Below are 72,089 nucleotides of genomic sequence, written 5' to 3'. Positions count from 1 at the left end.
TTGGGAGGCTAACGCTTTAACTTCTGAAACATCACGGCTCTCACAACCATGTTTTTTTTTATAACCATCGTTGAATGGTCGACAAAATTTCCTGGTTTACGACTATTAATGCTGAACTCCATAGTCTTGTAATTCTTAACCCAATCCACAAGACAAGCCTGGATCAAGTATTGGGAGAAGTTTACCTTTGTGGAGGTCTTTTTAATGGAAGTAACCGGTATTTGCGTTAGATGGAGAGGAAAAACCACGAAAACCTGCCATGAAAAACTTGACGACAATGGAACTCTAACACATGATCCGTCTACCACTGAGAATATTTTACATCAGGACTGTGGTCGGTGCGAACCGGGCGCCAAATTCTAATCGACCAGCCTGTCAGACTTCAAAGAACAAGGTTCGAGTAAGAAGAACGAAGAGTCAGAAATCACATGTTCGAAAAACTATGAAAGAGGGAGAAAGGCAAAATTGATTCAGAAGAGTGTTTTCTCTCTCTTGATTTTTTATTTCTCATAAAGTTTTATTTCGAACTTTTAAAAATAATTAAGACAAAAATTTAAATATTATTTTTAGGTGTGTTAAGTTTTCTTTCATCCTCATTATGCAAATGTTGTGTTTTGAATGAATGTTAAATATGCTTGTATATATATATAAGAAAAATTAAGATTGGGAGAGAGTTTTAGATGACTGTATGGAGTCACTTTGGTTACCTTACGTTATGGTGAGTAAATAACTTTTAAGGAGTTTTTTCACTTATTAAGTTATGTGATGTCTAAGTTAAGTTATAATTTTTCTTGCTTAATAAAAATTCTTGTAAGTTCAAAGATTATTTTTTTATTATGCTTGCTTAGCATTTTCCACTCTGTACTCAACTATTCCAACACAGCCATCACTGGGATTCGAACTCGGCACACTAGTGCGAAGGCGAATGCTCTACACCCTGAGTTACCACTGCTCTTTACAATACAATAATGCTTGAAAAATAATTTATTTGATTCAAATGTTTTAGATATACATCGAAAAACAAAATAATTTGATCATTTTTTTAACAGAACTATAGTCGCCATATTTGTCAAATAGAAACACTTTAGAGTTTACTGATGTATATGTTGTTTTTGAACGAAAATTGTTTGTATCGGCTATGGCGTGAGACATTTCTAAACAATTATGTTTATCCCGCTGTGGACTGATCTTTAAGACATGGCTCCCAGCAGATCACCGAGGTAAAACATCACTGTTTTCGGCTATTGTGCGGTAGGAAGACCACTTGGATCAGTCTGCGTAGGGACCGAGGGTGTGCGGTATTAGTCTTCGTTAAACTGCTTCCCTGTAAAGTGCCCGACTTCACTTGCAGGCCGTCGGCTTACCAGTGAGGGGGCCATCCCTTCTGCACAGGATCTAAATTGTTATTTCATGTCTTCGAATCATCCTCAGGGATGTTTCCCAGACCGTCGCCAATAGCCCATTGTACAGCTCTAGTGAGACGTAAATGCACAACTACTAATACGTAACATTACGTTTTAGTTTCTCGCGATATTTATGAACATTTAACTAAGAAACACCAATATATTGAAAATTTGATCATAAAGTACTATATATCATGTATTTTAAATATTCTTTAATAATTATTGTACCACGAAATAAATAATCATACCTCTTCCGGTACCATAATGATGCATGAATCCAATTTATCATTCATGTCTTGATCTGAAATAAAAATGTCTTCAGATAAAAATAATAAAAAATAAAAATAACAAGCATATTTTTCAAAAATTAAAAATTTTTTGTGATTTTATATGAAACAGAAAATATAAAAAGGTTAAAAGTATTTTGTTCACTGAATTGAAAACGTATTGGTTATATTAAGCTTATTAAAAAAATATACGGACAGTGTGGCTGAATGCGACACGATTTTATCTATTGTCATTTAGTTCCAACTTGGTTTTTTATGGGATGTATTCACTGAAAATAACTGAAGGAAGACGATTTCTGTTCCAAAAGAATTTTTCTTGATGAAATTAAATTACACACTACAGGCCAATAAGATTGTTGCACCAGAAAGGAATGCGAATAACAGAATGATATTTAATGGACACATACATTGCAGTTGGAAGAACAAGGGATTAAATTTACAGGATATTTGGATGTATAGAACCTGAGGAATCAGTACTCATAGCAGCCTCCCCTCGCAGCAATAACAACAGTTATTCTCTTGGGCTTCGAGTCGAACCGAGAGTGCATATTGTGGACGGGTACAGTATTTCATACAGCTTCAACATGATGCCATAATTAATCGATTGTAGTGACTGACGAGTAATGGCGTGTCAGTCGTTCTGAAACCATTGACCAGACGTTTTAAATTGGTAAGAGCTCAAGAGAAAGTGATGGCTGGGGCAACAGGCGCACATGATCTGTGTCAAGATAGATCAGGACAGTGCGAGCAACATGCGGTAGTACCTTGTCCTGCTGAAACGTAGCGTTATGGAGGCCTCAAAGAAAAGGCAGAGCAACTGGCCCTAACACATCTGAAATGTAACGGCTGCTGTTCAAGGTGCCGGCAATGTTGATCGAGACGTGTATCTAATGGCACATCATGCCATTACTCCAGGTGATGGGCCAGTATGACGATGTCGAATGCAAGCCGCCAATGGGCGTTCTAAACAATGTCCCAACACACGGATGCGGGCATCATGATGCTGTATAGTGAAGCTAGATTCGTCTGAAAAGACGACGCCAAGCCATTCTTGTGTCCTGGTTTGTCGTTGATCAATACCACTGGAGGCGTTCCTGCCTTTGATGCTGCGTCAAGGGTGGTCGAAGCCATGGTCGCCGTGCTGACTGTCCATGCTGCTACAAACGTTGTCAAACTGTTCGTGCAGACACTTGTTGTCTTGCAAATGACTCAATTTGATGACTCAGGCTTCGTGACGTAGCTGTGTCTTCCCTTAGGGCCAAGTGGCTGACATGTGTATCTTCTCAGCTGTTAGTAATAGGGGGCAGCTGAGATCCTGCACGGTATTCCATATGACCGCCATGAACCCATCGATTCCATATTCTACTACCAGTCATGGGATCTCGACCAACGACTCCCAGGGGAGTCTTCAGTTGGTGGGGATCGAATCCACGACCTCTTGCACATGAACTCAGGGCCCTACCAACCAGACTATGCCGGCCGCTTTATTTTCGCCAAATTACAGTCCCTGGCCATATTATTAGACGCACTGTAGGATTTTATGTCAAATTATAATGATCGGTCGATGTTATACGGCTGTATAATCTTTACTCGAATGAAACCGTTTTAAACAAGGAGGACTTAGTGACTCGACAGACATAACGTGATTCGGTCACCATTTACTCCCAGGGGAGTCTTCAGTTGGTGGGGATCGAATCCACGACCTCTTGCACATGAACTCAGGGCCCTACCAACCAGACTATGCCGGCCGCTTTATTTTCGCCAAATTACAGTCCCTGGCCATATTATTAGACGCACTGTAGGATTTTATGTCAAATTATAGTGATCGGTCGATGTTATACGGCTGTATAATCTTTACTCGAATGAAACCGTTTTAAACAAGGAGGACTTAGTGACTCGACAGACATAACGTGATTCGGTCACCATTTACTCCCAGGGGAGTCTTCAGTTGGTGGGGATCGAATCCACGACCTCTTGCACATGAACTCAGGGCCCTACCAACCAGACTATGCCGGCCGCTTTATTTTCGCCAAATTACAGTCCCTGGCCATATTATTAGACGCACTGTAGGATTTTATGTCAAATTATAGTGATCGGTCGATGTTATACGGCTGTATAATCTTTACTCGAATGAAACCGTTTTAAACAAGGAGGACTTAGCGACTCGACAGACATAACGTGATTCGGTCACCATTTACTCCCAGGGGAGTCTTCAGTTGGTGGGGATCGAATCCACGACCTCTTGCACATGAACTCAGGGCCCTACCAACCAGACTATGCCGGCCGCTTTATTTTCGCCAAATTACAGTCCCTGGCCATATTATTAGACGCACTGTAGGATTTTATGTCAAATTATAGTGATCGGTCGATGTTATACGGCTGTATAATCTTTACTCGAATGAAACCGTTTTAAACAAGGAGGACTTAGCGACTCGACAGACATAACGTGATTCGGTCACCATTTACTCCCAGGGGAGTCTTTAGTTGGTGGGGATCGAATCCACGACCTCTTGCACATGAACTCAGGGCCCTACCAACCAGACTATGCCGGCCGCTTTATTTTCGCCAAATTACAGTCCCTGGCCATATTATTAGACGCACTGTAGGATTTTATGTCAAATTATAATGATCGGTCGATGTTATACGGCTGTATAATCTTTACTCGAATGAAACCGTTTTAAACAAGGAGGACTTAGCGACTCGACAGACATAACGTGATTCGGTCACCATTTACTCCCAGGGGAGTCTTCAGTTGGTGGGGATCGAATCCACGACCTCTTGCACATGAACTCAGGGCCCTACCAACCAGACTATGCCGGCCGCTTTATTTTCGCCAAATTACAGTCCCTGGCCATATTATTAGACGCACTGTAGGATTTTATGTCAAATTATAATGATCGGTCGATGTTATACGGCTGTATAATCTTTACTCGAATGAAACCGTTTTAAACAAGGAGGACTTAGCGACTCGACAGACATAACGTGATTCGGTCACCATTTACTCCCAGGGGAGTCTTCAGTTGGTGGGGATCGAATCCACGACCTCTTGCACATGAACTCAGGGCCCTACCAACCAGACTATGCCGGCCGCTTTATTTTCGCCAAATTACAGTCCCTGGCCATATTATTAGACGCACTGTAGGATTTTATGTCAAATTATAATGATCGGTCGATGTTATACGGCTGTATAATCTTTACTCGAATGAAACCGTTTTAAACAAGGAGGACTTAGCGACTCGACAGACATAACGTGATTCGGTCACCATTTACTCCCAGGGGAGTCTTCAGTTGGTGGGGATCGAATCCACGACCTCTTGCACATGAACTCAGGGCCCTACCAACCAGACTATGCCGGCCGCTTTATTTTCGCCAAATTACAGTCCCTGGCCATATTATTAGACGCACTGTAGGATTTTATGTCAAATTATAATGATCGGTCGATGTTATACGGCTGTATAATCTTTACTCGAATGAAACCGTTTTAAACAAGGAGGACTTAGCGACTCGACAGACATAACGTGATTCGGTCACCATTTACTCCCAGGGGAGTCTTCAGTTGGTGGGGATCGAATCCACGACCTCTTGCACATGAACTCAGGGCCCTACCAACCAGACTATGCCGGCCGCTTTATTTTCGCCAAATTACAGTCCCTGGCCATATTATTAGACGCACTGTAGGATTTTATGTCAAATTATAGTGATCGGTCGATGTTATACGGCTGTATAATCTTTACTCGAATGAAACCGTTTTAAACAAGGAGGACTTAGTGACTCGACAGACATAACGTGATTCGGTCACCATTTACTCCCAGGGGAGTCTTCAGTTGGTGGGGATCGAATCCACGACCTCTTGCACATGAACTCAGGGCCCTACCAACCAGACTATGCCGGCCGCTTTATTTTCGCCAAATTACAGTCCCTGGCCATATTATTAGACGCACTGTAGGATTTTATGTCAAATTATAATGATCGGTCGATGTTATACGGCTGTATAATCTTTACTCGAATGAAACCGTTTTAAACAAGGAGGACTTAGCGACTCGACAGACATAACGTGATTCGGTCACCATTTACTCCCAGGGGAGTCTTCAGTTGGTGGGGATCGAATCCACGACCTCTTGCACATGAACTCAGGGCCCTACCAACCAGACTATGTCGGCCGCTTTATTTTCGCCAAATTACAGTCCCTGGCCATATTATTAGACGCACTGTAGGATTTTATGTCAAATTATAGTGATCGGTCGATGTTATACGGCTGTATAATCTTTACTCGAATGAAACCGTTTTAAACAAGGAGGACTTAGCGACTCGACAGACATAACGTGATTCGTTCACCATTTACTCCCAGGGGAGTCTTCAGTTGGTGGGGATCGAATCCACGACCTCTTGCACATGAACTCAGGGCCCTACCAACCAGACTATGCCGGCCGCTTTATTTTCGCCAAATTACAGTCCCTGGCCATATTATTAGACGCACTGTAGGATTTTATGTCAAATTATAATGATCGGTCGATGTTATACGGCTGTATAATCTTTACTCGAATGAAACCGTTTTAAACAAGGAGGACTTAGTGACTCGACAGACATAACGTGATTCGGTCACCATTTACTCCCAGGGGAGTCTTCAGTTGGTGGGGATCGAATCCACGACCTCTTGCACATGAACTCAGGGCCCTACCAACCAGACTATGCCGGCCGCTTTATTTTCGCCAAATTACAGTCCCTGGCCATATTATTAGACGCACTGTAGGATTTTATGTCAAATTATAGTGATCGGTCGATGTTATACGGCTGTATAATCTTTACTCGAATGAAACCGTTTTAAACAAGGAGGACTTAGTGACTCGACAGACATAACGTGATTCGGTCACCATTTACTCCCAGGGGAGTCTTCAGTTGGTGGGGATCGAATCCACGACCTCTTGCACATGAACTCAGGGCCCTACCAACCAGACTATGCCGGCCGCTTTATTTTCGCCAAATTACAGTCCCTGGCCATATTATTAGACGCACTGTAGGATTTTATGTCAAATTATAATGATCGGTCGATGTTATACGGCTGTATAATCTTTACTCGAATGAAACCGTTTTAAACAAGGAGGACTTAGTGACTCGACAGACATAACGTGATTCGGTCACCATTTACTCCCAGGGGAGTCTTCAGTTGGTGGGGATCGAATCCACGACCTCTTGCACATGAACTCAGGGCCCTACCAACCAGACTATGCCGGCCGCTTTATTTTCGCCAAATTACAGTCCCTGGCCATATTATTAGACGCACTGTAGGATTTTATGTCAAATTATAGTGATCGGTCGATGTTATACGGCTGTATAATCTTTACTCGAATGAAACCGTTTTAAACAAGGAGGACTTAGCGACTCGACAGACATAACGTGATTCGGTCACCATTTACTCCCAGGGGAGTCTTCAGTTGGTGGGGATCGAATCCACGACCTCTTGCACATGAACTCAGGGCCCTACCAACCAGACTATGCCGGCCGCTTTATTTTCGCCAAATTACAGTCCCTGGCCATATTATTAGACGCACTGTAGGATTTTATGTCAAATTATAGTGATCGGTCGATGTTATACGGCTGTATAATCTTTACTCGAATGAAACCGTTTTAAACAAGGAGGACTTAGCGACTCGACAGACATAACGTGATTCGGTCACCATTTACTCCCAGGGGAGTCTTCAGTTGGTGGGGATCGAATCCACGACCTCTTGCACATGAACTCAGGGCCCTACCAACCAGACTATGCCGGCCGCTTTATTTTCGCCAAATTACAGTCCCTGGCCATATTATTAGACGCACTGTAGGATTTTATGTCAAATTATAATGATCGGTCGATGTTATACGGCTGTATAATCTTTACTCGAATGAAACCGTTTTAAACAAGGAGGACTTAGTGACTCGACAGACATAACGTGATTCGGTCACCATTTACTCCCAGGGGAGTCTTCAGTTGGTGGGGATCGAATCCACGACCTCTTGCACATGAACTCAGGGCCCTACCAACCAGACTATGCCGGCCGCTTTATTTTCGCCAAATTACAGTCCCTGGCCATATTATTAGACGCACTGTAGGATTTTATGTCAAATTATAGTGATCGGTCGATGTTATACGGCTGTATAATCTTTACTCGAATGAAACCGTTTTAAACAAGGAGGACTTAGCGACTCGACAGACATAACGTGATTCGGTCACCATTTACTCCCAGGGGAGTCTTCAGTTGGTGGGGATCGAATCCACGACCTCTTGCACATGAACTCAGGGCCCTACCAACCAGACTATGCCGGCCGCTTTATTTTCGCCAAATTACAGTCCCTGGCCATATTATTAGACGCACTGTAGGATTTTATGTCAAATTATAGTGATCGGTCGATGTTATACGGCTGTATAATCTTTACTCGAATGAAACCGTTTTAAACAAGGAGGACTTAGCGACTCGACAGACATAACGTGATTCGGTCACCATTTACTCCCAGGGGAGTCTTCAGTTGGTGGGGATCGAATCCACGACCTCTTGCACATGAACTCAGGGCCCTACCAACCAGACTATGCCGGCCGCTTTATTTTCGCCAAATTACAGTCCCTGGCCATATTATTAGACGCACTGTAGGATTTTATGTCAAATTATAATGATCGGTCGATGTTATACGGCTGTATAATCTTTACTCGAATGAAACCGTTTTAAACAAGGAGGACTTAGTGACTCGACAGACATAACGTGATTCGGTCACCATTTACTCCCAGGGGAGTCTTCAGTTGGTGGGGATCGAATCCACGACCTCTTGCACATGAACTCAGGGCCCTACCAACCAGACTATGCCGGCCGCTTTATTTTCGCCAAATTACAGTCCCTGGCCATATTATTAGACGCACTGTAGGATTTTATGTCAAATTATAGTGATCGGTCGATGTTATACGGCTGTATAATCTTTACTCGAATGAAACCGTTTTAAACAAGGAGGACTTAGTGACTCGACAGACATAACGTGATTCGGTCACCATTTACTCCCAGGGGAGTCTTCAGTTGGTGGGGATCGAATCCACGACCTCTTGCACATGAACTCAGGGCCCTACCAACCAGACTATGCCGGCCGCTTTATTTTCGCCAAATTACAGTCCCTGGCCATATTATTAGACGCACTGTAGGATTTTATGTCAAATTATAGTGATCGGTCGATGTTATACGGCTGTATAATCTTTACTCGAATGAAACCGTTTTAAACAAGGAGGACTTAGTGACTCGACAGACATAACGTGATTCGGTCACCATTTACTCCCAGGGGAGTCTTCAGTTGGTGGGGATCGAATCCACGACCTCTTGCACATGAACTCAGGGCCCTACCAACCAGACTATGCCGGCCGCTTTATTTTCGCCAAATTACAGTCCCTGGCCATATTATTAGACGCACTGTAGGATTTTATGTCAAATTATAGTGATCGGTCGATGTTATACGGCTGTATAATCTTTACTCGAATGAAACCGTTTTAAACAAGGAGGACTTAGTGACTCGACAGACATAACGTGATTCGGTCACCATTTACTCCCAGGGGAGTCTTCAGTTGGTGGGGATCGAATCCACGACCTCTTGCACATGAACTCAGGGCCCTACCAACCAGACTATGCCGGCCGCTTTATTTTCGCCAAATTACAGTCCCTGGCCATATTATTAGACGCACTGTAGGATTTTATGTCAAATTATAATGATCGGTCGATGTTATACGGCTGTATAATCTTTACTCGAATGAAACCGTTTTAAACAAGGAGGACTTAGCGACTCGACAGACATAACGTGATTCGGTCACCATTTACTCCCAGGGGAGTCTTCAGTTGGTGGGGATCGAATCCACGACCTCTTGCACATGAACTCAGGGCCCTACCAACCAGACTATGCCGGCCGCTTTATTTTCGCCAAATTACAGTCCCTGGCCATATTATTAGACGCACTGTAGGATTTTATGTCAAATTATAATGATCGGTCGATGTTATACGGCTGTATAATCTTTACTCGAATGAAACCGTTTTAAACAAGGAGGACTTAGTGACTCGACAGACATAACGTGATTCGGTCACCATTTACTCCCAGGGGAGTCTTCAGTTGGTGGGGATCGAATCCACGACCTCTTGCACATGAACTCAGGGCCCTACCAACCAGACTATGCCGGCCGCTTTATTTTCGCCAAATTACAGTCCCTGGCCATATTATTAGACGCACTGTAGGATTTTATGTCAAATTATAATGATCGGTCGATGTTATACGGCTGTATAATCTTTACTCGAATGAAACCGTTTTAAACAAGGAGGACTTAGCGACTCGACAGACATAACGTGATTCGGTCACCATTTACTCCCAGGGGAGTCTTCAGTTGGTGGGGATCGAATCCACGACCTCTTGCACATGAACTCAGGGCCCTACCTACCAGACTATGCCGGCCGCTTTATTTTCGCCAAATTACAGTCCCTGGCCATATTATTAGACGCACTGTAGGATTTTATGTCAAATTATAATGATCGGTCGATGTTATACGGCTGTATAATCTTTACTCGAATGAAACCGTTTTAAACAAGGAGGACTTAGCGACTCGACAGACATAACGTGATTCGGTCACCATTTACTCCCAGGGGAGTCTTCAGTTGGTGGGGATCGAATCCACGACCTCTTGCACATGAACTCAGGGCCCTACCAACCAGACTATGCCGGCCGCTTTATTTTCGCCAAATTACAGTCCCTGGCCATATTATTAGACGCACTGTAGGATTTTATGTCAAATTATAATGATCGGTCGATGTTATACGGCTGTATAATCTTTACTCGAATGAAACCGTTTTAAACAAGGAGGACTTAGCGACTCGACAGACATAACGTGATTCGGTCACCATTTACTCCCAGGGGAGTCTTCAGTTGGTGGGGATCGAATCCACGACCTCTTGCACATGAACTCAGGGCCCTACCTACCAGACTATGCCGGCCGCTTTATTTTCGCCAAATTACAGTCCCTGGCCATATTATTAGACGCACTGTAGGATTTTATGTCAAATTATAATGATCGGTCGATGTTACACGGCTGTATAATCTTTACTCGAATGAAACCGTTTTAAACAAGGAGGACTTAGCGACTCGACAGACATAACGTGATTCGGTCACCATTTACTCCCAGGGGAGTCTTCAGTTGGTGGGGATCGAATCCACGACCTCTTGCACATGAACTCAGGGCCCTACCAACCAGACTATGCCGGCCGCTTTATTTTCGCCAAATTACAGTCCCTGGCCATATTATTAGACGCACTGTAGGATTTTATGTCAAATTATAATGATCGGTCGATGTTATACGGCTGTATAATCTTTACTCGAATGAAACCGTTTTAAAAAGGAGGACTTAGCGACTCGACAGACATAACGTGATTCGGTCACCATTTACTCCCAGGGGAGTCTTCAGTTGGTGGGGATCGAATCCACGACCTCTTGCACATGAACTCAGGGCCCTACCAACCAGACTATCCCTGCCGATACAATGAACAATACAATATGCTAAAATATATGCACTCATTGTGAACGCACGTACATGTCTCCACTGCATGCACATGTATTAGCTCTCGTAAATTTATTTCAGTTACATTCAAACGTGCATACATTGCATGTAAATGCGTATTAAATGTATGATTATAGGATACATTATACTATCTGTACTGAATAAAATAATCATGTATGCGGTATACAATCGTCTTTACTTGTAATCGTAAATTTAGATTACTTGTAATCATAATTGCATGCAATCTAGATCAGATGTCATATATTTCGATTACTTGTAATTACGATTGCAAGTAATTGATTATTTTAATCCCGATTACAGTGGTAATCAAAATCATGAATGTAAGTAACCATGATTACAAGTAATTGATTACTGTAATTGATTATTGGAATCACAATTACAGTTGTAATAAAAATTTGTAATCATGCTTACTAGTAATCGAAATATATAATCGATAAAATTTTTCCTGACTCTGAGGTAATCAGAGATTCTGATTACTCGTAATCGCAATTATTTGTAATCGTGATTACAAGTAATTGATTATATAGTGGTAAGTATCTATAGTCAATTAAAGTTATTGTAATTGATTACTTTATGTGAAGCCCGACTCCGTTATGTAATTCCAGCTCAAAAGTTTCTTCGAACAATTTTTTTAATTTTAAGGCGATAAAACAATGTGAATTTTGTAAGAATGTAATCCTTATAGATAGAAAGTTTTTTTTAGATAAAATTATTTAAAATTATGAATACATTTTTTTTCGACATTAAAATATTGCTATCTATTTAAACAATACTAGTTCAAAATTTGCTTTGAACAGTTTATTTATTTTATCTTTATTATTAGAATGATATAAAGCGATATAAATATTATGTTGTATTTTCTTATTAAATGAAATTTTTTCTTGACTTTTTTTAAACGATATATTTATACATTGGCGGGCAAAAGATTTTTGTCACCCTGTGAAAAGCCTTTTGGTTTTTGTGTTTTTCTTTCAGTGTTTTTTTTCCATTGTTTTTAATTCAGTTAATGCATGTGTTATACTTGGTTACAGAATTTTTTATCTTATTTCTATTTAGTCGTAAATGTTCTGACAAAATTTCAGTCTTTGCACGCAGCTCAGCTGAGTATTCCTTTTTTATATTAAGAACAAATTCTACGAAAACAAACGTTAATATTTAATTAATAGCATATACATATAAAATTACGATTTAGGCTCAGTAAATAATTATGCAAAACTTGTTTATTAAACTCAAAATAGTATTATAATAAACAATAAAATGTATCGAATACTTAGTTTGATGTACGAAATATGCTAATATTGTTCATTCAATACCTGTCAGTCATAAAAATTGTATTCGGTCTAAAGTAGCTTTCAAAGCACTAACTTTGATACATTCTATTTTTAATAAGCATTCTAGGTAAGTATAAAAATATAATTAAACTATTTTATCACGTTTCGAAATGGTCTTCGGTAGCTTTTGCAATTTCTTCTCTTGATTCTTTTTCACATGGGTCTAATATTCCTAACGTATCTAGTTTCCAGAAATCCGAAATTTTAGCCTGAGCCACATGAAGGGACAAAACTGTGTTGGTACTATTACTGTTTTCAGGATCACGAGTTTTACCCATAAGTGTCCAACTTAATCGCGTTTCGAATGCAATTAAATTTTCTGAAACCGATTTAATAATACCTGTGAAAAGTTTACCGCAAACGTCGGCTCCGATAAGTAAATCAATTTCTTTAGTTTCTGAATTCGACCCTTTCATGTTTTTATAATCTCAAAATTTAATTCCTATCTTATTCGCTTCTTTTTTCCACGAGCCATCTCTTATTTTAGGAATTTCTGTACAAATTTTTTCCTGATCATAAACTTCAATGTTAGAAAAATAATCCCGATTTAAATTGCTCAAAAAAATTCTGTGTTTATTATGCTGATTAGTTCTTTGCAATCCACCAAAAAGACTATGATTTAGGCTTTTTTCCCTTACTGGTTTGTGACCTATTTTATTTATTGTTTCTTTTAAAAGATACGACTTTTGAGACCCCGTGTCTATCAATCCGCGTATAATTATTTCTTTTTTTCCGTTTTTTAAGCGAATTGTTAACGTTTGCATTAATACTTCCGGATTACAAGTTTCATTCGATATAACCATACTTTCCACTCTACCATCTATTTTCTTTTCCGGAGACATAAATGTATAATGACAAATATCACATTTTACAAAACTCCTGTATTTTTTAGCCGTATGGCCAAACGAAAACAAATAAAGCAACAGCCGCTCCTCTTTAAAATATCCCATTTCTCATTTATTTATTTCAGTTTAAATTCATTACAACTCCATAAATTATGTCTATCGTTACCGCAAGAAATACATTTATTTTTCTTATTACACGATTCATTCAATAAACCTGACGCCGTTGATATGCGATTCTTATTTTGTTTATTCAAATTCTCGCCTCCACTGTTACGCTTTGAGGAGAGGAAGGGGGAACATTCTGAAACTCGTGTTATAGACGAACTCAAGGCCGTGGCTTTTTCTCGGCTAATTACTTCTGTTTTTAAAATATCTAGGATCTCTGATACTTTCCACTCATCATCATTGCTATATTTTTTAGTTATTTCTAACACTATATCTGAGGGAAGTAATTTAATAAGTATAGAACAGAGTAAAGCCCCGTAATTTTCCTGATTAATTCCCAAAGAATCTAAATTTCTTATTTCAGTTTGACAAGAATCAAAAAGTTTTCTTAATGAAAAAATATCTGTTGATTTTTCTACTGGGGTTAAACTCAACAATTTATTCAAATGAGAGTTAATTATCAACGTTTTCTTGCCAAAGCGTTCTTTTAAAGTTTCAATTGCTGATACATAATTATTATTTGTTAAACTGAATCCTTTAATCGCATCTGAAGCTGATCCCACTAAATATGTTTTCAAGTAATTAAACTTTTCAACATTCGACAAATCAGTGTTTTTATCTTTGGCAGATTCGAAGTGATCGTAAAATCTTTGCCAGTCTGAAGGATCGCCAGAAAATTTCTCCATAGTTAAAAGAGGCAGTTTCACAAATGAAGTTTCATTTATTCTTATATTAGTGTTTATCTTCGGTTCGGAAATGTTCGAATTTAACTCAGGAGACACTACCGAAGTCGAAAGTTTTTCTATTTTTCTTTTTAATCTGCTTCTACTTCGTATAATATTTGTCAAATATTCATCACACTTTATAATTTCTGTATCGATTTCATTTACATCCGTAATACCCATCTGAATTTCGAGATCAATTTCTTTCAATTGTTCTTGTTTTAACATTAATTCAGACACTAACTCATGCAATTCATCTATTGTCACCTTATCATCTTGATATATGTTTTCGATTTTGGTCCATAACTTAGTTGTTAATGACCTTATCGTAGTACGGTTTTGTTTGGATTTCTCCATCTTTATATATAAACGAACTACTTATACACTTAAAGTCACTATTCTATGAAATTAAATTTCTAATCGAAAATAAGCAAGAAATCTCTTAATGGCGGTCCCTGTTCGGGCGCCAGAAAGTGTTCAATCTAAAATGAATTTTTGCTTTCTATATGAATAGTGGAAAATGTTCCACTTTCCTTTAGACCGCCAATTTGATTATTCATAAACCGTTATTGGTTTTAATTACAAATAGATGAAAATGAATTTACATTGAATGGTAAATGATGATTATAAAGTGATGAAAATATTGAGTTAGGTAATAGCGCTCCATAGCGCGTCTCTTATTACATTACTTCTACTTCTACGGTTTTCAAGTTTTTGAAAAATAAAAAGTTATTACTTCTGTTCCGTTGTCTGTCTGCTTATTTATATGCATCTGTGGGTTTCTTTGTAATTACGAAGCTACTGTTGCACAATTATGGTTACGCTTTGATTCGAACCCGTTCCCTCTATTTTAAATAGAATTAGACTGAAAAACAAGACGAGACAGCGGTAAAAAATTATAAAATACTACTGGGCTGCGCCCCCTGCTCGCTAACGCTCGCCAACTCGGGGAGTTGTAATGAGGCTTTTTTTTGTCGCCGTATAAGAGAAATATATATATATATATATATAGATAGATAGATAACGTGCCGAATATGTCTTCCCACAAGTAAACAGTTAATAAAAAATTTTCTTTGTTTGAAATACGAAAGTTTTTTTTTAATCATTTAACACATTGAAGTATAGCTTTGTTTTGCATGGAAAAAACAAGTTCTGGTAAAATCATCGTACTTGGCGGTAGTGATATTTCCAGTAAAAAAAAAATCCATAATGTTGGTAATAGGATCAAAATATACGGTATTTAAGCATTAAATTCATTCAGTAATTTTTCCATTCGGATCGTAACAAAAAATTCTGGTTTTAAAAAATAAAGCTCTTATTGCTACACATTTAGTAAAAATACAAAACTGAAAATTAAGTTTAACCAAATAAATATTCTTTATGCTGCGACCTAATGAATCATGATAAAATCAAACAGCAAATCATAAACCGTATTTTTTAGTTAATTTTCCCAAAAGTTATTACACGAGAGCTTCGGTAAAAATTACCGTGCTTTTTGACGATCCCATAGAGCTAAAAATATGGTAAATATTACCAAATTCTGATAGTTTTGACCATACTTTTTTTTTTCAGTGTAATATCCAAAAATAAGATATTTTTAAAACCAGAAGATTAACCTTTTAAAGGGCCATTTATTTCTAGTAAAGGTAAATTAAAAAATTTTTGGAATTGGAAAAGTTATAAGAATAGTAATTGATATAAGAAAGAAGAACTAATTTAGTTTATAAAAATGCCATTTTTTTGGTTGTAAGTATATTTAACACGACCTATTAGGAACTTATTGCCTTTTATTTTTCTTTATTTATAAAATAAATTTTAAAAATGCTACAATCTTCAAAAGTAATAATGCATTTTATAACTTTTATACATTTTCTTAAACTAACAAATGGTTGTCAATGTTATTCAAACGCACTTCAAGAAAGCTGAAGTTATTGACAAATGGAAACGTAAATTTAAAGTGGTAAAAAAGTTTCCCATAGACTTTAAAAATTGGTGGTAAGTATACTTACCACGGCTTTAGAAAGGGTTAAATATTATCAAAATATTCAGTTTCGTGTTTTTCTTTTATAAATTCTCTGATATCTGTAAAAGGACTTACTCCATGCAATAAAACACTATGAAATTAGACTCCATACATGAAAAAAAAAATTAAAACTGGAATTCGAGTTATTTATCAGGAATGGAGGAACAAAAGACAATAATAATGTAAACATTACATGTTTAGAAGACAATTTCGAAACAAAAGCAATTTATCATCATCTGATGTCTCTAACTTGATTTATGTTTGTATAAGACAACTGCATTTCGGTTAATTAACCAATAAAAGGTAAGTTGAATGTCTTTTGCGATTCTGTTTTCTTTAATAAAACGAAATAGGACATTACAATAAAGCTGAGCCGATACGTCTCAAAATATCTATATTCTTTAATGATCGTGATAATCGTGACTGTATTTAAAATATATATTTTCGATGTATCGTAAACACTATAAATCCGTGGTAATTCTGTTTATCAGGATGAGAGTTCGTATTACCACGCATTTAATATAGAAAACAAAACTGAAAATTAAATTTAACGGAATAAATGTTTCTATGTTTCAAGGCATTGTGATGGGAGCTTTGTCACATTCAATAATAAAATAGATGAGTTCTGATTTGTTCAAAAATTAATAAATATTACTTTGAGAGAATTCTTATTCAAATTCTGAACATTAAATATAACACATTTTTTGTCAAAAAATTTTACTATAATGTATGAAATATTTAAAATAATAAAAATGAAACTAAAAATTCAAATGGGAATAACATCATCTTATTAAAACGTAGAAATTCTGATTCTTTCATTCTTTTGAAAAGCATTTAATATGTTACACTAGTTTACTTTTATTTCTATCAACAAAACATTCAAATATTTAAATGCTATTCCTCATTCGCTGAGAATGATGATTTCGCGCGCAAAAAGGAAGGACCTAACAAATGTAAACTTATTTCTCATGGGCTAAGAAGGATGATTTCGCGCGCAAAGGGGAAAAGCTATCGCTATGACGTAAAATGGGTGGGGCGAGAGGACTTTTTATCATATTTTTTAACGACGACGACCTACTAATATCTTTCTCAGACAAAGTTAGATGTAGGTTGTGACGTAATCAAAGGCGAAAATTTTTTTTAGCGTTGCTGTGGAGGCTTTTCGAGTTAGATTCTGAAATGCAATTATAAAAATAATCCTCTAACGGTTTTTTTTTCACCCTCAGATTTTTATATAAATAGAGGGAAATTTAAATATCATTTTATTTCTATGTGCTCTTGGCAGTTGCTCATGAAATTATTCTTTTTCTAATAAGTATTTCTTAAAAAAACATTAAATAAAATATCTAATTTAATTTATTCTTCATTTTGGTTAATTTTTAAGTAACAGATTTTGCTAATTTAATTTTATTTTATTTTATTTATTATTTTCGTTATGGAACACCCAAGTTCTCCTCAACCCTCAACATCGGCTGCTACTGACGTGGATTCTGGTATTGAGGTAAATTCTCGAACTAATTCCTCACATTCACCTAGACGTTTAGAAATTGAACTGCCGCTTTTTGTCCAGCCCTTCCTTCGTTCAGGTATGAACCAGAGGGCTTGTCGCTGGTTTTTTTTGTCATTTTTATTACCAAAGCTCGAAATTCTTATCGAATTCTTTACTCCTCGGAGTAAAAGAATTGCTTCTGGCTCATATAATCGTAATGATATTGATATCGGCTTCATTGTTGTAGAATTAACTGTACCGATGAAGAATCTCGAACTGAAAAAAAAACTTGAGGATGATTTAATTATTGTGAGCTCACCATGCATATGTGAGTATATTAAGAATTTCAATGCTTTGTATGCTTATGTATCTAATGCTAGTAGAGGAGTACCACTTAATCACTTTACTCCATATATGGTTGCTGAGAAACTAACCTTTAGCTTTAAAATGTTCACTGACTTTGCTCTTGCTCGTAATATTACTAACCCGATGACTTTAACTTATGAATATTCAGAAATATGTAATGAAACCACCACATTTCATGATGAGTTCACACAACATTTTGAAAATTCAAAATTATTTGTCGCGATGGCCGATCGTTTGAAGCATGCGGGGGCTGCGACGAAAGTTGTTCTTTCGTATGCTACAGAAATGATTTCACGGATCTCAAATGTTAATTATTTAATGAAAGAGATGAATGAAATAATTTCAAATTATTCTCAATTGGACATAGAGATTAGAGTTCAACATTATGCCTATGCAACATTATTAATTAAATTATATGGTCGTGTGAATTTGATGAAATTAGTCATAAACGCGTTAAATTGTTTTCAAAATGCTAAACCTAAAAATAGATGGCTTGCTTTGGTTGGGGATTTCGACGCGGGTAAATCAACATTAGCGGGAGGATTTAAAGATTTGTTTGGGGGTGTCACTATCAATATTAATTTAAAAGATGATACCCGCAGGATGTTCCAATTGGGAATGGCGATTGGCCACCGATTTGTAATTTTTGATGATGTCCGTGATATTGGCATTAAAAATTTAGATGATAATATGAGGGACTATTTGGACGGACATCACGAAATTATTTTGGAGCGAAAAAACCGGGATCCCGTCACACAATATTTTCCTCCGGGAATGATAACATCTAATTACTTATCTTTTCCGGAGGCACTGATGAGAAGAATTAGAATTATAAAATTAATCGCCCAACCGTCATTCTACAAAGCACATAAAGATTATTTTGAGGCCATCCGGTTCAATAAAACTACTCTTGTTGTCCGTAAGTATATATTAATTCCCTTGAATCAGTTACTTAAATATTTATTTGGTTAATAATTATTTTTTTTTTTAAAGTGATACATGAGCTGAACTTATTAACATTGGAAGGTGTGGATAAAGAGAAACTTGACACAGCTCTTTGGTATAACACTCGAGAATGGTTTAATGCTGAACATGAGAGTTGTACATATTGTAATGAAAACGATGTTGAAAATTTTGAAGGTAACAAAATATTTATATACTTAATATATATATATAGTTTTATTTCAGTTCCGAATTTAATATATAATTGCCGGTTTTCGTCATACTCTTGTTCTTGATTGTGTCTCATTTAATATTTTCTATTTAATATTATAAATTTATTTTAGTGCCGAACACCTCCACACAGTCCGGGCAGGTGTCCATCTGCCCCGGGGAGACTCAAAATAACATCTTAGAGACCGAGACGAGTCCTGTGGCATCAAATGTTTCTAGTTAACCACCCTTAAAGATGTCTGCCATTAGAGTAGTGGCACATTTCTGCAAAAGCAGTTGCGTAATTAGTTCAATCAAATTAACTGTGAAAGAAGCTAATAAACAAATCAACTCCATTATACCAAAGGTCAGCACAACAATCAGTGTTTACGGCTAGTAAAATCTACATATATATTCCCACTTTGGTTTTTGGATATTGTTTTAATATTACTGAGACTCAGATTTTAATATTTCAGAATGCTCTCAGCAGAAGAAAATGTAATGTTTTTTTTTTTTTATTAAAGTCTTTAACATAGTTAATATTTTATTCTTTAGCATGCTTTTGTTTCACGAGTATCTTTATATGAGTATTTTCTTTTTAAAATTCTGCTGGCATTCCTAAATTAAATTCTTGAATTAATTTAGTATTAAAATAATTTATCGTTTTATTTCATATTTTTATTTTAATTTATTTAATATTTATTTTTCAATCATTTTTTTTTTAAATATTTTTATCTGAATGTTTCCTCTCCCGTAAGAGATGAGAAATACCAGTCGTTTTTGTGTTAAGCAGCTTTAGGGTGTTGGCGTCTATGTGTGAATGGAGTATTATATTACAATAGTCCAGGGCTACAAATTGGAAAGTGCAGGGCACTCTTCAAGTGTTGAAGAGAATGGAAAAATATATAGTGGAGTCAACGCTGGGACAGGAACCCGGTTGTAATATGTACCCAGCTGCAAAAGAACTAATCGGCTTCATTAGGTGGACTGAGCTGTTGCGAAGGTTATTTAACTGTATTGGGTGAAAGGCTGATATTGGTTTTAAAGTAACTGTAAAATATAAGGAAAATCGGATAGTTCTAAATAGGAAATATAGGCCAATATGCCTATAGCAATTATTGGTCTATTTCGCATATATAGAAAAATATCGGAAAATAGCGGCAATTTGAAACACTAGTGAACTAAGATTCGTGAATATTGGTCCGATGGGGGCACTAATTATTTTGCTGCTAGGGCGGATTGAGCTTGTCATTCCGCCTTTTGTTGTGGTTAGAAGAAAAGTACGATTTTTTTTAATATTTTTGATAAATATTCTGATTTTTTTTTGTCTAATAAACGCTAATAAATGGAAAAATGTTTTTTTTTGTGTTTACGATACTTACTGCGCAATTTACATCAAATACCTAAATAATCTTTTCAAAACCGTGAGACAGAAATATACAGAGACAGAAATTTATGAGACAGAAATTTACATTACCATGTTTTACTTCGGATGTATGACGGAAATGTTTTTTTACTATATATTTATTTTTATACTATTTTTGTGAAGAGATTCAGATTTAAAATCAAAGACTACTTGGACCATTTAAAAAGTGGTTGTCTAACAGAAAATAGGCTTGATGACGAAAATTCTGAAGAGAAGTGCCGCGATGTAGCTGAAATTATATGAGTGTTGCAAGAGAATAATAATAATATATTTTTTTTAATTATCATCAGAAGAAAAAGATGTACAAAGATATATTATTTTTTATATACTTTGTATAGTTATTGATATTTTCACCATGCTGTTTTTGATTTATTTTATATTATATTTTTATGCTATGATTTTTTAAAAACATTTTTCCTTTAATCTATTAGAGCAGTGATTCTCAACCAATGTGCCGCGGAACTTTTGTGTGACGCCAAATTCTTAAAATGTGCCGCCAAATATTAGAAATGATACAATATTATATATATATATATATCTTTTGTAATTTTTCCACGCTTTAACCGCGTGAACATCTTTGTCGGTGATTATGTTGTCTCTGACAATCTTAAAATAAGATGGAAGTGTTTAAATAGTATATGACACACAATTTTAAAAAATGTTGTAAGAGTTAATCATTAAAGTAAGCTATGCAACTAATAAACAAATTAACAAAGGATAACTAAAACCAAACAAATATGTAAAAAAAAAATTAACAAAGGATAACTAACAAAAATTAAGCTAACAATTAATAACTAGCAAAAAAATAAATAACTGTTACTAACTAATTAAAAATTGACCGAAAGAAATTATTAATCCCTTAATAAATGCGCTTTTGTAGTACATATTATTTTATTTCACATTCGAAATTAATATCACAAACTATTTAACACAGTGTAAAATAGGTAATTAAACAACTTCTAATCTAATTTTTTTCGCTGTGTGCCGTCAAATCGTTAAAAGTTAATCTTAAAAATCGTTAAAAGTGTGCCGCAACAAAAAAAAGGTTGAGAATCACTGTATTAGAGCATGAATTAGATCAATTTGTTTTATTTCACAAAAAAAAAAAAAAAAAAAAATACAATGAAGGGTTAATAATTAACCTCCGCATATAAGTTCAGATATTTTTTTTTATTATTTTTTATAATTTTTCCAATTCTTTCGTGTAGTTTTTTTGCAAGATGAAGGGATAACTTAGATAATTTTTTTGTTTAAATTGCTTCAATAATAATTATTGTCATTCCTTATAATGAATTGACATTACTAAGTCGATTATGTTTTTCGTCATCCATGGCACACAAATCTTGAAAAAATACTTCCCTCTCTTCCCAGTTCCAGTCCATTGATGAAAAATCTGCGAAATGCTTCACTGCGTTCACACCATACTTTTAAAAAAAATAAGAAAAATAAAGCTATTGCGAATTTTTGCATTTTCAGTAATGGTACATTGAAAGAGAAAAGACATGATCTTAAATATTTACTATTTATCTGACCAATGCGACTAAATTTTCATGTGCAGCGCGCAAAGAAAAAAAAAACGAACGAACCTGAATAACTTTTTATTTTTTGATGGGAACTTTCACGTTCTTGGACTCAATCTTAAGAGGTCAAAGCATTGACCTCAAACATGCTGATTAATTAGTGTAGACGATATTTTATGTGACGGAATGAGAAACACAAACTTACATCCTCTGTGAGATAAATAAACATTTCATTTCACGATCTCAGATTTCTTACCTCCGAAGTGCAGAGGGGTTACTGCAATCTAGAAAATATGGTCCTCACAGTTTGGTCCGGAGAGCAGACAGAACGTTTTACTCCTTAATCATAATATTTCTTTTAGTGTTTTTAGCTGTAGCTCGAGAACAATTATAAAGATCGTTTATCCAGAGATAATTCAATGCAAATGAATTCTACACCAGCATTTTGGTCTGTGTGAGCCAGCTGCTGAATTCGTATCGACCAGCCATTTCAGGGATTTGAACGTGGTTTATCTATATACCTTATTGGGAGGCTAACGCTTTAACTTCTGAAACACCACGGCTCTCACAACCATGTTTTTTTTTATAACCATCGTTGAATAGTCGACAAAATTTCCTGGTTTACGACTATTAATGCTGAACTCCATAGTCTTGTAATTCTTAACCCAATCCACAAGACAAGCCTGGATCAAGTATTGGGAGAAGTTTACCTTTGTGGAGGTCTTTTTAATGGAAGTAACCGGTATTTGCGTTAGATGGAGTGGAAAAACCACGAAAACCTGCCATGAAAAACTTGACGACAATGGAACTCTAACACATGATCCGTCTACCACTGAGAATATTTTACATCAGGACTGTGGTCAGTGCGAACCGGGCGCCTAATTCTAATCGACCAGCCTGTCAGACTTCAAAGAACAAGGTTCGAGTAAGAAGAACGAAGAGCCAGAAATCACATGTTCGAAAAACCAATGAAAGAGGGAGAAAGGCTAAATTGATTCAGAAGAGTGTTTTTTCTCTCTTGATTTTTTATTTCTCATAAAGTTTTATTTCGAACATTTAAAAATAATTAAGACAAAAATTTAAATATTATTTTTAGGTGTGTTAAGTTTTCTTTCATCCTCATTATGCAAATGTTGTGTTTTGAATGAATGTTAAATATGCTTGTATATATATATAAGAAAAATTAAGATTGGGAGAGAGTTTTAGATGACTGTATGGAGTCACTTTGGTTACCTTACGTTATGGTGAGTGAATAACTTTCAAGGAGTTTTTTCTCTTATTAAGTTATGTGATGTCTAAGTTAAGTTATAATTTTTCTTGCTTAATAAAAATTCTTGTAAGTTCAAAGATTATTTTTTTATTATGCTTGCTTAGCATTTTCCACTCTGTACTCAACTATTCCAGCACAGCCATCACTGGGATTCGAACCCGGCACACTAGTTCGAAGGCGATTGCTCTACACCCTGAGTCACCCCTGCTCCTTACAATACAATAATGCTTAAAAAATAATTTATTTGATTCAAATATTTTAGATATACATCGAAAAACAAAATAATTTGATCATTTTTTAACAGAACTATAGTCGCCATATTTGTCAAATAGAAACACTTTAGAGTTTACTGATGATATGTTGTTTTTGAACGAAAATTGTTTGTATCGGCTATGGCGTGAGACATTTCTAAATAATTATGTTTATCCCGCTGTGGACTGACTTTTAAGACATGGCTCCCAGCAGATCATCGAGGTAAAACATCACTGTTTTCGGCTATTGTGCGGTAGGAAGACCACTTGGATCAGTCTGCGTAGGGACCGAGGGTGTGCGGTATTAGTCTTCGTTAAACTGTTTCCCTGTAAAGTGCCCGACTTCACTTGCAGGCCGTCGGCTTACCAGCGAGGGGGCCATCCCTTCTGCACAGGATCTAAATTGTTATTTCATGTCTTCGGATCATCCTCAGGGATGTTTCCCAGACCGTTGCCAATTGCCCATTGTACAGCTCTAGTGAGACGTAAATGAACAACTACTAATACGTTACATTACGTTTTAGTTTCTCGCGATTTTTATGAACATTTAACAAAGAAACACCAATATATTGAAAATTTGATCATAAAGTACTATATATCATATATTTTAAATTTGCTTTAATAATTATTGTACCACGAAATAAATAATCATACCTCTTCCGGTACCATAATGATGCATGAATCCAATTTATCATTCATGTCTTGATCTGAAATAAAAATGTCTTCTGATAAAAATAATAAAAAATTAAAATAGCAAGTATATTTTTCAAAAATTAACAATTTTTTGTGATTTAATATGAAATAGAAAATATAAATAGGTTAAAAGTATTTTGTTCACTGAATTGAAAACGTATTGGTTATATTAAGCTTATCAAAAAAATATAAGGACAGTGTGGCTGAATGCGACACGATTTTATCTATTGTCATTTAGTTCCAACTTGGTTTTTTATGGGATGTATTCACTGAAAATAACTGACGGAAGACGATTTCTGTTCGAAAAGAATTTTTCTTGATAAAATTAAATTACACACCACTGGCCAATAAAATTGTTGCACCAGAAAGAAATGCGAATCACAGAATGATATTTAATGGACGCATACATTGTAGTTGGAAGAACAAGGGATTAAATTTTCAGGATATTTGGATGTGTAGAACCTGAGGAATCAGTACTCATAGCAGCCTCCTCTCGCAGCAATAACAACAGTTATTCTCTTGGGCTTCGAGTCGAACAGAGAGTGCATATTGTGGACGGGTACAGTATTTTATACAGCTTCAACATGATGCCATAATTAATCAATCGTAGTGACTGACGAGTAATGACGTGTCAGTTGTTCGTGTCATCCCTTAGGGCCAAGTGGCTGACATGTGTATCTTCTCAGCTGTTAGTAATAGGTTAGTTAGTAATAGGAGCTGTTAGTAGCTGAGATCCTGCACGGTATTCCATATGACCGCCATGAACCCATCGATTCCATATTCTACTAACAGTCATGGGATCTCGACCAACGCGAGCAGCAATACTGCGGTATGATAAACCGCAATCCCGGTAGGCCACAATTTAACCTCGATGAAACTCAGGCATGTGCTGGTAGGCATTTCCCCTTCTTACACGAGTCATAAGAAAAACTTTTTTATCCAAGAGTAAACACTCAAATTCAATTTCTGTATGAAAAACTTACTGCCAAATCTCTTTTTTTAGACACATTGTAGGTGTTGCACCACCGCCTGCTATGCATGAAAGCGATGATAAATTAATCACTTGCATACCACAACATACTTTTTCCGTCAGGCAAATTTCACTGTCGTGGTGTGCCACTTTCCTGGTGTAGCAACTTTAATGGTCAATAGTTTATTGTCTGCAATTTAACCCTTTCGCTCCGGACGGGACATGTGCTGTCCCAGTCTGGTAAATTTTTGATATTACGGCTGGGACAACATATGTTCAAGTTACTGAAAAATATCTAGGACAGAAAATAACGCCCACTTTTGTCTTCAAACCGATTTTAAGGCCGTCTCATCGTTCTGAGTCCATAAATTTATCACGTCAATCGTTCCCGATCTAATCAAGCACAGCGAATAAATATTTTCGAGTGGTAGTTTATTAATTGTAATTTTTGTTTTAATAAATTCAATTTATTAGGTTTTTAGCCACCACTATTTCTAAATAATTCGAAGGCTTATTCGAAGGCTCCTTCCTCCGATGAAGGGCTGAAATGAGTCTAAAGAGAATTCACCCTGATAACAAGTTGAGACAGCTCGCTTATACTAGTGAGTCTTCTGAAACTGAAAACACTGAATAGGAGACCGACAATGAAGTCGTTTCACCCAATCACAATGATTTGTTTGATGATGAAGTTGAGCTCTAGAACCAGAATCTTCCATCATTTTCATGGTCCCATCCAACTAACTTTGCACCACGAATGCCACTAGTTACTTACATCAAGGGTCAAACAAATTTCTCTATAGGCAACGAAGTCACCGAAGTGGATTCTTTCTTCAAGATCTTTCCCAAAAGCTTATTCATTTGCATTGCCCAATGTACGAACGAAAGTATAGAAATGGAAAGAAAGAACATTTGGAAATGCGAGCAAGGAAGTCTATAAGCAAATGCCTTCTTTCTCCAAAACTATATTATCATCATCATCAACAGCGAGACTTTTCAATGTTGAAAACCATTTCCTAATTGAGGAAAAAACGGGCAGAAGATGTACAAGGTGAGCAAAAATGAATAAAGAGTCACGCTCGAAAATAGTGTGAATCTCTTGCAACGTAGCACTGTGCAAGAACTGTTTCCAGTCCTGCCACACCCTCAAGTAACTCAAGCTTTAGATACTGTTATCCCTCCACTACTTTCAATTTTTTACCTTCCTTATTTCATAACTGTTAATTTCGAAAAGTGTTTATAAATATTAACGCAAATGTACGTGAAAACGTTAATAAAAAAACGTTGCCTACAATAATCATCAAAATTTCAAGTAAAATGTCAATAAAAATGAGTTATTGACTCTAGAATTCCGGCCGGGACATACCCTGTCCCGGGGTTTATATGCTTTGGGCTTACGGTGGGACATATGCTGTCCCATCAATGAAGCTTATGAAATAATTGTTACTGATGGTGTGCTGTTATGGGGACGTTTATGCGTCTCCAAGGCCTTCAGCCTATTAGGCATAAAAGTTATTTTATCTAATAATCGCTTGGAAGAGAAATAACTGATCCCGTGAATGGGACGCACTTGGACTGATTTTTCGCAGTATTGAAAGGGTTAAGCCAAGAACTACTCGACCTCAGCAACTATATGACTGATTTTGCTCACATTTTGTTCCTTTTTAAATAAAAGTACATTCTTTAAAATGATGTGAAAATTGTATACCTAAAAATGCAAAATGCTTCAACTGTTTTAAAATAAAATAATAAAAAATACTTATTAAAAGTTGTATTTTATTTTATTCGTGGTTGAACAGCCGACCCAATTTTTGTTTTACGACTACTAATGTTCAACTCCCTAGCCTAGTAATTTTGAACCAATGCAGACAACAAGGAAACGCCTGGATCAGTGCCCCCAGCGGTATTGATTTGTTATGAGAACATGGAGGACTTTGAAAAAAATCAGTCTGCTGTCAGCTCTCAACTCAGTTATAAATATGAAATAATTAAGTGTTATTACGTATCAGTTTAAAAATATTCTTACCCTTTGATATGCACTTTATCCATTTCGCGCAAGGTCTAAAGTGCTCACCGTTACCCACGTCAACTGGATCTGAAGGCATATTAATACCTCGTACAACATTCAAAACAGCAGCATTAAACAAAAAATTAATAAGCATCTTAACCGCAATAGTTTTTACAGCCTTAATTTGCATCTTACCTGTCAACTCGGCTTTAAATACATAAAATTAGCTGTTAAAACAAGGAAATTTTTTTTGGAATGCATTGTTGATTGACTGAATAGTTATGTTTAATATAAAACATTTCAATGCTACCGTGATTGCGGTCTTTTTTTCCCTGTTCTTTGTTTGGATCCTTGGATTTCAAAGAAAAATCTGAAGAAAATATTATGAACAAGTTAATTGTATTACATTTTAGTATTGATCAAAATAAACTTTACTGTACTTTGTTTAAACTTTTCAAAGGTGACTATAGATAATGACATTTTTTCCCCTTTAATTTCATTTCCTTTTACTTTACAATCACATTTTTTTTTCTCTTTACAATGTTAAACATATTTCATGTTACAGTTTATCTTTCATTTTCCTTATTCCTTTTATTTTAGAATATTTTTTTTTAAATACTTACAGGAAAATTTATAAACAATACAAATTCTAGATATCGCATGATCAAAGATGGCGTGATCAAAGAGTTTGGTAAATATGCAGATTTTCAAGCATTTCGAAAGTTAAAGTCAGCCATTTAAAAATACAGAAAACATGTAAGTATAAACGAATATATTCATAAATAAAATTTGATTTTATTTTTGCCTTTTTTTTGGATTTTATAAGAGGATTTATTATTTGGTTCGCAATTTCAGATCATGGGCGTTTAGAGAAATTTTTCAGATTTTTCAAAAATGGGCATCGTGTAAGTAAAATAGTAAATTCTGCATATACAAACATTTCAAACACACTCCACATGCTCCACATAGTGAGTTTTATTAATTATGAACATTATTTATCTATGAGCTTTATTTTAATTTTCGATCTATATTGGTGGACATCGAATCTTAACAAGACTAAACTATCGTGAACGGTGTGCACTATTCAAGACGATAGTTCTAGGTTTAAGATCGCAGTCGATTATTTGCCAATCTGTCAAAGTCTATCTCTTTTTTAATTTTTTTGGATTGAGTTAACAAAATGATCAAATCATTTTCAGTACCTAGTGCGTTTCAGTCCTCTTTACCGATGAGACTAAAATATTGATTGAAGTCCATTATTTGCCAAGTAATTTCAATTCACTTGTTGAATTGATTTGAGAAACTAATCAATGAAACTGTTAAAACAAACATGAATGTTTTTATTTGTATATTAATTGTCTGTAGATAATATCTACCTTCTCATAAGATATAGATAAACCAGCCAAAGGTATAAAAAATGTTCATAATATCTAACTTCCTAGTTTAAATTCACACTGATATTCTCTCTATGCTGTGTGTATATTTGATTAACAAACTAATTTTGTTAAAAGAAAAATGATATATAAACATCCTAATTGAAAATTTCTTGCTTAATATAATGTCGTAAAAATAATTTTATTGACTCTTGTGAGTATCATATTATACAAAAATTATAATTTTTAGTGTTACTGAATTACAGAAATGGTGGCGGCTACTTTAAACCAAGTAGTGCAAAAATATTCTTGGTGCTTCACTATACATTGATACTTTAGATTCAGTCTGGGCCGATGTTACTGCTGTAGATTCATTCTGTGCTCATGTTACTGTTTTCGGTTCATTTTGTGTTACTTCTTTAGATTCATTCTCTGCCAATGTTACTTCTTTAGATTCATTCTGCGTCGATGTTACTACGTTTGATTCATTTTGTGCAAATGCTACTGATTTAGATTCATTTCGTGCAGATGTTGCTGATTTAGATTCAGTTTGTGTCGATTTTATTCGTTTAGACTCATTCTGGGCCGTTGCCACTTCTTTAGATTCATTCTGTATTCATGTTAGTGATTTTGGTTCTTTATGGTCCGATGTTTCATCTTCAGATTCACTTTCGGCCGATGTTATTTAGTTATATTCATTCTGTGTGGACGTTACTTCTTTAAATTCCTTTTGTGTCGATGTTGCTACTTTGGGTTAGATATTGTTGAATATTTTTATGAACGGAATAGATTTACACCCCACCGAAAACAAGATAAAACTTAAATTGTTTTACTACCAGCTTTTCCTCTTTTCCGTCTCGCTTTCAACCATATTCTTTGCCGTTGTGACTGCAGTAGATTCATTTAGTGTCAAGGGAGAAGCCTGTAAATATCACACCTTCTCACCATCTCAACCTACGAAATAACTAACTTTCAGTATATTAATCTGTATTTTATATTTACATTTGGGAAAACAATTGAAAGGCGAATGCTTTTTTACAGTAAGAAAATAATTAACAAAGCAAATAGAACCACACCTGATTTTCTAGCAACCACAGAGCTTTCTCCCAGAAGTCATCTCAAGATTAACGAATAGTAACGCTTATATTACTGTCTGTTATTTTATGAGAAATATAAAAAGATAATAATCATAAATTTCCTTCTAGGTCGTGGCTTTTAGCATATTAACACGTTGAACGCAACGGCAAATAACTATAAACTAAATTTGCAAATATTTTACAGATTCTGCTAGTTTTTAATAGGTTTAGCATGACATATCTGACAAAAAAGTGGTGAATAATATAAGCCTACGAATTGTTTAGAAATAGTGGTGGATAAAAACCTAGTAAATTAATTTATTAAACCACGAATCATAATAATTAAGTAAATTTTGAATAAATTTTCTGCAATTCCATAAAAGAGTGCAAATTTTATAATTCTATATCATGTTATACGGCCTATGTGAAAGGTCAGTTTCAGCAAGTGGTGGCAGACGCAGCCTAAATGTAATTTCAGTATCAGCCACTGGTGGTTGACGCAGCCTAAATGGAAATTCCAGTGTCAGCCACCGATGGCTGACGCGACGCTGAACGTGTTAAAGATGTCTCTTACTAAGAAGATACCACGCTAAGAATTTTTGCTTCTATCTCCGGATTATTCTTAACCAAATCTATAATCATATAAATGCTAAGATTTTTGCGAATGGAAACACTAGAGAAACGAGTGCCTCATATACAGAGCGCACATTACTTCAATTTATAAAATTTGGTCACAATTAAAACATACGTATTTTTAATTGTACTTCGTTATATTTTAAGTTTAAAACTTGTACTTTTTTAAATGTTTCAGGGGAGAAATATTGTTCATGAAATTGTTAATATTTTTTTTACTTATTTTAAATAATCTTAAATATTTTGTTAGTTTAGTTAACACTTTACCGACCGGCCGTCGATTAATCGGCGTTTTGTTCTCAGCGCATACCGACCGGCCGTCGATTATTCGACGTTTGCTCCCCAGCGCTTACCAACCGGCCGTCGATTAATCGACGTTTTGTTCCCAGCGCTTACCGACCGGTCGTCGATTAATCGACTTTTGACCGATCTGTGGTGACTACGTTTTCCACCAATTCAGCATGCCCTGAAAAAAATTCAGCTGTCGTTTTCTCGAGTGCAGCTGGGTGCGACCAGATTTTCCTGCGAAAAGAGTCGGGATTTTTCATCGTGCAGCTGGGTGCGACTAGATTTTCCTGCGAGGAAAGTCGGGATTTTTTTTATCGATATGAAGGTTGTATTATGCAAATTCCCAGCCTTGGACGGGGATAAAAGCCCACCAGCAGTTCTCCAAGCAGCGCAGTCAGCCAGCGGTTCTCAACCAGTCAAGCAGGCAGTTCTTTTAGCCCTTAGAAATGAATGGAAAGGATAGTCTCGGCGAGTGTTATCTCGACGACCTGTCAGATTGTCTTGACTGCCGTTCAGCAAGTAGTTCTGATGACGAAAGTGATAGCAGTAGTATAGTCATTCGAAAGCGACGTCCTGTACCGCTGATATACAGTGATTCAGAAGACGAGGATATGAATAATAATGTTGAAGACAACAATGATACATGGTCAACGAACGACAAGAGTATAATTTTGGAACCTTTCGAAGGCAGCTCTGGCGTAAAAATTATGCCAAGTTCCTCTGAAAGCGTAATGGATATTGTGAATTTATTCATTGGAAGTGACCTGATTGAGCACTTCGTGAGGGAGTCTAATAGATATCATTATCAAATTGTGGAAAAATATAGAATTACATCAAAAACGAAAAAATGGAAACACGTCACGGTGACTGAAATGAAGAAATTATTGGGCCTGATCATTCTCATGGGACAAGTAAAGAAGGACATTCTCTACGATTATTGGTCTACAGACCCATCTATAGAAACGCCGTTCTTCTCGAAGGTTATGAGCAGGAACAGATTTTTACAAATAATGCAAAGCTGGCATTTTTGTAATAATAATGATATTTCTCCCAATTCGCATAGGCTGGTGAAGGTCCAGCCTGTCATTGATTATTTCAAGGAAAAATTTAACAACGTATATTAACCAGATCAACAATTGTCTCTAGATGAATGCGTAATTCCGTGGAGAGGTAGACTGTCAATCAAAACATATAATCCGGCAAAAATTACAAAATATGGAATACTGGTTAGAGTGCTGTCTGAAGCTCGTACAGGATACGTATCCAACTTTTGTGTGTATGCCGCTGATGGAAAAAAAATTAGAAGAGACAGTATTATCGGTCATTGGACCGTATAAGAACATGTGGCATCATATATATCAAGATAATTAAATTTTTAAACAATACTAATTTCAGATATCGCATGATCAAAGAGGGCATGATCAAAGAATTTGGTAAATATGCTGATTTTCAAGCATTTCGAAAGTTAAAGTCAGCCATTTAAAAATACCGAAAACATGTAAGTATAAACGAATATTGCATAAATAAAATTGGATTTTATTTTTGCCTTTTTATTTGGGATTTTAAAAGAGAATTTATTATTTATTTCGCAATTTCAGATCTTTGGCGTTTAGAGAAATTTTTTAGATTTTGCAAAAATGGGTGTCGTGTAAGTAAAATAGTCAGTACTGCATATACAAACATTTCAAGCAAACTCCGTATGCTCCGCATAGTGAGTTTTATTAATTATAAACATTATTTCTGTATATATGAGCTTTTTTTTTAAATTTTCGATCTATTTTGGCGGACATCGAAGCTTAACTAGGCTAAACTATCTAGGACGGTGTGCACTATTTAAGACGATAGTACTAGGTTCAGGATCGCAGTCGATTCTTTGCCAATCTGTCAAAGTCAATCTCCTTTTTAATTTTTTTGGATTGAGTTAACAAAATGATCAAGTCCTCTTCAGTGCCTAGTACGTTTCAGACCGTACCAGCGGTTTACAACTGGCGACCCGGAGGCCGCATCCGGCCAGACCATCCGGCCTTTTTTTGTGGCCGGCGAACTAAAATATATTAGTTGTCTTTTTTTTGCGGACAATTACTTTTCAAAGTACTTTTCTTAAAAAGTACTTTTAAAGTACTTTTCTTTGTTAAAGTACTTTTCTCGTTAATAAGAACCTAATTTCTTCGTTTCTGTGAAATTTCTCATACCAAAGGTGCAAAAAAATTTATTTCTCAGGTTTTGCATCCAAGAAAATATTTATTCAGATACAAAAATAATCGTGTATGTTGCTCTTTTTATTTAATTTTTTTTTGTATTTTGTGAATATAATTTACCATGCGTGTATCAGAAATTTTCTCGAAGAAATTCGTAGATTTAACTTTTTGAAACCTCTTCATTTGGACAAAAATATTTACACACATATTACATGCAAGTACATATATTTGTTTTATTTCTATCATGCTTAAAATAATGATAATAGTAAATGTATAACAATGACTTAATATTTAAAATTTAGCTGAAAAACGTTTACATTATTGTGAAAAAAAATCAATGTTGGAAAGAATCTTGTTTAAATTTTCATCTGTTAGGTCTTGTACATTCTTTGCGAAATCAATTTTTTTAATACATAACATAAATTTTTATGGTTAATTCATCCATACCAAAAACTGGATTCTGGTATCCCAGCTGAGATTGGAAACAACAACATAACACATAATCTCTAATCAACGAAATACAAGCAATGGAATTGTTTTAAACAGAAATTAATTCTGCGATAGCAGTGTTCTCAAAAGAGTAATTGATGGTCATCAAATTTTGATCATATACTCTAAAGGCATCTTTAAAAAGATGATGTAAACATTTATTTTTTCTTGTCTCAGTCTAGTATGCAATTATATGTTAATTAAATGTGAATCTAATCTAACTTGTAAATCTAATATTATATAGCATCAAACCAAATTAAAATAATATTACTGCGAATACTAGATAATATCAGTTTGTATGAAACAATGCCGTTATATAATGCTGAGAAAACAGCGACTTTTTTGCATCCTTCTAATATTCGAAAGTTGTGGAAGATAACGTTAGATTTCTCTGTTTTTCAGATGTTAGGTACTACCTGGATGTAATACTTTAGTGTTTAATTCTGATGAAATGAGATTCTTGAATACATATCTTTGATAGCCTCACAAAAACAATGTTTTTTAATAAAAAAGGATTCGATTGAATTTTATTGAAACCTGACTTGTAATTACAATTATATAAAAGAAAAATTAGTTTTTTTTACAAGCTTAAAACTTACAATGTTTTCCTACCAAGCAACAAAAATATTTTTCAAAAAATATTTAATCGAACCGTCTGTTAGTTCCAACTATACTGGATCTCTTGTTGATAAATATGTTGCTGTACGTAATTAATACCTGCCAGGTGAACACTAAATACAAACCATAAATTTTGGAAATATCCAAATTCAACAATGGGATACGTGCGAGTGGGTCTTTCGATCCTGATTGGTAGTTGAAACGTATCATTTGTTTAGGTTAGCAACTGTTCTTTTCATTCTATTTCGAATAAGCCAAGCCCGTCAAGTATCAATTCTCTTCAGTGACACATTCTAAATTTTTACCCAAGGATTATTTTTCAAAGAATTTCTTTCACTACATATTTACACAGAGAATTAAGACAAAGACAGACACAGAGCCATGTGGAAAAAAAAAGAAACTAATTATGCATCGAAGTTGCCAGGTACACAAAACAGAAATATTTCCCGGTTATAATAAAATACACGAACAAATAATAAATCTAAGTTAAGTAAAAGAAATAGATGAGGACGAATTATATTTCAACTAATTCGATGTGCTGCACAGATCTGTATTTAATTAACTTATCGTTAATTAACATTTTAACTTATGTGGAGAAACTTAGATCAACTTTAATGCGCCATTTTGCTGATAAAGATTAGCTGACGTCATAGGTCACGTGTGTGGGTATGGGAGGTCTTCTTCTTTTTCTTGAAGTGCAATTTTAAATTGTATAATAATAAATAAAAAAAATACATATATTTTTGTTTTCAAACCTTGCATTACGTTTTTTTAAGACAGGAAAAAAATATATTAATACAGTAATAAAAATATTTTGAGCTTAAATAATCCTGTTATATTTTATGTCTGACAACATTACCTTACTCTTGATTATACTTACACTTTGTTGTACATTTAAATAAAAAAATAAATATTCTTTGAAATAAAATATCGAAAACTTTTAATTTACTAAATTGAATTGATGTTTTTAGGAGCCAATAACTGACCTACCAAAAATTTCGAGATTAAATTTTTTACTATAATAGCGTTACAACAATGCGTCATATTATAAAAGTTTTTGTTGCTCAAAAATTCTGTGGTTTGATTTAATATTATATCTGATATAAAATATTTTCTTTTGTAAATTGAAAATATTGCAGAGATTAATCGAATTATTTAAAATGTATATTATCTAATCAATTAATATTTATTTTTACCTGACACAGTCGCTGCTACTTATGAGTCACACTTGGAAAAGTCACAGCGACAAAGCTGTAAAATTTAACCTCGTCGCAACAGCAGAGTTCAAGATTAAGCGTTTGCAACGCAGTCAATCTTTTCATTCAAAATCTCGTTAGTCACGATTAGTTCGAAATTTTTTTTTTTTTTTTGATTTGAATATCTTTTAAAAATTTGTTTAAAATTGTAAGAAGTGGTCTATAATTTATTTGATATAGTATAACAGTCCACAGTAAACTTTATCAACCATAATTTAAATAATTCTTCAGTGATTGCTGGATAACTAAATAGTATATCGAAAGATCGTACAAAACATTAATTTATAATAACATCAAGTGATACTTATACTCACACTTGCTTTTTTTATTCCATCACATGCTTCATATTGGGTGGAATCAGCACACGTCGACTAAAAAATAATAATATAGAAAATTTGTTTTTAGATATATTGAAGACTTAATTATCTTTAATTTTCAAGATTATACAATTTAATAGAATAATATTTATCCCGAGGAATTAATGTTGCTTCGTAATCATGATTACAATATTAATTTAAATTTTTTGGATTTCCGTATTGAAAAAGGAGAAAATAACTTGATTTATGCTATAAAAGAAATGATTTCGATTTTAATATAAATAAACTTATTACTTGGAATTCTAATGTTTCTATTAACAACTATTTAAATGCTATTTTTAATCACGTAAATTGAATTAAAAGATTACGTAGTTATGGTCACTTATCCAAAAAGCAAATAGACAAACTCTTTCAAAATTGAATAAAAAAAATAATACTTTCCCAATCAAAGTAATTAAATTCTATATAAAATCATTGAATTAATTGTATGTTATTGCTAATAAAATAACTAAAAACTTCTTAATTAATTTTTATTTTTACTATGTGCAAATCTATTTCTGACAAAACCATGTCTAAAAATCTCTGCAAAACGGGCAAATCACGTTTCCTCTTCTCTCTTTTTAAAATAAAAATTAATTTTCTTAATTCATTAAAATTGTAATATTAAATATCAACCTTCTTAATTATAAAGTTCTTTAAATTATCCAGTATTATGATTATCCTTGGTAACTAACAAATCAAACGCGCTTCAATACTGCAGTAAGAACGAGCCATAAAACAAAATCTCCTGATTTATTAGCTCTATTTGCGCCTCTGTTTTCTTATTTTGCAATCTTATTATGAATATATTTTGAATCATTCTTGAAAGTTTTCCATGCATGTAAGTTTATTTGAATTCGCTACTCACTTTATAGATTTCGTTTGGCTCTGTTTTTTTCTTACATTTTATTTTCTGTTTCTTACGTTATTTTTTTTTCCTGCGTTCTTTTTTGTTTCAATTTTTATTTTTAAGTGTTCCTCACACTATTGTTTCGATACATTTTGCTTTGGCTACATTGATACAATATTAGAAAGCACTTCCTTTTGCAGATATAATCGTGTGAGCAGATGAAACGATTATATCTTTTCATTTTTTTGTTTTCCTGCTTTTTAATATATTTATATATATAAAAATTTAATTTTTTATTATTTTATTTTATTTTAATAATTTTACTTCTTCTCTTTTCATTAATCTGTAATATTTTAAGTTCTATATACCTGCAGTTTAAGTGCAGAAAATAAAACTTATTAATTTTTTACGTTTTTCTCGTTTTTCTCTTTATTGTGCTATATATATATATATATATATATATATATATATATATATATATATATATATATATATATATATATATATATATATATATATATATATATATATATATATATATATATATATATATATATAGTACCGGGTCAAAAGTTTAGACTCACTTGTATTTATTTCAAAACTTATAAAAATAGTTAAATATTTCTGACTTAAGCGTGTAATTTATCAAACATAAACAACATCAAACTTTGCAAAATGCTGCTTCCATTTAAAACCGTTTATTAATTTTTCATTTTGTATCCATTCTGTAGTTGATAACGAAATGAACGAAAGTGCATTAAATGCCTAGTCTAAAAAAATGTAATTTATTTAAGAAATTTAATTAAGTTTTAATTTATAAACAATAGCGAGAGTGCACTGAGGACGATGCTCTCAATGATTTATTTTTAGAGATGATTGTTTAATAATAAAAAAAAGCTCTTTTAGAAAAAAAAAATAAGCACCTCAAACATATAAAAAACCTCATATTTTGAAGTCTGATTAATTTTTATGATATAAAATTAAATGCAAATTAAAACAAAAAACATGTCCCGCCCTGATCGTTAAGACACGGTTCCCAGCAGATCACCGAAGTCAAGCATCACTGGCTGCGGTCAGTGTGCGGGTGGGTGACCACTTGGATCAGTCTGCGTAGGGACCGAGGGTGTGCGGTATTGGTCCTCGTTAAACTGTTCTACCGTAAAGTGCTCGACTTCGCGTGCAGGTCGTCCGGCTACCGAAGCGGAGGTGCCATCCCCTCTGCAGAGGATCAAAATTGTGATGGCATGTCTTCGGATCATCCTCAGGGATGTTTCCCAGACCGTCGCCAATAGCCCATTGTGCAGCTCTAGTGCGACGTAAATGAAGAAATCAAATCAAAACAAAAAACATAATTATTTCTTTATTTAAATTAGTTCTATCATTTATGAATGGTGAATTTGTTTTTACACATAATTATATGAGTAAAGGTAATTTTTATTGAAGCTAAATTTTCATCGATTCAGTTCGATTAATTCATCGATTCAGTTTACATGACGTTTCATTTCCTTTTTTTTGCAAGAAAGTGACACTAAGAAAAATTAAAATCGCTTGCAAAATTTTATGCACAGTGCACAAAAAAAGGGGGGGGAAAGAAAAAAAGGGAAGGACCACATTGAAAACTTTTTGTTCCATTATTTTAATTTTGGTTTGGGGGGTGACCTCGAATATGGTAATTAGAAAGTGCAGACAATATTTTAAATTACTCTATCAAACAGAAAATACATGTTTCTCTGAATAAACATACCTTTTTTAGATAGATTCGGATTGCTGACCTACTGAATGTAAGGGGTAGACTCAATATGGGTTATATGGTTCCAATAGTATGGTCAGAAGAGCGGTTTGGACCCCTTAAAAAAAATTTTACACGCAATTTCAAAATTCATTTACCCACAGATAATTCCGTCCGAAAATTAATTAGTAAACATTTATTATTATCTGTAACTTTATTTACTAATGGTCGAAAATTTTTCTAAGGTATAGAATTTTTTACGTCCTTTTAAAGAATTTGATTTTACATGACAAAATGCAAAATCGTTCAAATAGTTCTTGAAAAAATGAAATTCAAATGAGTCAGCCATTTAAAAATTGATTTCTCAGAAACAATTCAACCGATTTCAGTCAAATTTTGTATTTTCTCACTTAAAATTCTATTCTTTAAGATGATGTAAGAAATTATATGGCTTACAATTCAAAGTGTTTCAACCTCTACAAAATATAAGAATAACTAAAAATTATATATTGCATGGAATTATTTCTGGATAAGCGACTTTTATAATCACGTAGAAAAACTTTTCAATTCGCTTAAAATGCTCTCAAGATATAGCGAAATACGCCGGAAGAAAAATTGACACTAAGGGGTCTAAACTATGGACGACTCTCCTTTCCAAACTATTAGGACCATGTCTCCCAGATTAGATTGTGACTACACCCTTTTTTTTTGTTGTTGTCAGGAATCCGAATCCATTGGAAAAAGGCATGTTTATTCATAAAAAGTAGGTTTTTGTGTCTGATTTCGTAACTTAAAATATCGTCTACACTTAATAATTACCATACTCACTCTTAGGTCATCCCTTTGAACTGTAAAGAACTAGTGCTTGAAGGTGAAGATCCGATCATTAACTTAAAAGTTATTCAGCGTGATTTTTTTTTGTTGCCCTTTTTACCTTCGATACATTTTGAAGTCATTGAGGTAACCCCTAAGAACTACCGACCTCCATTAACACGTTCCCGCCGGGAAAAGAGAAAATACTGGTAGAAGAACTATTTCAATATTAGTAATAAATAAAATTTAAAAAAAGTACAGAATGTAGGATATTGCTGGCAGGCAGACAACTGCATGTTTTTTTTTAAAAATTCAAGTACAAGAACCTTGGCGATTCTTGCTAGCGCAAAAAGAGTTACATAATGCTTTAAGCGACCCGTGATGGCTCAGGGGACAGAAAGTTCGCCTTCCAACGAGGTGGTAATTATTATTAAATAATTGTTTCACCATGCGAAAAGTTTAAAAAAAGAAATTGAATGCAACAAAATGGTTAAAATATTAAATCTGAAAATTTTAAGGGTTTCCTAATTTTCCTTTGGAAATTATTTCGCGCTTTAAAAGGAAGGAGCTAACAAATGGAAACTTATTTCTCATTGGCTGAGAATGATGATTTCGTGTGCAAAGGGGAGTAGCTATCGCTATGACGCAAAATGGGCGGAGCGAGGGGACTTTGGGTCTGATTCTTTAACGACGACGACCTGCTCCTTTCTTTCTCGGATAAAGTTAGATTAGGGTTGTGACGTAGTCAGAGGAAAACAAATATATGAAAATACAACTCCTATTTTTTCTGATAGATGGCAGCACTAAATTAAAAATAATTTCTAGGTAATTGAAACTTTTGTTGCCCTTTGAATAAATGTTTTTTCCTCGTATATTTTTTATTTATTCAAATGTAAAAGTATTTAAATATCTTTTCATTTAGGAAAGCGATATGATTAACATTATGTAAAAAAGAAATGTTTTCGAGTTGTTAACTGTGGTTAACAAGATTCTGAAATGCATTAATAAAGATAACGGTTTTCCACAATTTTTTTTTCCTCAGATTTATATATAAATAGAGGTGGAGGGAAATTTAAATATCATTATTTCTCTGTTGTGCTCTTGCAAGAGTGGCGCTAGACTTAGCCCGACAGGGGGTCAGCAATGCCCCGACAGGGGGGCTAAGATAATTTTGAAAATAAGCAATAATTTTAAATATACGAAAAATAATTAATATGACATAGACATATTTGTTCTGATAAAAAATTTATAATGATTCAAATATTAACAAAGAAAAAATATAAAAGTGATATCTGAATAAATAAACAATATTTGCACATCCATCATAAGATTCCACAGGGTTCTCAATTAAATATTCTACTCAAACAATGCAACACAAGCAATAAAAAATTTATGCACAACTAGATAAAATTCCAAAAATTCGAGCTTACTACTACTAATGTTTAATTCCGTAGCCTTGTAATTTTGAACCTAATCCAGCAGACAAGAGAACTCCAGGATCAAGTAGTGGAAGAAATTTTTGCATTCGTGGAGGACGTTTTCATAGCCCGCATTTGAGTTACATGGAGAGGAAAACCACGAAATCCTCCTACGGTTAGTCTGATACCAAGGGAACTCTAAGAAATGATCCGCTTACCACTGAGAATATTTCACGTCAGCACTGTGGTCGGTAAAAGCCGGGTGTGGAATTCATATCACTCAGCCATCACTGGGATTCGAACTCGGTGCACCTCATTCTGAGGAGAATGCTCTATCCCTTGAGTCCAACTTTATTGAGTAATAACTCTGCGGCAGGTACCAATTTTCTAATTTTATTGATTGGTACCAATTTTATTGATTTACTTAAATTTAATCACCTTCAAAATGTAAATGGTAATTCAATCGTAATTTTAGTAGAAAAAAAGGGAAATAAACCGGTTTTCCTCTAAACCTGCAATGAATGCAGAAGCAACCACGAGGGTTAGTGAGCAAAATGAACAGGTAGCGGAGCCTTCCAGTTCTTTAAATAATTGTTAAATTACTAGTTACTAACATGCATACTTAAAAAAATACGAAAAAATTTTTTCAGTATTAAGAAATAATAATTAAAAACTGCCATCAGCTGGAATAGAGCCCCCGATCTTACAGTTTTGTGTTAGATTTCATAATCATCAGCCCCAAATATACAAACCTGCCTTGCGGATATTTTTTAAAAAAATTTTTTAAATTCATTAAATTAAGTCATTTGGATACTTAACATTCTTGAAAAATGCTTTCCAAATTGATCAGTTCATTTAGAAGTAAACCATAATTCGGCTTATCTTATTCATTTTCAGCTTATGTATATACACCAAAAATTATTCAAAACTAGATTAGACATAACTCAAGGACTGCAAACTTAACTGTCGGATATAAAACCTTATTTAAGATTGAAAATGGTAAAACGAGGAAAAATCTACATTCCTCGAATTAAATATTTTAAAAATAGTCTGTTTTTAGGTTATAATATTCGTAATTACCTTAATAAACTTTAATCGTAATGTGGGGGTTCCGCCGATGGAAGACATTTAATATATACACACTAACGCTTTATATCAATTAGCAATTAGTTTTAGAATTACAATTATAGAATAATTATTATAAGATTATTATAGAATTAATAATTATTATAGAGTGAAAGGTTTTAAAAGACAAATATTTGTTAATGTTTAATATTTAATCTATGAAAAAACATAACACATATTGAAATCTAACGAATAGCCCCTGATAAATTTCGTGACAAAAAAAAGAAAAAAAAAATTGAAGCTTGATTGATTTCCGGATTTTAGAAACACCTTCTAGTTTTACTATTCAATCAAATTGGTTTCGATGTCGCTCGTCCCACCTGTCTCACTAGTGATTCAGCATATATTGTTATCATTTTTGTTTCGTTCTTTCTTAATATTAATTTGCTTGCGACAATTATTTTTTTACGTATTAATTGTTTAAATATTAATTGATTTTTGAATTGACAATTTCAATAATCTCTTAGGTATTTAAAACTGCAGCATATCACATGAAAATATTAAGTATATATCATTTTTACAATAAAGTAAAATGAAAAAGAGTTCTGATCCTGAGGAACAGATATTAAATAGTCTCATGATCGAATGATGGAACATAATTACCTTTTAAACAAATCAAATTTTTTTTTTTACCTTTTAAACTAAAAATTTGCTTATTTTTATATAACTTATTAATACTCAAATTATTCAAAAGATGATATGACAACGAAGTTTTTTTTTTATTCAGTCATTTATTTACATTTTTTCCACTTCTTTATTTATTTTTATTTCATTAAATTAAATGCACATGGTTAAAATAAAAACAAAGCTGTCAAATTTTTATATATAGTTTCGATTTATAACTTTAAGAAATTGCTTCGACTTTGATTAGGAAATTTAAAAGCCTTATTAATGAAAAAATTGAGAAGCCTTATTAATTTTAAACACATAATAACAACAAAAAGGAGTTAAAAATAGAATGATCAATAAACAATAAAATCGTAAGCTAACTAAATTAATTAATTTCGTGTACGAACTATAATATTACAAATTAAACAAATTTCATATTTAGGGGAAACATGGAAAATTGGATCATACAGGAGTTTTAGAAAATTTTTTTCTCATGTTGTAGCATTTTTTTAGCTGATGATCATTTGATTTCAATGCTCTATTAAACAAAGTCATATGTTGTTTCTGTCTATTAGCAGTAAGTAAAATTAAAATTAAATTACATTTGTTATATCAATTTTATCAGGAACAGACCAAATCAAGAGTTTTGGCAAACAGGCCAGTCAAAGAGGGAATTGAATAGTGGCCCGCTATTTAAATAAATAAACAAAACAAAAAAATCTCAATGTATATATAAAAAACTGCTCAAATCTTTCACGTTTTGATTGATTTACCAAAATTGATTTAATAGAAACATTTGCTTACCTCCATGTGAAAGGTTTATGTCTTCTTAATATCCTACAAAAAGTTGATATAGAAATTCCTATTTCATTCTCTTACGATTGATTTGAAAAATAACAGAATTAAATCAACTACAATAATTAAATAAAGTAAACAATTATGCTAGTTGAAACATTTAGGATGATTAAAGGAAAGAAAAGCTTTTATAATAAATTAGAAAAAATATCTTCTAAATTTTGTAAGAGAGAAAAATTCGAATTGAACGAGTCCCAATTTAAGGACAGTATGGAAATCTCAAGACAGATTCTAACAAGACCCCCCCCCCCTATCTACAGCCCTAGAAATGTTTTCTTCTTAGAAATTTATGACCAGAAATCAAACAAAAGGGTGTTTCTGTGGATATCTGATATTTCCGAAGTTAGGAGAAAAGAGCCCCTAGGCAATATCAAGAAGCTAAAAACATATTCTCACAGTGTAAAGTGAGGAGGCTATTTAACAACTCTGTGGGTGGTAGCTACGAAAGTGGGGATATTTTCGGGGATAACATTTTGTAAAAATGTTATCCCCGAATGTATTTTGACAGAAAGGATTCTCCCATATTGGAATCTTTCCAGAATTTAAAAAAAAAAAGAAAAAAAGAAAAAAAAAACAATTAATGCAATGAGATTTTAGACTTTTCGGGGGCCCCATCAGAACTCGGGGTCCTGGGCCAGGGACCAATGAGCCCATCCTTAAAAATGGCTCTGGTTCAAAATTACATGGCTACGGAGTTAAACTTTAGTAGTCGTAAACCCGAAAATTAGGTCAGCTGTTCAACGACGGATAGAATAAAATAAAATAGCAAGATATACAAATTTTTATATTATTTTGTGGAAGATAATTTTAAATTGTAAAATACAAAATTTGAATACAATTGATTGAATAATTAAAGATAAATGAAATTTAAACAAACCGACGTTTTTAAAATTTGAACTCAGAAACTAATCGATCGATTGCTCTGAAAGTTTGTGTTTTGAAATTAAAAGGATGTAAAAATATGTAGAACATGCAATTCAATATATTTTATTATTATTTAATAAACTAGTAAAAAATAACAAATAATTATTTAAAATTATTTTTGCTTAAAAATTTGTGCATAATTTTTTCTTCTTTTTTTTTTGTAATTTAATGTATACATTTTTCAATACACTCAAGAAGTTCTCGAGATAATGCGCAATAATCGAAGTATGAAGTTAAAATTAAAGGACCCAAACTTTCCATCTCTCTTTTTGCCATAACTTTGGACACTATCATCTTCGAGATTGCGGCTGTTTCCGCATTTTGAAAATTAAAAACCTAAAACTGAACTTTCGACAAACTTGCATGTTTATCCTGAACAAAATGCGCTTTAGTGCTCTTTTTCGTAAAAATATGGTATTGACTCTTTATACGTGAATATACGATTAAATCAAAAGTTAATCAAGGTGTTCCCTTTTTCCATTTCATACACTGTACATAAAATAAGTCAATGAGAATCTATTATGTTGATTAATATATATTTTAAGATTTTGAATACGGACAGTTTAATTGTTTCTCTGAATCAATCAACAATCTTTTTACTACTAAGAAAACGATAAAAAAAATAATAAATTAAATCTGCCAAAAAAATTAAAATAAATTACAAATATTTTGTTACTGTTTGTCTTTCTTTTTTTTTCCGACTGCTTATTTAATGCGTTGATTAAAATATAAACCTTGAATCCGAATAAGTAAATGATTTTCCTCATTTAAAAGTATTAAAAAAATGAAAAAATTAAAACTGAATTTTTTTAATTTTATTCTTTTACTTTCATTTTGCTTGAAAATTTCACAAAGCAATTATGTGATCCCATAAACCATTAATAAACATGTTACATAAAAAAGAATTTGTAAAGAGGACCTGCCTCTCTCTCTCTGTCCCTCAGGCTTTTGTCAGTTATTCTCCCAGTAAAGAGGGGTGATTATCCAGCCCCTCCTCAGTTCTCGAGAAAAAAGAATAGCAGTTTGAAAGATAAGTTTCCAAGAAAATCAAGATGTGTTTGAGGGGAAAGGATTTCTATGGGTCTTCGAAAAGTCTTCAATTTCAACCATGTCTAATCGCATCCGGACTCTAGTTTAACAATGTATGAGCAAAGTTAGGAGTAGTGCAGTGCAGTGAAACTACAATTACATAGAATTTACAATATATTTTACTAAATTTTGTTACTAATTCTTAAAAATAAATAAATAGAAAGTCAACTACAAAAATTTTTATTAGGCATTTGTAAATGAATTTTTGACATTTTTTAGAAAAAAAAATTTGACCAGTATATTTTCCCGACGAGACTTTAAATTTTTCCCGATGGGGGGGCTGGCCATGCCCGACGGGGGTGCTCCTGCCCCCCCCTGACCCCCTACTGGCGCCGCCCTTGTGCTCTTGGCGGTAGATCATAAAATTATTCTTCAAGCTTCCATTCAAAATGCAAGAAACGTTTGGAATAAACAACGAGGAGGTTTTCGTTTTGTAAAATACGAGCCATGTTGACGATGACAAGAACATATGACTAAAACAATTGCAACTGGAATAATACATCTTATTTTCGAGTGATAATTATTATCTAATCTTTTCACGTGTGCTAACTAACAATGGCAGATAGAAAGCCAACTTGATAAAACTGGACGGGAAACTGTAGCATTCCGAATAATATTATGCCATAAAATATACAACCTTTAAAAATTTCAGTATCATTAACAAATGTGTGGTGCATAAAAAAAAAGATCCTTCAGGCTAACCGTGTGAGTTTTTCGTGGTCTTCCTCTCCATGGAATACAAATGCGGCTTAGTTCCATCAAAAAGTCCTCCGTGAAGGCACATTTATCCTAATACTAGATCCAGGAGTTCCCTCTGGATTGGGTTCAAAATTACAAGGCTACGGAATTGAACATCAGTAGTCGTAAAACAATTTTCTGTATGTTAATAGTATTTATTTAATTTATTTATTTTTATCTTGCAACCTTCGCAAATACTGAATTTGTGTTCTTCAGAGGCGATTTTCGAATTTTCGATTCATTTATTGTTCAAAATTTCGTTAAATTTTCTAACTATTCATGTTTTGAGTTTCCTCTTGTTTGTGGAGTTTTCCTTACGGCTGCCTAACCGTAACTCTTCCTTTTGAAATTGTATCTGTTTTCATGGGCTTTGGACAAATTCTGGTACTTTTCATCATCACAATATGTTTGTTACCGTCTTAAATTTTTTTTCAATTTTTCTTCAATTTTTTTTTAAAATTGAGGCCTTGCCTATTATGTTTGAACACTCAAACCCCTAAATTCTATTTTCTGAGTAACTACTATTGTTAATTTTAAGATTTCACTAAATTCTTTAAGACCTTCTGGCGTTGCCATGGATCGCCACCAAGCCTACCTTTTTGAATCTTCTTTTTCTTTTGCTGAGAGGTCAAGTACGCGCACTTAGAGCCTACAGTATTCTCCGGATGACCCCTGACTGGGGTGGGACGGGGTTAAGCTTTGATCAGTATATGTCCCTTGTGAAACACGTCTGCCAAGAGCATCCTAGGCATACTCTATAGGATTTAGTTCCGAGGAATGCACTGACCATTTCGTACGGTCAATATTTTTAATTTTTAGTGTGTCCTATACATGAACACAAAAGTGTCACCTCGCATTGTTGTCCATAAACAGAAGGCATAGGCCTACCACACACCCAAAAAGACAAAACAAAATACCCAGAGTAATGTATTTGCAGTACATCCGCTATGTAACGCCACCTCACTCAAAGATGAGAAGTTGAACCCTTGCGCATGATGACTGCCCACACCGGCACGCCAGGGTCATATCGATCACATCCTCTATCATGATTGTTGTGAACAACGTGTACCCCTCTCTCTCCACACAAACTGGTAGCCAGAATCCCATACTAAATCAGGATTCGTCGAAGAACATCACTCTGGACCACTTCCGGTTACTCTAGCCAATACCTTCCTTACACCAAAGTAATCTTTCTCGACGATGGTGTGGTTGAAGTGGGATGTATCGAACAGGTTTGATTGATTTTATGGCAGTGAGATGATTCTAGCAGAAGCTTGTGCAGCTATAGTGGTTGCAAGGTCTGCAGTTATCTATCGAGGAGTGACATTTTCGTTCCTTTTCGCTATTAGGGGTACATATCGCTCTTTTTGGGATGTAGTGTTCCTACAACGACCACTGGTACGTCATTGCATAGCATTTTCACCTCTAGTGGTACTTTTTCGTAACGAGATGACACATTTTAAAACTATCTTTACTGCGGCCACAGTGGTGAAATTTTGACCTGATTCCAGTTGTCTACCTGCTCGTCCACGATTGTAAGAGCTCAAATGATGTCTTGCTAACATTTGACACAACAATGAATTTTACAAATATAAGTTCAAAAACTTACGGCGCTATTTTGCTCAAACACTTAACACCCTGAATTTCCGATTGAAGGAAGAGACTGTGCCTGCCTTTTATATAGATAATGGCTACTGCTTTACTATTACTGCTGCCCTTGATTTTACTGTTATTGGTAAGCTCTCAACAACGCTACTTTCCATAAATAAGTTGTTCCTTAGCAATTGTCACGAAGTCTATTTAATAGTATTATATTTCTCTAGATATATGCACTCAATAGCATTCTATTTTATAATTTTACTAGAGTACAATGCCCGCCTGTTTGCATAATCACGTGCACTGAAAACAACTGATTATTGTCATGATATTTGCATGAATAAAATCATTTATTTATGTTTTAACATCTTAAGACTCGTGATCACCAGATTGTTTCACTGTTAACACATTTCTTTCCGCCTGACTATTACTTGATGATTTATATGGAGAGCAAGTTTTGTTCTTAATTCCATTTCAACTTAAGAATTTTTCATATTTTTCAGAAACTAACTGTGAATTGTTTACACTGGCTAGGGTAATTGAAAGATCAAATCTGGGATATCAGTCTCTTACGCAATCGATATCGGCATGAGAAGTAATAGTTTTAGTAGTATAAGCTTCAAGCCATGTAGAATGAGCCATAAACTGCTAGGAAAAAATAATGTTTGAAAGATGGTAAAAAGAATATGTTTTCAAAGAGACGATTGATAATCCTATTCACATACTTGAACTGGATTTGATTCTCGTTGAATTTTCACATAGTTAACACAATTACGTGTACAGTTTTTAATATCTTTGAAAATATTGTACCAATACATACATGAATGAGCAACAACTTTCATTTTAATCACTCGCAATTCTAAATGCCTTTAAAAAGTTCTAGTAAAAGTGTTTGGAAACTTCTTTAGTGTAAGAAACATTTAAAAATAAAGCATGCGATTCCCTTCCAGCCCTAAGTATTTTTCTGGAAGATTCCTTTTGCCGGACTAAATGACTAATGTTTTCGTGGTCTTCTTCTTGTATTATACTAATGGAAATTATTTCCATAAAAAAGTTCTCCATGATAGGTAGTTTGTCCCAATTCTCCATCCAAGAGTTCTTTAACCAAGATCATGAGTTTTACGCAAATTAACAAGGCTTATATGCCCTTGTTGTTACCTTTTCCCTTTATAGAAAAGAATGCTCTCCTCATTTAAAATATAAAGAATTACAAAAAATATCAAAATTTAGTGATTCATTGTACTTTTTTTGCTTATAGAAAAACATGAAAAAAGCATTTAATTATGCTATCTATAACATTCTCGGTGGGAGAGAAGTCAAACTGCGAAACTACATTCCATGAAATCAAACGATTCTTGACATAAATAAAGTAAGATGTTGAGAGTTACATATTTGAGAACAAATAAAAACTATCCAATATTTGTTCAGCCTTGAAATTTAGGAAATACGTATTCAAACTGAAGTGCAATTTAAGAAACTTACCAATACATGTATCGAACAGCTGTGAATACCCAACATCGCATACACACATCTTCTTTCCTTCATTATCTAAATAGCATGCAATTGAATGTTTGCCACAGTCACAAACACCAGCTGAAATTATAAACAAAAGTGCTCAGCTCAGTATTTCACTTGATGTATAAAATGATGTAAAAATATAAAAATTTTCCCACTTTCTGTCTAATAAAGAGTCTCGCCTTTCCAATTGCCCGAAATACCAACGCCTCCTATAACTGAAAGCCTCCACGCGGTTTTTTATTGGTAGTCCGATCAGACTACTGTGATTTAATACAGAATTTGTGACCACTGTGATTTAATACACAGTCATTTAATACAGAATATAGTTAAAATAAGTAAGTGGTAGCAAATATATGACTAAAAATTTGTTTTATTTATAGATATTATTGGTTTGCCTTATTCACTTGTCAACCACTACAGATTCAATTCTCAAATATATATAATAAATTTCTCTCAACTACTCTTATAAAAGGTTTTGGGATCATGCGCTCAACTGCTTCACTTTTTAAACAGTCTGCGCGGACTACTTATAAGAAACCGTGTGGAGGCTTCTTGATGTAGGAGGTGATGGAAATACTCTCGGTAGCTATGGCTAACATTTCGTATGATGAAAGTAGTAGTCCCTATATTAAATGATTTTTTTTGTTCGCATAGCCACAAATGACTCCATACTCTGTTGTCATATGAGTCTTTTTCCAAGACAGAGAACTTCATGTTTAAGAGTAGGAAAAGAATGTCGGTTATATCCTTTACATGATATCAAAAATCACATACACATTCGCAATTATTGCAACGTTTTTTTTTACATGTAACAAACACTCAAAAAATAATGAAAGCTATAATATATGTAATATACATACAAATTTTCAAAGAGGCTACATTAGGTATTAAATACGTGCTGTAAATATAGCAATTTTCTGTTAAAGGCAGAAACTGATATTTTAAGTGCAATATTTACATATAAATATAGTACCTGATTTTTTCTGCTCTTTTCTCACGTAAGAATTTTTTTTTCAAAAATCAAAAGGTTTTAGAAAAAGTTTTAAGAAAACCAAATGCAAACAAATATTGAATTCAAACATGAAGAGTAAGGAAGCTACTCTTGCGCTGAAAGCCAGTCACAAAAATGTGCTTTCATAAAACCTTCTACCTGTACTAGATGTAGCTTCTGTCCAATCTGTGGTTTCTGAAATGTCGGTGGCAAATTGGAGGTCAGTTCCTGCAAAATTATAAATTTTATCACTTTAGAAGATACGTAACTATCGCAACTGAACCAAAGAAAACAAAACACAAAAAAGAATCATTATGAATAGTTATGTTTATTTGGATCTCGACCCGCCCTACTTAGGGGATTAGAGAGGAGAAGATACATACTTTATACATACATAAATAATACATAATACATGCATAAAACTCCAAAAACAACAAGTATAAAAATCAGAATAGGAGATGGAAACAAAAACAGAATTATAAAAATTCAGTAAAAAAATTTAAACCAGTGATTATATAACATAGTTGTGACACATCCAACAAGATACCAAAAGTAAAGCAGAAGATAATAACAAATCAGCTGAACTGGCCCTAATAAAAATAATAAAGCAAAAAAGAAAAACAACAGTATAGCAGAACTGAAGTAAAGTAATACAAGTTAAAAAAGTGGTATAGTGCAGAAAAACATTACTTATCTCAAGAAAAAGTATAAAATGGTAAATTGATAAAACTAAGTTAAAACAAAGTTAAGACACAATAAAATTTAAAAAAAAAGAAACAAGGAGAAAAGGAAAATCCAAGAGGAAAAGTTCAAAAACACCCAATGAAAAGAACAAACTTAAATAAATAAAAGGTCAAAATGTTAAAACCGACAAAACAATCAAAAATAGGTATAATCACAAAAATAAAAGTCAAAATAGATAAAAGAGAAAAAAACGGAAACACGTAGACGACATGAGTGTCAGGTCCAGATCAGGGCTTACAGGTCTGACATCAAATCCTCCAGAGTGGTTTTTATAATAGTTTTGATAATATTTCTACAGGAAAGTTTGGAAAAGCATTTGTGTTGATTTAGATTAATAAAGTGCGTTTGACGGGGTGTTTGGAAGTGGGGACAAAATGTAATAAGGTGATCAATTGTCTGGATTTCTCCACAGTATCTACAATTTGGATTTTTCCTAAAAATTTTTTTTTTTTGAAAAACATCAAACACACCGTGCCCGGTTAAAAATTGATTGAGGTAAAAACTGGTTTGCAGTCTAGTAGTACTTGGATCTTCAAAAAATTGAAATGTTTGTCGACCCTTTTTTGAACCATGACACTCAAACCTCCAGCTCTTCATAATTATCTCCCTGATGATTGCCTTAGTTTGTTTTTTGGAGCTCAAGACCTCAAAATCAACCTGACGGAGATCGGTGGCCTGGTTTGCAGCTTGATCCGCCTCCTCGTACCTGTAATGTCGACATGTGCTTTCACCCAAAAAACAGTGAATGTTAGGCCGCCACAATCTTTTTATGTGTTCAACGGCGTCATATTTTGGTTTGGGTTCTCATAAGTCTTGCAACGAGGAGAGCGAATCAGTGAATACAGCCGCATCCGGGTAATTATTATTGGCAAGCCTTGTAAATGCGTCGTGAATAGCCATCAACTCTGCCAGGAAGACACTAGCATTATCAGAAATTCTAGTGGAGGCCGTCGACACTGTGGTCAGGGGTGAAAGCGAGACGGAAAAGAGGAAAGGCTGGTAGTAAAACCATTTCAGTTATAGCTAGTTTTGGGGAGGAGTTTACTTATTCTTTTTTTAAATTTTTAAACAATATCTACTTTATCTTGGAAAAGAAGCAGTTTTATATATATGCCAGAATTATAAAAGAAATCTTGATAGTTACAGATATTTCATTTTTCTCGAAAAAAATGCTGGAATGAAATGTTTCACGTACCAGATTTTTCTCTTTTCCGTCTTGCTATATAAGGCCTTTCACCCATGACTGTGGTACCTCAAGCTCGGGGGTAATACCTCGAAGGGAGGCGAGGCAGTCTACCACAAAACCTCTTCTCTCTCTCAAACTTGTTTGTTCAATCTCACTACTTCATTTTAATTTTCTCTCAGTAAAAGATACTGAACCCCAACTTTCACCTTTCAGTTGCGCTTCGGCGATTTATTATTTATTTCCACTCAGATGAATTAGTTGGAGCCCCTAGCAGGGCTGATGCTAAGATAACCAACACATATGAGTATGAGTCCTTTTTTGTCCTCAGGGATGTTTCCGAGACCGTCGCCAATAGCCCATTTTGCAGCTCTAGTGCGACGTAAATGAACAACAACAACAGTCCTTTTTTGACCACAAGCCCGTACCCAGTCCTACTATTTGCATGTTGACACTGAGATGTTTCATCGGTGACCTCTACTTTTGAACCATCAGTAAATATCTCAATGCCCTTATTGTTTGGCAAACGTGTACCCCAGGGCACAATGACTTGCTCAGAAGGATGAATTTTGTCAGGAGGAGTTGGAAGCTGAAGTGAATCTCAAAAATTGGATTCCAGTTTCAATTTAGACGCTTAAAATAGATGTTCTCTTTAATTTTAAGGTGAATGGGGACTACTCCTGCCAGTATCTTGAGTGCATCAGAGCTCGTGGTAGAATAGGATTTGGTAATGCCGAGCAGTGAGGTTCTTTGAATTGATTTCAGCTTGTCATTTCAGATATATCGAATTTATTGAAATATGAATAATTTTATTTTTAATTTCATTAAATCTTTCTGCCTGTGCTAAAAATGATCTGTCCAATCCGTGGAATATTGTTGTTCAGTTAATGCAAAATTATAAATTTTATCACTATAGAAAATAACTATCGCAACTGAGAGAAAGAAAACAAAACACAAACAAGAATCATTATGAATAGATATATCGAATATCTTGAATTATGAACAATTTTATTTTTTGTTACTAAATTTCCTTCTACCTGCGTTAAAAAAAGGATCAGTCCAATCTGTAGTTGTTGAAATATCCGTGGAATATTGTTGCTCAGTTCCTGCAAAATTATAAATTTTATCACGATAGAAGATACGTAGCTATCGCAACTGATACAAAGAAAACAAAACACAAAAAAGAATCATTATGAATAGATATATCAAATTTCTTGAATTATGAATAATTTTATTTTTAATTTCATTAAATCTATCCACCTGAGCTAAGAAAAGGATCTGTCCAGTCTGTAGTTGTTGAACTATCCGTGGAATATTGTTGCTCACTTCCTGCAAAATTATACATTTTATCACTATAGAAGATACTTAACTATCGCAACTGAATCAAAGAAAACAAAATACAAAAAAGAATCATTATGAATTGATACATCAAATTTCTTGAATTATGAACAGTTTTATTTTTAATTTCATTAAGACCTTCCACCTGTGCTAAAAAAAAGATCTGTTCTACCTGTGGTTTCAGAACTATTGGTGGAATATTTCTGTTCTGTACACAATAGACTGCAAGTTCAATTTTCATGAAATTAAAAATATCAACTTTAATAATAATATATAATAGTTATTTTCTTTTCAAATTCTTGCTGATGGAAACAAAATAAACATGCAATGTCGATTATAATTTTTTAACTATATTTAATATTATGCTGAAATGAAAACAATTTTTAAAGTGGTTTTAACCTGTATTTTGCGATGATTTTGACAAATCTTTGTATGAAGTAGAATCAGTTGTATATTGCAGTTCAAAATCTGTAAAGTAATTATTATTCTGATAAATAATTCTAGTACACTGAGTGAAAAAAATGATGGAAACACTTCTATACTAATACAATTTTTGCATATTTCTCAAGAAATACTTCCAAAATCATTTTATATTTTCAGAAGGGTTTAGATCATGCGCTTTCTCATGTGTATCAGTGAAATTTAAAGCGTTTAAAGATTTGAGAGACCGACAATAAATTATAAATGGAAAATAATATTTTTGCCAAAAAATAATTGAAGCAATAATTGTATAACTTGTGACGGTTATTTTTGTTACTATATATGCAATAATTGCCCAAAATGTTTAATCTTAGCATAAATATTTATGAAGATATAGACACTTTTATAAAAAAAATCAAATTTTTTATCTTACGTTATTTTTTTGTGTATAACTATGAAAATATTCCATGATATTAAACAAAATTATTGAACTAATTTTAAATTAAGTACAAAATTATTGCTATATTTGAGAAAACTTCCTTTAAAACAGCGTAAGATATGAGTAATAAAAGTAGCTGTTTTATTCTGCGTATACTCAGGAAAAATTAAAAGAAATAATTTCCATATTTTGTAATGAATCGTATTTGGGAACTACTAAAAAAAATCCGATTTGAAAATTGAAAAAATTTAAAAGGTTTCAAGCAATTTTCCAAGTAAATAGTTTTTAAAAAAACTCATAATTATACGGGGTTTTCCACAGACATTAATTTGTATCATAAGACAAAATTCTATAACTCATGATAATACCTTACAATACACTTTCATACACAGAAATGTGATTAAATAATAAAAAATAAAAAAACGGCGAAAGAAAAGATACTACTTTTTATGGGTCATGATCCCCAACAATACCGGTGTCGGTTTTTTATAAATCTTATTCAATTGTCCAAAATGAAATTTGTGGAAAATTCCCAATCATTTCCTTTAGAAAGCAAGAAAAGTACTTAGAAATATGCTTGAAACTTTTTAAAATTTTAAGATATTCAAATTGAACTTTTTTCATTAGTTGCAAAATACGATTCACTAGAAAATTATGAAAAAAAATTTTTTTTTTCCCGCGCATTCTTTTTATGAAATAATTACTTTAAATATTAATGTCTGGGTAATTTGTTATCGAATTTTTTTCAAAATTTAAATCAGTGATTTTTTAATTAATTTTAAATTGTTCCAAAACTTTTGTTTAGTTTTACTGAATATTTTAAGAAATGTAACTAAAAAACATAAGACAAAAAAATTAATTGCTTTTAAAAAGGTCCATTACTCCAAAAAATATTTAAGCTAAGTTTACAATATTTTGTGCAATTATTTTATATAATAATCAAAACAACTGTTCCAAGTTACAAACTTATTGCTTTAAGGTTCGGCTTATAGTGCTCAAAAAACATTATTTTTCATTTGTAATATATTGTGGGTACATCAAGCCTCAAAGAGCTTTAAACCTCAATGGTATGTATGTGAAATCGATAACCTTAACATTTTTAAATTTATAAAATGATTCTGTAAGTAGTTTTTGAGAAAGAACAAAAAAAAAAGTGATAATATAGAAGTGTTTATAGACTTGTACATTCGTAGAAAAAAGAAACTGAACTAAAAATATCTTCTAAAAATGCTTCAAAAACAATTATGCTGTAGCTTTCGGAAAGAAATTTGTTTTAGCTTTTAAATTCTCGCCAATCATGTAAAGCAAAGTACTTGAATGAAAATCTGTTCCTCAGTGTAATTTATTATTGTATTTTTCCCTTTTAAAGATATTTTTAACTTCACGTGTTTTCCTATTAGTCCAGTCAAATTATTATAAATGATTAAAAAATTTAGGGTTGTTAGAACAACATGAAAACAGTGCAAAGCTTGTAGCTGTTATATTTCTTGAGATCAAGCTCCATAAATTTTAAGGTTTCTACGAAAAATATGAGAGTCTCCTTGTCTTAGTAAGCTATTACTGGATATCAAGACAAAAATTAATTCTACGATAAAGTTTATTACAATAATAATAGTAGTAGTGATAAATAGCTGAATATATACTCTGAATATAGACTCTGAAATGCAATGAATACATTTATATCATACAAGTCATATTAATATATACAGTGCAGTGTTATTTTTTGTATTTTAGTATCCTCTCTTGAAAGTTCATGAGACATATTGTAGAAGTGATCTATTACACAAGCTTGCGAATTTGAAGTTTTTGAAAAATATAAGAGAAGTTATTGTTGATTTATATGTTATTTGATGCGCTGATTACGAAAACGACGAAAATTACTAGTCACGGATTATATATACAGTATTTAGGTGAATTGCCGAATATTCAGTCACCCATTAATGATTCAATTTCAACCTTGATTTAGTTGATGTATTCATACAGTTCTCATTAAAAAACACTATTGATATATTGCAAAAAAGTTCCATTAGTTTTCAGTTTTCTTAAACTTAACAGAAATACCCAGCTTCTAAATATTAAAATTTCATGAGAAGCTTAGAATTATTTTTTACGGCACATTCTCACCAACTTATTAGTTGGGGAGTTGTTATCTATTATAATCAGAGTTGGAATTTTGTCCGAAAGATACCTACTTATCCCGGAAAACCGGAAGAAAATAGAAAAAATAATAAGTAAAAAAATAATAAGTAAAAAAATAATAAGTAAAAAAAAAAAAAAAAGAAAAAGAAAAACGGGGAAAATAAGTCACGAGCTTTAGAAAGCTCATTTTTTTCTCTCTCATATGATATAGAAAGTAATTGATAAAAAAAAAATTATAATCTATGAATATTTTAGTTATTTATTATGTGAGTTACGATTTACTCCTTAAAATGTAAAAAAATACATCATTACAGATCCGAATTAAAATCTTTATACTAATGATATATATCGCGGTCATCGCACAATATGTAATTTTACGTTTTTCATTTTAAATGATAAAAGTTAATCCTGATATAATTCAGCTAGCAGTTTGAAGTTCTTTCAATAATTCAACTTTAGTTGAATGCGAGAGCAACTGTGGTAAGTTTAACTTTCGTCTTCAGAAGTATATTTCATTCAAGACAAAAAATAAAATTGAAATTACCAAATTCGGGGTCATATCCGTGTGTGTCGAGTTTACGCAATGAATTATTTGAAGGCAACATGATTACCTAGTGATATTTAACGGGAATATATTCTAACTAATGCTAAATATTGGCAACATCCCAATTTTTTCGTTTTTTGCACCAAATGGTAATTTGTCTTTGTTTGAAACCCTAATCGTCAGAATTTTATAAAATTTGATATTTTTGAACGTTAAACCGAAAAAAGTCTATGTGTTTACAATAAGCATATTAGCAGAATAAGCAGATGTAGAATAAGCATATTTCGCCATGGTTACAGTTAACTGTTTTTATGTTATTAGAGATATTTCTTTAAAGTGTCGCCACAACACTTTTTGAATTAAAAATCTGTCTAAGCGTTCAAAAGTTATAAGCATTATCCGTTTTTAATTTTTCTTACTCAACTTACTACTTCTGGAAAGATAAAACTTCGTATTACTGGACTATTTCAAAAAATTCTTTTTCATACTTTCTAAGAGGTAAACGAGATCAAATAATAGCACTTCATATGTCAGAAGGTACAAAGTAACAGTATTAAATTAAAACTATTCTTACAAAATGCAGAAAATTAATTAATGATTTAATAGAGATTTATTAATTAATGAATGGCAAAAGAAATAACCTGGTATAAATTTTATAAAAATAAGCTTTAAAACGATCTCATCACAAGCTTAGCTGATTTTTTAAAGTAGGAGAATGAATTCCAATATTCTGAGTAATTTGATGAATGATTGGTTGATAGAAGAATATATTAAACCAAATGACTGAGAAACAATTATAAAAATGTAAATAGAATCATTTTTTCCCCTTTTTTTTCTACTCTTTTTTTAAAATTTTTTTATTTATGTTACAGTTTACAGTATCGTTTTAGTTTCTCAAACTATGTAGGGAACTCAATGTACCGATTATAAAGGCTGAATAACGATTATAAAGTATCGGTTGAGTTAGGCATTTCTATATCGAATCAACATAGGCTGAATAACAGCTATAAAATATCTGGTGATCTTAATAAATCTGTACAGGAGCTGATATTGACTAAGTAAGGGCAATAAGGCAATAATATATATATATATATATATATATATATATATATATATATATATATATATATATATATATATATATATATATATATATATATATATATATATATATATATATATATATATATATATATACTGAGAAATACCACTAACATTTAAAATAATAAAATTCTAATAAACATTCTCTGAGTGTCGCGATTCACTATCAAAATCTACAATGGAGGCTAAGGAAAATACCCTGCAATATAATTAGGGAAAGGTAGGTATGTTAATGAATTTCCAGAAAATGCTGATTGAAACTCACTTAATTTGTGGGTGAGTTTTGACTGCAACTGACAAAAATGGATTCATGCATTAATATAAATTTTGGTGTTCGGATTACTATGCTTACAAGTCTCGTCCTATTAGTTCTGCCGGAAAATTCTACCCGCGAAGGAACGCGCCCCTTTATTCACGATTCACGATGATTGCAAAATTTCTGTGTATGCCGCTCAAGGCGACACTTACGAATTCATCCGAGACATAGATCAAAAAATAAGTGGAGAAATTAATTGAGTAGTCGAGAGGAAAATAGGAAGATTACAAAGATCAATAAGACTACAATCACAAAGATCAATAAGACTACACCTGACGTCTTATTGAGAATAGGCAACCATTAAAATACGTTAGTGTATAGTACCTACATTGAGCAAAAAAAGTGAAGATTACTCCGAATAAATGATAATAATAAATATTAATGACGAAAGCTATTTACAATATAAAATAAAAACTATATACAAAAGTAAGGCTGATAAAAAGCGAGAGAAAAAAATCGAAAAAAATATATATATACAAAATAATAATTAATTGTTGATCTATCTATATATACACGTAATGAGCAGTGCATAATAAGAGACTGAAATGTAAATAACGGTGAAGTAAGGGACCTAACACAGGGACCCTTGTCCCTCACGGCTCTCCGTAGCTTCAAAGAAGGGTTGCTCCCTCGCCTAAGTTAAACAAAAGAAAAATAACGTGATATTATCAGGCGCCCCTTTACGCCATACTCTCTCCTTTACATAAGGATGAAAAGATAACCATATTTTCGCTTAAATGGTAAGACATTTATTCCTAAATATACACATCAGATGTACCACTTACTTCTACCGGATACTTTCGTTACAAGTTTGAACATGTATGATGCGCATGCTCATTTGCGCCCTGTGTCTCTTTAAGCTAGAATATCAACATCGAGTTAATGGGATACTTTCCGGTAGACCTAATATAAAATAAATTGTAAACCATCGCTAAAATAGATGTTCAGCAAAATCTAACTTAAATCGGTTGATATGTTAGAGAAGAATTGAAATCACGTCTAAGTTGATCAGATGTTTAAAGTTTTAACGTCTTTTGAAACGATTATGGCCGAACACATTTCTGTGTGACATTTGCTCGGCCCGCGCTAAGCATTCACCACCTCGCCAAATGCTATAATATCGTAAACTTGGCGAATAAAATTGTGATTTGGCGAATGATTTTCTCCGTTGGAAAGAAAATATATATTAAAAATCGCTGAGATTTGCCTGTGGCGAAGACTTTCGATATAATCCGAGGAAAATAGGTACTTTCAAAACAGTACATTTGTTTTAAAGAGTTAAAAGCATAACGTCTTGCGAATGAAAGTAAATAAGCCATACAATTTGGTTCTGTTTTATTTTACAGACATCTATTATTTAAATGGTCCATATGGTTTAAAATTATTAGCAATTAAAAAAACGAAATTTTTTAAATGCTAATAACATGAAACTGGCCAGTTAAATAAGTCCTTACACAGAGAAGAAAGCAAAGTTTTCTCACCAGTACTTTGATTCTTGAGCAGAGGGGTTCCATTTCTTTCATTCACAACTGTAGAGACATCTTCTAAAATAATATCCTTACCCTTCACAACCGCGAAGAAATAGACAAAAAGAAATATGGAAATAATTATCGTCTTCATATTTATCTCCTTTGGATAATACGAAAAACAAGAAAAACACGAGCCGAAAAATTTACTCTTGAATTGAGTTAAAATAGAATGTTTAGCAGTGAATAATGCGTCGTGTTTAATTTCATTTTACCTTCTGAAAACAGATTTAACGATAACAATGTTTGAACTCAATAAACACACATATTTTGTTATCAGGTATTAAAAAACTGATTGCCGATAATTGTAGTGATAAAAATACTGCTTTTCAAGAAAAGTTTCCTTTTAACTTATCAGTCAATGCATAATTTTTAACTTTTGAAGACACGTTGGTGCCATCTAGTAGCATATTTTATACACACAAATAAACATTGATATAGATTTAAATTTTGTATCAATATTATAATTCTTTTAAGACTAATTATTTCAGAAGAAAATCTTTAAATATTATATTTATTTAAGTTGGTGAAAACTGAGTACTTATTCGTGGTAGACTCCTCTGAAAAGGACTTCAGTTGCTGAAATGCAACGTAAGCTAAAAAAGTAAAAAAAAAAAAAAAGTGATAGAAATTCATTTCATTAATCCCTTGCGGCAGAATTTCTATTAAACAAATTTTTAATAAAATGTTGATTTTTTTGTATTAATTTAGGCCAAAACAAGTGAAAAATATTATATTTAGCATTTTCATATTTTATGGTTATAAAATACTACATGAAGCACCGGAGACTTTTTCTTCGTTAGAGGTAAAACCTTCTAAATATAACTCACATCCAAGCAACACTTTTTAGATTTTTTTTCTTATTTGCAGATATATATATCTAAGCTACACAATTATTTTTTATTGAAATTCTTTAATTTATAAAAAATTATTGATACATTGTTGAATATGAATGAGAAAAAAAAACTACTTTTTCAGATTTTACATTTGATTATTAATTTAAATGTTCATTCAGAGTTATAAAATTGTATGCTAAAGACTTTGAAACGTGAACATTTAAAACAGATTAAGACTTTTAAAGTTGCAAAGACTATTAAGGTTATGTGCTTAAAATAAGCACCCGAATGTTATTTTTCAGATAAATTTAAAATCTTTTTTCTTTGATATATTACAGCTTTTTGTTTACAAAATTTTTTATATTCTTCAATATATGAACTTGAAGAAATTCCCAATTTCTATCGTGTAGTTTGTTTTCAAAAAAAATTATAATAATAATAAGTAAATAATAACTTTATTTTTAAAATTCATTTCATCGAAAAAAATATATTAATATTCACGAAATTTATTAATTATCAAAGTAGCATCTTACATAAATATTTTAGTAATTGGTTGTGGTCACTCTCATCGATAGCTCAAGGTTTATTTCGTAAATAAGAAGAACACTGGTCTTCAATGGACTGTAGTACTTTATTTTTCAAGACACACGGACTACGTCCGCCATTTATGAAGTTCTCAAGGTATATATAAATCTTTCACAAAAAAGGGTGGCGCGGCAGTCGCACATGCGCGAACATGCCGCCCGGCATTGCAATGTTTCAACATTCAATTAATATGTAATTTAACAAAGCACAATTTGCATTATTTAAAAAATCTTTACAAAGCATTTAGATGATAATTAGTAACATTGATACAAATAAGAAAAAAACAAATTAATGATACTTTACACTGCAACCGATCTTCACATACAACAAATATTCAATTCAAAATAAAATTAAACATTAGAATATTTTTATGATACAGGTAACAAACATATTTTAGAAATAGACCTCTTAAGGGTCCAGTGCTGGGTTTTCACTTCTACAACTCTGATTTTCTTATCAGTGCCATAAAACACTTTAATTATTCTCCCCATTAACCATTTATTAGCTGGTAAATCATCCTCAATAATTAAGACTAGACTACCGATTTTGACATTGTCCTTTTCGAATCTCCACTTGCCACGTTGCTGCAGTTCACTTAGGTAGCTTCGTTGCCACTTTCTCCAAATTAATTGTACTAATTTGGTTATTCTTTGCCACCTGGATAACCTATTTTCTTTTAAATTTGTCAAGTCCGGTTCAATTATGGCGTTCATTGTTCTCCCTATCAGGAAATGCGCAGGAGTTAAAACTTCTAAGTCGGTTTCATCCGCGGATAGTGGAGTTATCGGTTTACTATTCAAAATGCTTTCAATTTGAGTGGCTATAGTATGCAATTCTTCGTAAGTTAAAGAGGCATTACCTACAGCTCTTTTAAAATGGTATTTAAACGACTTAATTGCTGCCTCCCAGAGACCACCAAAGTTGGGGGCTCTAGGCGGGATAAAACTCCACTCTATGCCTTCAGCGGATAGATAGTTAGCCAATTTTTCATCAGGATTTTTGAATAAATTTAAACATTTTTTTAACTCCTTGTTAGCGCCAACGAAATTCGTCGCGTTGTCTGAAAACAGTTTGGCACATTTGCCTCTACGCGCGATGAATCTCTTCAACGTGGCAATTAGAGACTCGGATGTCAAATCAGAAACTATCTCTATATGCACTGCATTAGATACAAAACATATGAATAAGCAAATATACACCTTTAGAGAAATTGCTTTTCTTTGATGTTTACATTTAATGAAAAACGGACCAGTTAGGTCAACACCAGAGCAATTGAATGCGAAATCTGGCACAACTCTTTCTCTAGGTAGATTTCCCATTATTTGCGTAGCAGCAATGTGTTTATTTTTAACACAAACAACACAATTATGAGTAATTCTTCTACATAGAGAACGGCCACACAAGGGCCAAAATTTTTCTCTTACACAGCTTAATAAACCATTTGGACCAATATGCAAATATTTAAGATGATATGTCGAAATAATAACAGAAGTTAAAGTACTATTTTTAGGGAGTATTGCAGGATGTTTTTTAAGAAAATTCAATTCAGTGTTACCTAATCGTCCTCCAACTCTTAAAACTTCATTTGAATCTAAAAGAGGGTTCAAATTTCTTATCTTACTCGTAGGAGACACCTTCCCGTGTAGTTTGAGACTCCGAATTTCTGATCCAAATTCCTCGTTCTGTATTACTCTCAACAGGAACTGCTCGGAGGCGTTGATCTCCTCATTGCTCAGAGGTCCTGAAGTTCCTTCGGTAGGATTTCTGCAATTCTTAGAAAACCTAAAAATATAACTTAATACACGCACTATAGTAAAATAATTATTACTCAAGCCAATTAGTTCATGCACAAAATTTTTTGATGTTAATGTAAAGGCTTTTAAGGGACCTTCAATGTCTAAGCTTGAAGACTTTTTAAGTTCACTTTGGAAGACACTCAGTTCTTGCGACACAGGAAAGTTTTGGTTAGGATACTCATTGTCATAAAGGAAATTAGGGCCTTTCCACCATAAATTTGTCTCTAAAAGATTCACAGGGTTCAATCCTCGGGATATCAAGTCCGCGGGATTCATCTCGGATGGCACATGATTCCATTGGGACTTAAGCGTCAGTTCTTGTATAAGTGCAATTCTATTTTTCACGAATGTCTTAAGACTCGTTGGCTCCTTTTGAATCCATGCTAGCACAATCATGGAATCAGACCAAAGGTAAACTTTGTCTGTTTGCAATTTTAATGCGGAAAGTATCTTTTTCATTAACTTGGACAACAAGACTGCAGCACAAAGTTCCAGTCTGGGGATACTTAGGGCTTTAAGTGGGGCAACTCTAAATTTGCTAGCAACTAATTTCACATTTATGTCACCTGCAGAGTTGAAAGACTTGCAGTAAACGACCGCTCCATAGCAACTCTCCGATGCATCAGCAAATCCATGAAATTCGATTGTTTTAGACTGTTCTATTGTAATGCACCTATCAACCTTAATGTTGTTCACATCTTTCAACGTGGAAATAAATTCGCTCCACTCCTGAGATTCTGCAGCAGGAAGTGGATCACCCCAGTCAATGTTCAATTTCCACAATTTCTGCATAAATATTTTGGCCTTGGCTATGACAGGGCCGGCTATCCCTAGGGGGTCAAAAAGTTTTGCAGTGGTGGACAGAACTGACCGCTTGGTAAAAGTGTTGTTCTCATCCACTGATATTTTGAAGGTATAGCAGTCCTCTGATGGTCGCCAAATGACTCCTAAAGTTTTTGTTTCATCGGCGCTCGAAAAGTCATAATCGTTTTTACTTGGTGAAAGTTCCGGATGGCTAGCAGACCATTTATGTAGACTCATACCGGCTTTATCGAGAATTGAAATCAGTTGCCGCCGTGTTTCCTTCGCTTCATCCAGAGAGGGTGCTGAATACAACACATCATCCATATAGAAGTTGTCGCGTAGAAGAGGAGCTGCCAAAGGAAAATTTATCCCCTCGTCAAGAGATAGCTGATTCAAACACCTTGTTGCTAAAAAACTAGCACTCACGGTGCCGTACGTGATAGTTCTCAATTCATAAGCTTTTGTTGGGCCATTCGCATGATCCTTCCAAAGGATTCTTTGAAGACAATGCTGCTTAGGGTTCACCAAAATCATTCTGTACATCATCTTTATATCCGCTTGAAACGCGTATGTGTGCCTTCGAAAGCTAGTCATTATGCTAAATAAGTCTTCCTGTATCACCCCACCATTATACTGGATAGCGTTAAATGAGGTAGCATTATGCGTCAAGCTAGAAGCGTTGAATACTACGCGAAGCTTCGTAGTACTCTTCTCGGGACGATACACGCCATGGTGTGGCATATAATAGGAACTTTCCGGTTCTCCTTCATCTTTAACTTCACTCATGTGACCAAGCCTCTCGTATTCAGCAAGAAAGTTTTTGTAAAGTCTCAAATGTTCTTGGTCCTTTGATAACCGATACCACAGAGAATTCAGCCGTTTAAGAGCAATATCCCTTGACTCGCCTAAACACGAGGGTTCTTCCTTAAGGGGTATAGTTACTACGTATCTACCTTCCTTATTACGGAAATGTGTTTGCTCAAAATGTTCCTCGCAAAAGGTCGTTTCTTTACTTTTCGTTAACTCTACGTCTAAATTTTCAACTTCCCAAAAACTCTTTAATGTTTTGTTTAAATCATCCTCTAAAATTAATCCGCAATGCACATTGGTTGTATGCGAATCAATTAAACTACCACTCGCTACGTATCCGAAAACGGTATTTTGTAGAATTAATTTTGATTCGTGTAAATATATTTGTCCCGACTGTAATAATTCATAGAATATCTCCGCGCCTAACAATACGTCAATTTTATCAGGAATGAAAAAGGTTTCGTCAGCTAATCTAACATTAACAGGAACCTTAACTGCACAATTAAGAGATTTCGACGGCGTAAAATCAATTATTTTTTCAACTACTAAAAAGGTTAATTCCTTTTCAAAACTCTTATCTTTATTTGAAATCGAAGTCCTAACACACCTATTTATATTCATCGTTGAATCATTCAAACAAGAAATTTGTGTGTTCATTTTTTCGTAAGGCAAATTAAGATTTTGTAAACAATTGCGATTAATCAAACATGATTGGGAGCCCGAATCTAGCAAGCACCTAACTTCCTGCCATAAGGAATTTTTATCCTTAATAAAACACTTAGCCGTACTCAAAAGAACAGTTTTTGTGTTTAATTTATTTTTTTCATAACTGGTGGCGACTACAGACATATTTCCATTGGCGCCGTCTTGGGAGGAAGGGGGGATGGAATATTCAAAACTCAACTGTGATTCTTGGTTAACAATAGCGGGTGATTTATTATTTCTGTTTACTCTTGGAAAGTGGATCATTTTATTATGAGGTTTACCGCAAAAGCAATCCTTAAATTTGCACGTTTGAACGGAACATTTGGCGGATAAGCATTTAAAACATAACTTGTTACTCTTGACTACTTCTAATCTTTCATTAATTGACATATTTTTAAATTTCGAACACATATACAAGGCATGCTCATTAGATTTACAAATGACACATTTAGGATAATTTATTTCGGATAAAAACACATTAGAAATATTTTTATTAGAACGGAAGTCTCGATTCCTTTGGGAATGATAATTTATAGTATCTTGTTTTGATTTAACCTTGGAAGAAAGATAAATATCGCACTCTCTTCCTAGCTCTTGTGGTTTGAAAAATGATTCTCCCTGCCTTACTGCAATATGAGTCATTAATTCTCGGTCAAGTAGACCAAACATCTTATCCGAAATAATTAACTCACATAATGTTTTAAAATCGCTAACCTTGCGTAATTGGCAATAGTATTCGAATGCTGCACTCAATCGTGAAGCAAACTGAAGATAACTTTCATGAGGCATTTTTTGCATTTTATTAAAATTGTTAATACATTCTCGAGGTGTTGGTTGAAATTCCTTCAACACGATTTCTTTAAGTTTATCGTAATCTGCTAGTTTTTGTTCACTTATATAAATCATTAAATTTTTCGCTTTTTCACCTAACAAATTTAGCAGTATTTCGGATTTTAATTCTTCGGGCACATTTTTCGTTTTAAACGCTTTCTCGAGGGATTGGAAAAACAAATTAAATGCTTCAGGTTTAGAGGGAACGGATATGGTAAGGGTTTTTATACTTTTTATTAAATCTTCGAGACGGTGCGGCGGCTGTAGCTCGCTAATAGTTTCCGATTTCGAAGAATTGTGTGATTCTTTTCGCGCATTAGATAATTCAATTTCTTTCTCTAACTGAGCGAGTTTAATTTTTTCTAACTCTAGTTTTGTTTGGTTATCTTTCTCTAACTGAGCTAATTTAGTTTTTTCTAACTCATAATTGTTTTTCTTTTCCTCAAGAATATTATCAATCAAACTCTGAACGAAATCACTATCGTTTTTATAAATCTCACTATTTTCAATTAGCTTCTTTATATCAATAACTCTTGCCCCTTCTTCAACTTTTAAACTTAACTCGTCTGCGACGACTTTTAATTCGTCTTTTTTTAGTTTATTAAGGGACATTTTTTAAACACACTAAAATAACTCAATGTAAATAGACAAACTGAATAACTCAAAGTAAATTTTGCACAGTGAATGAAACAAGGAAAATTGCTCTTACCTCAGAATTTCGGCTTCTTTTTTATTGTCACTCACTAAAAATTTCACTCAAAGATAATATAAATTCCATTGTTAAATAACACGAGCATCGTACACATAGTTCGTTCGTTTCGGTATGCACTTTAAATGATTTCCATAAATCACTAATTCGTTTCCGGGTGACTGGACCACATGGATATGGTCACTCTCATCGATAGCTCAAGGTTTATTTCGTAAATAAGAAGAACACTGGTCTTCAATGGACTGTAGTACTTTATTTTTCAAGACACACGGACTACGTCCGCCATTTATGAAGTTCTCAAGGTATATATAAATCTTTCACAAAAAAGGGTGGCGCGGCAGTCGCACATGCGCGAACAGTAATAATATACTATTTCAATCTGAAATTAAACATTTACGTCATTAAAAAAAAGGGAATCACAGATATGCCAATTTACTTTTCTATGTAAGAAAAATTCGTCCAACAGAAGCGATTTTTATGTTTTAGTAATTGATTTTTTGGTTTAGTAAATTTAACAAGAATCTTACCCATCACTAAAGATGAATTACTTAAACATACATATGTCACTTATCTCCATTCATGGATTTAATGAGTTTTTAAAGTTTTTTCAAATATAAAGATTTATGTAAATTTTGTTGTTTAATATTCTTCCAATTTAAACAAAAATACTTTACTGAAATCCTAGCAACCATAGGGCACAGTGAAAATTCATCTGATTAAGCAACTACTAAAATGATATAAATGTTCAACTCTTCCATAACATAACTTGATACATGTGTTTCAGTTGTGGAATTACAGTGGTGACCAGGAATGGGTTTATAAAAACTTTTCAAAACAATGAATATAATTGGAGGCAAAATTTATATACTACTATAATAATTTTGTTGGACCACTCGACGTGCTTTCATTACTGTAGTTACATTATAAATTTCCAAGTTAACAAAAGTCGTTACACTCTACCACTTTTTTTTTCGAAAAAGTACGTTTTATATAAGTGTTTTACAAATGCAATGCACTGATCCGTTCTCTAACGTGAAGGTAGTGGGTTCGAACCCAACTGTAACTCTGTAATCATCTTTTTTTTATGCCTTTCTCTAACTTTTGCTGTGAGTTCTTCAGCTGGACATGGTAATATAAACCATATGTTGTAGTAAACACTCACTTCTTCATAAGTTTGGGTGAATGAGCAAATATCAAATCAGTAAAAAAAAAGTCTTAAATGTTAAAGTGTTAATATTTCTTTTCATGTTACTTTTCAATATTTTTTCTCAGGGTGTCCAAAAAGTATGAAAAATATCTTGAAAAATACTTCTTGGATGAGAAATCTAAAAATACTTATCAAATATTTGAAAAGATGCAATCAAATCGGGCGAATTTGGCATACGTCCTCAACTCTTGTGGGGAGGGCCACTTCAGAAATCTTTAAAGGGGTTTTTCTTTTTTTTACTATACATTTGGATTCTCCAGAAAAAAAGTAACTCAATTGCACCTGCGGGCATTTACATTTTAATTCACTGACCATCCTGCATTCGCAAAGTAAAAATTGGGAACACAATATTTAAAATGGAAAAATTTTCTGATTTTAAAATTAAAGTAAATTAGTAAATTTTTTTCATAAAAATAACGAACAAAATACTCGAATTCATTCATTAATATATATATATATATATATATATTTAACAATTGCATGGGAACTTTAATTATTCGAAATGATATACTGAACTTGAAATGATGTTTCAAAACAACAAGTTGATAACATGTGAATTACAAAAACTGATTGTACGGAAATGACACATGGTGTTCACATGGTGTTTGGTCTCTCTGAACTGCTAAGACTGCCACACACCTATTTCGCATGATGACGAGATAATCGATGCGGCTTTGGGGAACACTGATCCACTCTTGATGACGTACGGCGATCTCCAAGTCTGAGACAATAACAGGAGACTTTGGTCTTCCAGCAACGCGCCGTGCAAGAGGTCCAAGAGCGTCCATCAGACTTAGATCAGGAGAGCATACTGACTACAATAAATGCTGTATTAGTTAAGCTTGAAGAAAGTTCTTAACAAGACGAGCTGTTTGAGGTCTAACATTATCATGTATTAAAAGAAAGGAAAAACTGATGGCTGCAACGTAAGATACGACATGCGGTCTTATGATCTTGTCTTCTTACTTTTGAGCCGACAAATTGCCTTTCTGAATGAAATGCAGATCATTACGTCCACCTATGCTGATTCCAGGCTGTACAGTAAAATTACATCGTCTGCAATGTAATCCTTTCTGAATGAATATAATTTTATTTTATAATTTTATAACCGTCGTTGAACAGACGACCCAATTTTGGGTTTACGACTACTAATGTTCAACTCCGTAGTCTTGTAATTTTGAAACAATCCAGAAGACAAGGAAACTCCTGGATCTTTACCCCCAGAGGTATGATTTGTTATGGGAACATGGAGGACATTGAGTATCTCGACAATTTAACGTGCATGAGTCATCATTTACTACACGGGAAGTCTTCGAGCAGGATCTAACCCACGATCTCTTGGACCTGGGTCCAGTGCCCTACCAACCGGGCTATCACGGCCTCATCTGAGCGAATATTGTGTTATTTTGAGTGCCCTTTTTTTCGCCATAGAAAGCACATCGAGCGTCACACTCTAAACTAAATCGAAACTCCTTCGTAAACAGTACATGACTCCAAACACTTTGCATCCCATCTCGATGTTCAAGAGAATACACACCATTGACCCGCTTGCATACAGGCCACGATTATGAAGCCTATTTCGAATTGTTAAGCTTGAGACCTTTGGTCATGTTGCCACGAAAAACAGTCTTTGAATTGGCGTTGAATTGGCATTTCTGTCTCGAAGAACTACATTTTTTCTTTTTTAGTTATTTTAAATATAAAAATTAAATACTATGATCGATCTTTTGTACTTAAAATATTAAAGCTAATCATTCATAATTAATGTATTCTTAATATCAATGAATTCTCTGCCTTATTTTGTATCAGGATTCTAGTTGTTGTTGTCACTAATGTCACTTGCCAAGCAAGCCTGCTATGGTAAAGCTATTTTAACCCACTGGCGATTTAGCAAATGGGCAAAATTGGGAAAATATTTATCCCCAATACACCATTTTTCTATCTAATAACGTGGGAAAGTGATTTGTTATGGAAACTTAAAGGACCCCGATAGATTAACGGACACCAGTCAACACCACTGCGATTCCTCGGCTGGCGGGATTCAAGCTCACGATCTGAAGAACACGAGCCCAACGTTCTACCTACCAGAATATCCCGGCTCATATGTATGAAAAATGTTATTCCAATATCTGTTTAAATTTGGCTTAATAGAGACTGATAAACTTATAAATGAACTTACCTCCTCTGGAGTAATTTTTACACAAGCATCATACTCATCATTTATATCTTTATCTGAAAGTAAAAAAATATTTTTATAGTATAACAGCAATATCTCTACAAGGTGATTCAAAACTAGAGAAACAAACTTCAATGAGCGGTAAAGTACAAATGCTGGAAAATGGGTTTCTAGAGGCTGATAATCTTGGAAGACCTTCACATTCATCACGAACCAGTGCCAGCCCCTTATTGTGTATCATCTTTGTTTATAGCTTCCTGCGATCCTGCTTTACAACATAGTACCGGCCATTTATTTGTAATTCACTCATTTTTGAAATTTGTTTCTTTTTCATAACATAATAAGCTAGTATGACATAAAAATTTTACTTTCCGGGAACGTACCAGATTTGACGTACGGGTCGTTTATTTGTATTGCACTCGTTTTCGAAATTTGGTTCTCTTTTTTTTTTCATAACATAACAAGCTTGTGTGACATAAAAATTTGACGTACCGGGAACGTACAGGATTTGACGTAGCGGACGTTTGTTTGTAAATCACTGTTTATCGAAATTTATTTTGTATTATTTTTTTTCATAACTTAATAATCTTATGTGGCATAAAAATTTGATGTGCAGGGAATGAAATTTTTTGTAATGTTCTTCGCATGCTTTTTTGATAAAGGAAAATGTGTCATGGTATGAACCACACTTAACAAAAAGATCTCTGTAAATATAAATAGTAGAACTAACAGTGAATTAACTGAAAAAACGGCAAATTTTTCTAAAATTACCCATTTATGCAAAGCAAATGGTTGTGAAGGTTCTTTTCATACGAGGATATACGCTGTTGGAATTTTAATTCTAAAATTATGGTAAAATAACCAGCAGTAGTCTGTCCATCCGACTAACCGTGAAATTTACGGTAAAGAATATTTTTCACCTTTACGGTTTTGAAACCGCTTGCAACTAGTATGGTTATAAAACCAAGAATACAAAACTATACGGTTTTTCAACCACTTATAGCTAACATGGTTTCAAAATCTTTAAAGAGAAATTTAACTGGACATAGGAGCCAGGCTTCTCATTAGGTAATGGGTATTGGAGAGGGCAGGACGAAAATTGGAAAGGGCAGTACACTGGAAACTCTTCGTGTGTTAAAGAGAATGGAGGGGGGGGTCAACACTGAGAGTCGAACCCCGGTTTAGTCAGTCATGAAATTAACAGTATAGCCCTCACGGTTAGAATATGCACGTAGTTTCGAGGAACTAAGTTCCTTCGTTATGTGATCTTAGTTGATACAATAAAAGTCCGGTTATTTAACCTTTTTAGGTAAAATTAGTTAATAAACAATTTTTCTCTTTGTTAATAGTTTGATTACCATCGTATTTATGGTTGTTTGACTGTTTTGTTCAAATATGGTAAAATAAGAATTAAATACATTGTTATTTTGCCATTTTTTCCAGAGAAATTTCTAACACTGTATGATCACATATTCCTGCCGCAGGAGTAATGAAAAAAGACTTGTATGAAAATAATAAAAGAAATAATGAAGTTAGAATCCCATAAATCAATAGGTCAGCCGTAAGTTTTCAAAATTCATTCATCTAACTTGTTAATTTATTCGAAAATGATACAAGCATGAAAAAATTGCCGAAAACTCTACAAACCTGATTAATTCCATGTCAAAAATGTTTGGAACTGAATCTAAAATCGAATGAAGGGAAGCTCCTAATAAACTGTTCTTTTTCAAAAGAAGTAAAAAAAAGAAATGATTGATAGATTTAACACGCAAGTTTTTGTAGCTATTATAGTTTTGCAGTTACACGAGCTTTGGTAGTTCATGAAAGTAAAATTGATTTTCCTTTTTTTTACCAG

General features: G+C 33.5%; 4 protein-coding genes across 5 annotated transcripts in view; 1 reads left to right on the top strand and 3 right to left on the bottom strand.

Annotated features, from left to right (window-relative positions):
* LOC147808536 (uncharacterized) overlaps window positions 1–1,700 on the bottom strand; it is a 9,979-nt gene extending 8,279 nt beyond the window's left edge. For both annotated transcript variants that reach the window (XM_087163301.1, XM_087163302.1), the window contains exon 1: window positions 1,652–1,700. In XM_087163301.1, coding sequence (XP_087019427.1) covers window positions 1,652–1,696 — 45 coding nt within the window. In that variant the 5' untranslated portion in view covers window positions 1,697–1,700. The remainder of the gene's footprint in view (window positions 1–1,651) is intronic.
* Window positions 1,701–17,644: 15,944 nt separating this feature from the next.
* On the top strand, window positions 17,645–19,906 carry LOC147808535 (uncharacterized). Its single transcript, XM_087165197.1, has 3 exons — window positions 17,645–17,927; window positions 19,190–19,336; window positions 19,483–19,906. The coding sequence occupies exons 1-3, from the start codon at window positions 17,777–17,779 to the stop codon at window positions 19,590–19,592; spliced, it is 408 nt and encodes a 135-aa protein (XP_087021323.1). The 5' UTR covers window positions 17,645–17,776; the 3' UTR covers window positions 19,593–19,906.
* Window positions 19,907–22,057: 2,151 nt separating this feature from the next.
* Window positions 22,058–27,669, bottom strand: LOC147808534 (uncharacterized). The gene is made up of 3 exons (XM_087162602.1): window positions 27,502–27,669; window positions 24,470–24,522; window positions 22,058–22,198 (listed from the first exon to the last, which is right to left on the bottom strand). The coding sequence occupies exons 1-3, from the start codon at window positions 27,635–27,637 to the stop codon at window positions 22,058–22,060; spliced, it is 330 nt and encodes a 109-aa protein (XP_087018728.1). The 5' UTR covers window positions 27,638–27,669.
* Window positions 27,670–31,982: 4,313 nt separating this feature from the next.
* On the bottom strand, window positions 31,983–66,754 carry LOC147808533 (uncharacterized). Its single transcript, XM_087162601.1, has 8 exons — window positions 63,108–66,754; window positions 61,631–62,978; window positions 53,213–53,281; window positions 52,381–52,541; window positions 51,294–51,475; window positions 50,185–50,253; window positions 48,999–49,109; window positions 31,983–32,137 (listed from the first exon to the last, which is right to left on the bottom strand). Exons 1-8 carry the CDS (start codon window positions 66,752–66,754, stop codon window positions 31,983–31,985), a joined length of 5,742 nt encoding a protein of 1,913 aa, XP_087018727.1.
* Between the last annotated feature and the right edge of the window lie 5,335 nt (window positions 66,755–72,089).

This window comes from Parasteatoda tepidariorum, chromosome 5 (genome assembly GCF_982258835.1).
Source record: "Parasteatoda tepidariorum strain Cologne lab strain chromosome 5, Ptep-v5.0, whole genome shotgun sequence".
Taxonomy (NCBI): Eukaryota; Metazoa; Arthropoda; class Arachnida; order Araneae; family Theridiidae; genus Parasteatoda; species Parasteatoda tepidariorum.
The sequence above is the reverse complement of the archived record's forward strand: the minus strand, read 5'-3'. Positions and strand labels throughout refer to the sequence as shown.

Excerpts from the sequence above, each read along its gene's own strand:
- LOC147808534 (XM_087162602.1), bottom strand. The coding sequence starts at position 27,637 with ATGCTTATTAATTTTTTGTTTAATGCTGCTGTTTTGAATGTTGTACGA. Across the intron at positions 24,523-27,501 it reads GATAAAGTGCATATCAAAGG|ATCAAGACATGAATGATAAA; the intron begins GTAAGAATATTT and ends TTTTTATTTCAG. Across the intron at positions 22,199-24,469 it reads TCATTATGGTACCGGAAGAG|TATGGTGTGAACGCAGTGAA; the intron begins GTATGATTATTT and ends TTTTTTTAAAAG.
- LOC147808535 (XM_087165197.1), top strand. The coding sequence starts at position 17,777 with ATGGAACACCCAAGTTCTCCTCAACCCTCAACATCGGCTGCTACTGAC. Across the intron at positions 17,928-19,189 it reads CCAGCCCTTCCTTCGTTCAG|TGATACATGAGCTGAACTTA; the intron begins GTATGAACCAGA and ends TTTTTTTTAAAG. Across the intron at positions 19,337-19,482 it reads CGATGTTGAAAATTTTGAAG|TGCCGAACACCTCCACACAG; the intron begins GTAACAAAATAT and ends AATTTATTTTAG.
- LOC147808533 (XM_087162601.1), bottom strand. The coding sequence starts at position 66,754 with ATGTCCCTTAATAAACTAAAAAAAGACGAATTAAAAGTCGTCGCAGAC. Across the intron at positions 52,542-53,212 it reads AGATCCTTTTCTTAGCTCAG|CTTCCAACTCCTCCTGACAA; the intron begins GTGGATAGATTT and ends GATTCACTTCAG. Across the intron at positions 49,110-50,184 it reads AGAAGCTACATCTAGTACAG|CTGGTGTTTGTGACTGTGGC; the intron begins GTAGAAGGTTTT and ends TTATAATTTCAG.